The sequence below is a fragment of the Nicotiana tabacum genome, chromosome 1, assembly GCF_000715075.1.
Source record: "Nicotiana tabacum cultivar K326 chromosome 1, ASM71507v2, whole genome shotgun sequence".
In the NCBI taxonomy this organism is placed as follows: domain Eukaryota; kingdom Viridiplantae; phylum Streptophyta; class Magnoliopsida; order Solanales; family Solanaceae; genus Nicotiana; species Nicotiana tabacum.
Window position 1 is genome coordinate 220,343,621 of NC_134080.1, and position 72,089 is coordinate 220,415,709.

Here is a 72,089-nt window from a genome sequence, read left to right on the forward strand (position 1 = left end):
ATGTTAACCCAATTGGTCGACATTAGCACACACGATATGAACATGTGCTACAACATTTTCTCCCTTTTCCCAAGGAGCGTATGTCTTTATCTCATAAAGAATGTTGTACAGATGATATTTAGACGCCATAAGTATCTAAATTTGAGTTTTTGATCCACAATATCATTTTTAACTCACATCTGACTCACAAAGTAAACTAGGTGAACATTTTTCACCCTAATGACCTTATGTCATTGTTTAAGCGACATTCTAATTTTAAGCGAATAGCTCTCAAATTATCCTTATGATAATTTTGCTTAAAATCATGTCTCATCTCCTCACATCACTTAGATAAGGAGGCGGTTTCCTATGTGAGAAGGCCAACCTCATGTCTACTCGACATACTTAAAAAATGAACAAAGAATGTACATAACATTCAACAATAATAATATGTATGTATGTAAATCAACTTTATTGATAATCAAAGAACATCAGTTTGAGAACACGGGAAAATAAATAACAAAATAAAGTATCTCAGAGTCTACGTAAGCCTTGAGACCTAGTGTGTCTCACAAATGCATCTCTAGACAAAGGCTTGGTTAATGGATCTGCTAACATATCTTTTGTAGACACATACTTCACATTTACTACCTTGCGTCTAACCATGTCCCTCGCATAGTTATACTTGATATCTATATGTTTGGTTTACAATGAAACTTTGGATCCTTGGTGGAGGATATTGCAGCCTCACTGTCACAGTAGACTAATACTGGTTCAGTATTTTCAACAATATCTAATAAGTGCTCCAAGAACTTTTTCAACCAAACAACTTCTTCTGTTGCTGATGCGAGAGCCACGTATTCGGCTTTCATCGTAGATAGTGATACACATGATTGTTTCTTGCTACTCCATGATATGGCCCCATCACTGAGTAAGAATACATATCTTGAGGTAGAATTCCTCTCGTCTAGATCTCTTCCATGGTCAGCATCACTGTATTCCACTAATCGCAGATCCTTGCCGCCTTGATAACAAAAGGCATAATCAGCAGTTCCCTTCAGATATCTCATGATCCTCTTTACTGCTTGCCAATGTGCTAAACCTGGGTTGGTCTGATATCTACTTACCAAGCCAACTGCTTGACAGATATCAGGTCTAGGGTACACCATAGCATACATTAGACTTTCGACTGTGCTTCTATAAGGAACTCGGCTCATTCTTTCTGTCTCTTCAGGAGTCTTAGGACACATCTGACTTCCCAAGTATGGCCTTTACTGATAGGAGTTTCAACTGGGCTACTATTTTGCATATTAAATCGTTCAAGAACTTTTCTAATGTAATTCTCTTGTGAGAGATACAATAGTTTCTTTGGACGATCTCTTGAAATCTTAACTCCAAGAATATATGCAGCTTCACCCATATCTTTCATCTCAAATTAGGATGATAACCATGACTTTATCTCAGTTATAAACTCCTTATCATTTCCAGCTATAAGTATGTCATCTACATACAATGTTAAAATCACAAGCTTGTTTCTTGATCTATTAGTATAAACGCAATGGTCTTCATCCATCATGGTAAAACCATTGGATACAAGAACATTTTGAAAGTGTATATACCACTGCTTTGAAGATTGTTTGAGGCTATAAATAGACTTTAAAAGTCTATAAACCTTTTGTTCGTGGACCTTTTCAATGAAATACTTAGGTTCTTCCATATAGATTTCTTCATCTAGTTCTCCATTAAGAAAAGCAGTATTTACATCCATCTGATGTAATTCAAGATCCAGGCTTGCAATAATAGCTAGAACCAGGCGAACAGAGGTAAATCATATAGCAGGCGAGAAAGTCTCTTCGTAGTCTATTCCTTTCTGCTGTGTATTCCATTTCGCCACCAGTCAAGCCTTAAATCTCTCAACTGTGCCATCAGCCTTGAGCTTAATTTTGAGAACCCATTTGCTCCCAATTGCTTTGCGTCCTTCAGGGAGGTCAACTAGTTCCTAAACTTTGTTGACTCTCATAGACTCCAATTCATCTTCCATTGCTTTTGTCCATTTATCCTTATAAGGGCATGAGAGAGCCTCTTTTACATTTTTAGGCTCATTTTATTCTTGTAGGAGCATCATAAATAGTTCTCCGCCTTCAACATCAAATCGTCGGCGAGGAATCTTTTTACGAGAACCACGCCTTACTTGTGATTCATCATTGTTCCTATTTGGATCAATGTTGCTCCCACTCAGATCAAGATCATTCATTCTGCTCCCACTTTGAACAAGATCTATGACTATCTCGCTCCCACTTGGAACAAGATCCATTTGGTCACTTCCACTAAAAGTAGAAAGATTACTCTCATTCGCATCTGATGATGAAGGAGGTCTTTGATGAGAAACTAATTCACCATCTTCTAAAATTCTCCCACTCGAATTAAGTGATCCTTGTACTTCTTGATCCATTATCTCAAATAAGATTAGGTCTTGACCTACCTCTCCCTTCTTAGGGAACTCATCCTCTAAGAATGTGACATCTCATGATTCAAACTCAGTTACACTCCCACTGTCTTACTGACCTATAAACACATAACCCTTTGAGGTTTCAGAGTATCTTATAAAGATACTTTTCTTGCCCCTCGGGCCCAATTTGCCATATTTGTGAGAGGAATCATGTGTATAGGCAGCACAACCCCAAGGTCTTAATACACTTAGGTCAGGTTGTCTTCCAGTCCATAACTCATATGAAGTGGTAGTAACTGATTTTGTTGGCACTCGGTTAAGTACAAAGGTAGCAGTAAGCAACGCATCACCTCAGTAACTAATTGGGAGGTTAGCTTGTGCCATCATTGACCTAACCATTTCTAGCAGCGTTCTGTTTCTTCTCTCCGCAACACCATTTAACATTAACAAGTATTGTTAATATTAAACTAATTAATATTGATTTCATGCTAAATAAATTAACATAAAGCATGTGTTAAGCTAATTAACCAAAGTAATGTTAAAACAATTAACATTTCAAGCATGTTAAATAAATTAACATTTTAAAGCATGTTAAACAAATTAACAAATAAATTTAATGTTAAACAAATTAACATTTCAAATATGTTAAACAAATTAACAAATAAATTTAATATTAAACAAATTAACATTTCAAGCAATTGGGATAATAAAACAATTATAGTTTCATTAAAAGAATACAAATACTAAATTTATATTCTAAAAATTAAGTCCATACGACTAATTTTATAGTCTGAAATTTATTTTTTTCTTAAACAAAATAATAGAACTAAGTTTAAATACTATTTAGGCCATTAATCCAAAATAATATAGCAAAACTTTTAAAATGGGCCATAACCCAAATTCTTAAAAACTCAGCTCATTTCAGAAATTGAAGAAATCCCTTCCTTTTTTTTTTTTTTAAACAAATCGAATTGAGCCTTTAGCCCAATCTGAAGATCTGCCCATTTTAAAAAGTAAAAATTGTACGGGCGCCCTATTTAGTCGCCTCCATTTAATCTATACTCATTTTTTTTTAAAAATTTTCAACTTGTACCCACTTTTTAAACAATTTCAGCTCCCTTTCTCCTCCCTTTTCCTCCTTCATTTTCTTTTTACTTCTTCTGCAACGATGACTTCAACATTGCTCTCTTTGATTAATGAAGCTAAATCAAATATACCGAAGAAGAGTACTACTGCTGTGATATCTTACAAGCGACGAGGACAATTAATGTCAGCAATTTAGCAGCGTGTGTTGTGTTCTCTTTAGATAAAGTAGCATTCTTGTTTCTTTATCTGCTGGAAAAATCAGCCAACAATATGTCTGCCAAATCCAAGTAAGTCCCCATGAATCTGATATGGGTTATTTTTGTTGATCTTAAATCATGTAACTGCTTTTTGTGCTTGAATGCCTTGTTGCATTCTGGATCATCTAAAACTTGGTCTGATTTTCGCCTCTTTCTTCCTAATGCTGTTAAAAAGCAAAAAAGATAGATTGGCTAACTGTATTTTGATAAAAGGTTTCCAACTTCAGCTTGGATCCTTCTAAATTTCTAAGTTTCCCAGTTACAACACAAAAACTTCAACTCTAGAGCTGAAACTTCCTAGTTACAACACAAAAACTTCAGCTCTAGAGCTGAAGTTCGATAGTTAAAAAACAAAAACTTCAGCTCTAGAGCTGAAGCTTACACAAACAAAAACTTCGCCAGTTACAAACAAAAACTTCAGCTCTAGAGCTGAAGTTCGACAGTTACAAAACAAAAACTTCAGCTCTAGAGCTGAAGTTTCCCAGTTACAACACAAAAACTTCAGCTCTAGAGCTGAAGTTCGATAGTTAAAAAACAAAAACTTCAGCTCTAGAGTTGAAGCTTACAAACAAAAACTTCGCTAGTTACAAACAAAAACTTCGATAGTTACAAAACAAAAACTTCAACTCTAGAGCTGAACTTCAGGCCCGGCTACTAGAATGCTGAAGTTTTGCGCGATTGTCTTTGCTACTTCAGCCCCGTATGCTAAAGTTATGCGAAAAAGCACTTGCACTTTTTTTGCAAAGCGGGCACAAGTGAAAACGTGACATAAAAAGCGGGTATAGATGCAAATGCCCCTTTTAAAAAAAACTCTAAAACACATGTTCTTTATTTACCTGGCAACCCATTAAACATTTAAAACAAGAGAGGAGTAAAACCCTAATTCCTCTTAGTTTCTCCTCCATGTTTTAGAGACTTCTGCCTTGGAGAAAAATTTTAGTTTCTATTCCCTTCTTCTTCCTTTTTTTTTGTTTTTTAATTACTAAAATAATTGAAGCATTCTATAGGGTTTTTAAGAGAGAAACATGTTTCTGTCGCCGTTAGCCGCTAGAGTACTAATCTCCAAACAATTAAGCCAATTATGGTGGTGGCACTAATTGGTCTTTGACAGCAATGACTCACGTTACCAACCAGAGGAAGAAGCACTACTTTGTGAAGAAAGCAAGGAGGTGTGCTACCAAACCCTAAATCATAAGTATCAGGAATTTTACAGTGCAAAGATGGCGGAGGAAATTACACAATGCCTTCATAAATTTATTTTAACGGAGGAAGAAAGGAGGTTGTGGCAATAGAGTTTCCAGATATTCAGGCAAGCATGAAAGAATGTGAAGTAAGTCTTCTTGGTAAGGTAATCTCTGACAGAAAATGAATTTTCATGGAATTAGGAATGCTATGACTCTGGCTTGGGGAAACCCTATAGGATTACAGATTAAAGAAATCAAATGGAATTTTTTCCAGTTCATCTTCAAAGACAAGGAAAGTTTAGATAAAGTTAAACTTGGTACTCCATGGTTATATGATAGATACCTCCTCAATATTCATCCTTGGGAACCAGGATTAAAGAGTGACTCTCCAATTTTTAACGAGAGTAATATATGGGTTCAAGTTTGGAACATTCCTTTACACCGGATGTCAAAGGATGTTGGTCGAAAAATAGGGCATGCTTTAGAAGGTATCATAGATATTCTCATTCCCGAAAATGGAAGTAAATAGGGTCAGTATATGAGGCTTAAAGTCAAGATTAATATTAATAAGCCGCTGCTTAGAGGGAAATGGATCAAGCTAGGCTTTGAAACTATATAGGTTGAATTGAGATATGAAAATCTACCTTATGTTTGTTACTATTATGGTGTGCTAGAACATAATGATAAAACCTGTATCCAGAGGGAACAAGATTTACGATCAGGAAATCTTAGAAGCGACCAATTCAGTACATGACTACTAGCAGAGAACAATGCATCTTTCTCGGAAAGTCAAAAGCGTCAAGATTTTAATAATGATATAGCGGGGGATACAATGATGAGAAATCGTAACTATAAATTAGTTGAGGAGAAAAGAGCTATAGGAACCAGGGAAGATTTGCAACATATGGAAGATGATGGGGACTTGATGGATATGCAGGATGGTATAGAGAAAGAGAATGCCCAGGTGGAGCAAAATGGATTACAGGGGAAGGAAGTTATGGATTTGCAAGCCAATGACGATGATAATTTGAATGACAAAGAGGAATTGACAAAATAAAGATACTGGCCAACTCCACTCGAATACTTTGCAAAAAACTAAACTTCCAGTATATTCATATTCGCAATCACTTTTGAAAGGATAGGGAGATATTTCAAGAAACCTTCATCATGCTGGGATTATACCAGGTAAAGGGTTAGTTGTTGATATTTGTATACATGAGTTTGGGAAAGAAGACAAACAACAAGATGGTATTGAGAAGACGATATTACAGAACCGAGACAAAGCTACTGATGGTGAACATAATGGAGTAAAGGTGAGTGATGTTGTTTCTAGGAATGAAGCAGTTAATTTAGAAGAGATAGTTACACCAATAACTATTGCAAAACATCAAAACAAAGAGGTAGTGCGGGAGGCCAGCCTGGAATGGTCTCCCTTGATGAAATGAAGTTGCTGGCGTGGAATTGTCGAGGGTTGGGTGGATCCTTGACAGTTCCATGTTTGAAAGAGAAAATGTATCTCCACTCCCCGAATTGTATTCTTCTATGTAAGACAAAGAACCAACAATCACGACTGCAGTGGCTACGGCAAAAAGTTGGGCTTCAAAATTCATACATTGTGGACCCTGTTGGACTCTTTGGTGGACTCGCCTTACTCTGGAATGAAGACACTCAGATAAGTAACATTTACTCTTCATCCTATTTTATTGTGTTCTCCATTTTTGATAATGAAAAGAAAATTAGTTTTTGTTGTATTTCTGTATATGCTAGCACAGATAGAGAAAATAGAAAGAAATAATGGGCTAAACTTATTACTAGATCAATATCTTGGGGAAACCATTGGATGTTGCTAGGGGATTTTAATGATATTATTGATAATTCTGAAAAATATGGGGGAACTACGCGGACTCCTTGGACTTTTAAGGATTTTAATAATTTTATTTATATGCTAGGAGCAGTAGACCTTGGTTACAGAGGAAAACCTTGGACTTGGTCTTGTTACAGAATTAATGAGGGACTTATTCAAGAACGTTTAGATAGAGTTTTGGTATCTCCTGATTGGAGATAAAAACATGATCAGGCTACGGTGCTTCATATTAAAAATGATGCTTCAGATCACAGATTATTTCTTTGTTCCACATATGGACAAAATGATCGTCGGAAAAAAAGATTTTATTTTGATAAAAGAAGGATTGGAAACTCTGGGGCCCATGAATTAATTAAACACTCTTGGGTAACTGATTCTTTTGGAGATTGTCAATCTAAGGTGTGTTCAAAGATAAGAAAATGTCGAAACTCTTTAATCTTATGGAGAAAGAAGGGTGAATCAAACTCTGTGATAAAGATTAAGCAACTGAAAAATCTTCTTAAGTTCGCACAAATTAATCCAAAAGGACCTGATCTAACCATCATATCAAAGCTAAAAAATGAGTTAAGTAAAGCTTATAAGGAGGAAAAAATTTATTGGAAACAAACGTCTAAAGTTCAATGGTTAAATGAAGGAGATAAAAATACTTTTTTTTTTCATATGTCTACTCTCCGAAGAAGAAGGAGGAATCTAATTAAAGGAATTGAGAATAGATCAGGAGAGTGGATTAGTGACAAAAACGGTATGGTAAAGGAAATTGAGGGTTTCTATAAATAACTATTTACTATTTCTAATCCTTCCTCCTTATCGCATGTTCTTCAGTCTATTCCAACTTCTATCAATGAAAACATGAATTTAGACCTGATTAGTAAAGTAACTAATGAGGAAATAAAAAAAGTTGTTTTCTCCATGCATCCTAATAAGTCCCCTGGTGTTGATGGAATGATTCCACTATTTTTTCAGCAGTTTTAGCCGTTAATTTCTCATGATGTATGTTTGGCAGTAAGGTATTTTTTGAGACAGGTCAACTTTTACCAGTTTGGTGTCAAACTTTGATAACGTTGGTATCAAAAATAAAAATACCTACTACAGTAAATCACTTTAGACCTATTAGCTTATGCTCTACTTTATATAAGATCATTACAAAAATTATGGTAAAACGTATGAAACCTTTGATGACTTTACTTATCTCTATGAATCAAGCTGTCTTTGTTGGAAAAAGACAAATTATGGATAATGTTGTGTTAGCACATGAATTTATGGGGGTACTGAAAAACAAATGAAAAGGAAAATATAAGTTAATGCCTTTAAAATTAGATATGTCTAAAGCATATGATCACGTGGAATGGCCTTATATCCAGCAAATGATGTTACAAATGGGTTTTCAATTTTTTTTTGTAAATTGGGTTAAGACTTGTGTTATGACTGCTTCTTTTTCGTTTAACTTCAATGGAGAGGTTTTAAGAGTTGTGTAAAACCATCTAGAGGATTAAGGCAGGGTGATCCTCTATCACCTTACTTATTCCTAATATGTGCTGAAGGATTATCTACTCTATTACACTCGGCTGAATGTAATGACCTGAAAGGGTCATCACTTGTTTTAAAACGAAACTCCGTGTTCTGAGGCCTTGAAAACCTCATTTAAAGTCATCTCGATTTGCGTGTGCAGTCCGGGCACGTAGTCGGAAAGCTTAAATATAAAATCCTGTGAAAATGATAAAATTTGATTATAAAATAAATTAATTTGACTTCGGTCAACGTTTTAGGTAAACGGACCCGAACCCGTGATTTGACGGTCCGGAGGGTCCGTAGAAAAATATAGGACTTGGGCATATGCCCAGAATCGAATTCCGAGGTCCCAAGCCCGAGAAATGAATTTTTAAAAAAAGAAATTGTTTTCTGAAACTGTTTAAGGAAAATTAAAATGAAATTTGCTTATAACATGATGGTATTGGGCCCGTATTTTGGTTCCAGCGTCCGGTACAAGTCTTATATATAGTTTAAGTCATTTTTGTAAAGTTTGGTTGAAAACGGACGTCATTTGATGTGATTCGGACCTAAATTGCTAAATTTGATACTTTATGAAGTTTGAGAAAAAGTTCTTGACTTTGAGGTTTGATGCATTGTTATTAAGGTTATTTTGGCGATTTGATCACACGGATAAGTTCGTATAATGTTGTTGAGTTAGTACCTGTGCTTGGTTTGGAGTTCCGAGGGCTCGGGTGAGTTTCGGGTAGGTTCCGGGATGTTTTAGGCTTAAAACCAGAAGTTGCAGGTCTTTGAACCCTACTAGTGCGGTACACAGTCGACCTTGTGCAGTGCGCGGTGAAGGCTGTACAGCCGTGATCGGCTTCGTGCGGTCCGCGGTCGGTTTGGTGCGGAGCGCGGTGGAGACCTGTGCGGTCGCGGTCCATTTTGTGCGGTCCGCACAGGGGGTCTGAGAGGGGTATAAATAGACGGGATTTTCAGTCATTTTTCATTTTTCAAAAACCCCAAAAACATAATAGGCGATTTTTCAAACAACCTTCCTTCTCCAAATCAATTGTAAGTCATTTTTAACTAGTTTTCTTCAATCATCAACATCTTTTAACATGATTTCAACTTCAAATCAATGATTTCATGGGGGGAAATTGGGTGTTTTGGGTAGAACCTAGGTTTTTCAAAACATTGGGTACTTGGACCTCAATTTGAGGTCCGATTTCAAAACAAATTACATATTTGAGCTCGTGGGGGAATGGGTAATCGGGTTTTGGTTCGAACCTCGGGTTTTGACCATGTGGGCCCGAGGGCGGTTTTGACTTTTTGGGTAAAACTTTGGAAAACTCATTTTCATGCATTCAAATTGATTCATTTAGCGTTTATTAATGTAATTAAGTAAATTGGGCTAGATACGAACGAATTGGCGGAGGAATCAAGGGGTAAAGCTATCACTGAAACTTGAGTTGTGTTTGAGGCATCGAGGTAAGTGTTTGGTCTAACCTTAGCTTGAGGGATTAAGAGTTTTGTCCTATTTGCTATTTGTTTCTTGTTGAGTACGATGTATAGGCATGGTGACGAGTATTTATGCATTAGTGCCAAGCATGCCTGTGAGTCTTATTTGTGATTTTCATGATCTCATAGTATTATTCATGCCTTAGTGAAGATTTCTATTTGTTGTGTAAGGTTGTGGAAAGAGTTGTGACCCATCAACATTGAGGAACATTGGCTTCAGTTGTATAACGAATTGTGAAAGTATAAATGATAATCGAAATTCTAAAGCATTAAAGTGAGAAAGAGAAGAGATCATTCTGTTGCCCCCTTGCCGGACTATTATTGAGTTGAGATTTCCTTGCATTGTGTTCTTAATTGATACTACGGACGCTTAGGTTGATCATTCTTCGTGTTAGGTGTTGTAACGAGTTTGGTTATAGCTGGGTAGTTAGATGTTGGAACAAGTTTGGTTATGGCTGTTTCTCCCTTGCCGGGACGTATATACTTGTACTGTTGAGTTCTCTTTCCAGGATAGTGTAGTCTAATATTGATCCCTTGTCGGGACGGGTAACTATGATTATTGTTGACTGTATATTTGGAACGGGTTGCACGCCACAACATATATTATATTGGATCGGGTTGCACGCCCCAACAGATATTAAATTGAAACGGGTTGCACGCCGCAACATATATTATATTGGATCGGGTTGCACGCCGCAACAGATATTAAATTGGAATGAGTTGTACGCCGCAACATATATTATATTGGATCGGGTTGCACTCCGTAACAGATATTAAATTGGATCGGGTTGCATGCCGCAACAATGTTAAATGATAAGGGATCGGGTTGCACGCTGCAACAGTATTGTCATTGTATTGATTGTAGACATCGAGTGTTCTTTCATACTTTATTAAGTTCTTGATAGAATTGATATGTTTCCCTGAAGCATGTTTCCCCCTCCGTCTTAAATTGTTATTATCTGTTTATATTTCCGATGTATATTATATAACTGCACAGGTTTATCTGGAGTCTGGTCCTAGCCTCGTCACTACCTCATCGGGGTTAGGCCAGACACTTACTAGCATATGAGGTCGGTTGTGCTGATACTACACTCTGTACTCTGTGCAGACACCAGAGTAGCCTTTGGTCCGCAACAGTAGCTTGGGAGCCAGCCTTCAGATAACCGAGACACCGAGGTAGCCTTGTAGGCGTTCGCAGGCACAACATCTCCTCTATCTTATTTTATATTCTGTTATCTCAAGTATTCGAGACAAACAATGCTATATTTCTTTCAAACGGTTGTATTTAGTACTCTTAGTAGTCCGTGGATGTTTTGACACCGGGTTCTGGCTAGAGGCACATGATGGTCTTTGAAACATTTTTGTTTTCTATATATTTAAGATGTCCGCTAAATTTCATATTCCGTTGTTATTTAACTATTTTCCTTGTTAATATAATTGGTAAGAAGCTGTAAAATAAAGGATTTAATGATTTCAAAGCTCATGGCTTGCCTAGCTTCTACGAGTAGGCACCATCACGACTCCCGAGGATGGAAAATCCAGGTCGTGACAAGTTGGTATCAGAGCTCTAGGTTACATAGGTATCACAATTCACGGACAAGCTCAGTAGAGTCTGAGGGATCGGTACTGAGACATCTGTATTTATCCCTCAGAGGCTACAGAGTTAGGAAAAACTTCACATTTCTTCTTTCATGTCGTGCGGTTTGGTTTCTCAATGCTAATTGAATTTCTACTCTGTTATTTCGCAGATGGCGAGAACACACGCTTTCTCATCCACTGACCATCAGCCCGAGCCCCCAACAGTAGCTCCCATGAGGGGCAGAGGTCGAGGCCAAGGTCGTGCCATAGGCCGAGGTAAGGGTAGAGCTCAGCCCCGAGCAGCAGCACTAGTAGCAGAGCCTCAAGTTGACTTTCATGATGAGATTCCGGCTCCGGCAGCTCTGGTGGGCCTAGCTTAGATCCCATAGGGGTTTATTGCTACCCTAGTCCTTCAGGATGCTCTTGTCCGATTAGTGGGCCTCATGGAGAGTGTCACCCAAGCGAGCTTGCTTCCTGTAGCACCAGCCATCTCTCAGGCTGGAGGAGGGGCCCAAACTCTTGCTACTCGTACTCCGGAGCAGGTAGCTCCTCAGATTCAGACTCCAGTGGTTCAGCTAGTTGGAGCAGTACAGCCGGGTGTGGTAGCTCAGACCGGTGATGGAGCGGCTATGTCCGCCGATGCTTTGTGGAGACTGGATAGGTTTACCAAGCTCTTCACTTCTACTTTCAGCGGTGCATCTACTGAGGATCCCTAGGATTATCTAGACAACTGCCACAAGGTTCTCAGGAACATGGGCATTGTTGAGACCAATGGGGTTGATTTTGCTACATTTCGCTTGCTTGGATCCGCCAAGACTTGGTAGAGGGATTATTGCTTAGTGAGACCAGCCGGACCGCCAGCCTTGACTTGGAGAAATTTCTCCCTATTACTCAACGAGAGGCTTATCGGAGGCAGTTTGAGCACCTCTAGCAGGGTTCCATGACTGTTACCCAGTATGAGACCAGGTTCATCGACTTAGCTCGCCATGCTCTTGTCATACTTCCTACCGAGAGAGAGGGTGAGAAGGTTTATTAATGGTCTTATTCAGCCGATTCGCCTACAGATGGCTAGGGAGGCTGGGAGTGAGATCACTTTTCAGGAGGCGACCAATATGGCCCGTAGAGTGGAGATGGTTGTGTCGTAGGGAGATGGTCATGGGTCGGATAAGAGGCCCCGTCATTCAGGTAGATTTAGTGGTGCCTTGTCTGGAGGCAAAGATTCACATGGTAGAGGCCTTCCTCCTAGGCCCTTTCAGTCGGCCCTTCAGGTCTCTCACGGTGCTTCAGGTGGTCGTGGTTCGTAGATACAGTATTCCGATCAACAGTCCTACAGTGCACCACCAGCTCCTATCAGTGCACCGCTGCTCCAGAGTTTTCGAGGTGGTCATTCGGGTCTTCAGGGTCAGTCTTAGTTTCCTCAGCCACAACACTCAGGTGGATGTTTTGAGTGTGGCGAGTATGGTCATATAAAGAGGACTTGTCCGAGGTTGGTAGGTACTTAGTCGCAACAGCAGGGTTCCCGTGCTATGGTCCAGGCACCAGGTGTTCCACAGACCACCCAGCCAGCTAGAGGTGGGGGTAGAGGTGCTAGAGGTGGAGGTAGAGAATTTAGAGGTGGAGCTCAGGCCGCTAGAGGTGGAGGCCAGCCAGCTACAGGCTGTCCCAGAGATAAAGCCCAAGGTGGTGGGGCCCAGCCCCGATGTTATCTTCTTCCAGCCAGGCCCGAGGCTGAGGCTTCAGATGCAGTTATCACAGGTACTATTCTGGTTTGTGGTAGAGATGCTTCAGTGTTATTTGATCCAGGGTCCACCTACTCATATGTGTCATCTTATTTTGCATCGTATTTGGTTATGCCTAGTGATTCATTGAGTGTTCCCGTTTATGTGTCTATACCGGTGGGTGATTCTATTGTAGTTGATCGAGTCCGTCATTTGTGTATTGCGGTGATCAGGGGTCTGGAGACTCGTGTAGAATTGTTGCTTTTAGACATGGTCGATTTCGATGTTATATTGGGGATGGACTGGTTATCACCTTACTACACTATCCTGGACTGTTATGCCAAAACTATGAGTTTAGCCTTACCGGGTATGCCTCGTTTAGAGTGGAGAGGGACTCCTAGTCATTCTACCTGTAGGGTTATCTCTTATGTGAAGGCTCAACGCATGGTCGAGAAGGGGTGTTTGGCCTATTTGGCATATGTTCGTGATTCGAGTGCTGAGGTTCCTTTTATTGATTTTGTGCCCGTTGTTTGTGAGTTTCCTGAGGTTTTCCCTTCAGACCTGTCAGGCATACCACCCGATAGGGATATTGACTTCTACATTGATTTGGCTCTGGGCACTCAACCCATCTCTATTCCTCTGTATCGTATGGCCCCTCCTGAGTTAAAAGAGTTGAAGGAGCAGTTGCAAGACTTACTTAAGAAGGGTTTCATTAGGCCGAGTGTTTTGCCTCGGGGTGCGCTAGTGTTGTTTGTTGAGAAGAAGGACGGATCGATGAGAATGTGTATCGATCACCAACAGTTAAACAAGGTTACAATCAAGAATAAGTACCCATTGCCAAGGATTGATGATTTGCTTGATCAGCTTCAGGGTGCCAGGGTATTTTCGAAGATTGACTGGAGACCTGACTACTATCAATTGAGGATTACAGCGTTTGATGTCCCTAAGACAGCTTTTCGCACTCAGTACGGGCATTATGAGTTCTTGGTTATGTCATTCGGGTTGACAAATGCCCCATCAGCTTTTATGGATTAGATGAATCAGGTGTTCAGACCTTATTGGATTCGTTCGTGATAGTCTTCACTGATGATATTTTGATATACTCCCGCAGTCGAGAGGAGCACGAGCAGCATCTCAGAGTGGTTCTTCATACTTTGAAGGATAGTCAGTTGTATGCTAAATTTTCGAAGTGTGAGTTCTGGTTTAGTTCAGTTGTATTCCTGGGTCATGTTGTGTCAGCAGAGGGTATTCAGGTTGATCCGAAGAAGATTGAGGCAGTCAAGAACTGACCTAGACCAGCATCAGCTACAGAGATTCGGAGTTTCTTGGGATTAGCAGGCTACTATCGTTGGTTCGTGGAGGGGTTTTCATCTATCGCAACGCCAATGACCAGGTTGACCCAAAAGGGTGCCTAGTTCAGCTGGTCAGATGAGTATCAGGCGAGCTTTCAGAAGCTCAAGATAGCTCTGACTACGGCACCGGTGTTGGTTTTGCCCACAGGTTCAGGGCCTTATACAGTTTATTGTGATGCTTCTCGTATTGGGCTCGGTGCATTGTTGATGCAGGATGGTAAGGTCATTGTCTATGCTTCGCGGTAGTTGAAGATTCATGAGAAGAACTATCTAGTTCACGATTTAGAGTTGGCAGCCATAGTTCACGCATTGAAGATTTGGAGGCATTATTTGTTTGGCGTGGCATGTGAGGTGTTCACGGATCACAAGAGTCTTCAGTATTTGTTCAAGCAAAGGGAGTTGAATTTGAGGCAGAGGAGGTGGTTGGAGTTGTTTAAGGATTATGATATCACTCTCTTATATCACCCGGGAAAGGCCAATGTGGTGGCCGATGCCTTGAGTAAGAAGTCAGCCGGTATGGGCAGCCTTGCTTATATTTCGGTCGGTGAGAGGCCGCTTGCTTTGGATGTTCAGGCCTTGGCCAATCAGTTTGTGAGGTTGGATATTTCTGAGCCTAATCGTGTATTTGCCTGCACGGTCGCTCGTTCTTCTTTATTGGAGCGTATCCGTGATCGGCAATATGATGATCCCCATTTATGTGTCCTTAGAGATACGGTGCAGCGCGTAGGTGCCAAGCAGGTTACCTTAGATGATGATGGAGTTTTGAGATTGTAGGGCCGAGTTTGTGTGCCCAATGTGGATAGACTCCAAGAGTTGATTTTAGAAGAGGCCCATAGCTCCCGGTACTCTATACATCCGGGCACCGCAAAGATGTATCAGGATTTGCGGCAATATTATTAGTGGCGGAGAATGAAGAAGATATCGTAGCATTTTTGGCTCGTTGTTTGAATTGTCAGCAGGTCAAGTACGGGCATCAGAGGCCTAGTGAGTTATTTCAGAGGATTGAGCTTCCCGAGTGGAAGTGGGAGCGGATCACAATGGACTTCGTTATTGGACTCCCACAGACTCGGAAGAAGTTCGACGCAGTATGGGTCATTGTCGATAGGCTAACCAAGTCAGCGCATTTCATTCCTATGGCAGTCTCCTATTCATCCGAGAGGTTAGCTGAGATCTATATCCGGGAGATTGTTCGTCTTCATGGTGTGCCTGTATCTATCATTTCGGACAGAGGTACGCAGTTTACCTCACATTTCAGAAGAGCAGATCAATAAGAGTTGGGCACCCAGGTTGAGTTGAGTACAACATTTCATCCTTAGACGGACGGGCAGTCCGAGCGGACTATTCAGATTTTGGAGGACATGCTCAGAGCTTGTGTCATTGACTTTGGAGGCTCATGGGACTAGCTTTTGCCTTTAGTAGAGATTTCCTACAACAACAGCTACCAGTCGACTATCCAGATGGCTCCTTATGAGGCTTTATATGGTAGGCGGTGTCGATCTCCGGTTGGGTGATTTGAGCCGGGAGAGGCTCGATTGTTGGGTACAGATCTGGTTCAGGAAGCTTTGGACAAGGTCAGGATTATTCAGGATAGGCTTCGTACAGCTCAGTCCAGACAAAAGAGTTATGCAGACCGTAAGGTTCGAGATGTAGCTTTTTGGGTTGGAGAGCAGGTATTGCTCCGAGTGCCTCCTATGAAGGGCGTTGTAATGACCCGACCGGTAGTTTTGAACATTTGCACTTTGATCGCTAGTTCTCGGGCATGACTTGCCTTGTATGATGTATTATGACTGATGTAAATCGCTGATTTTGGTTTTCACGGAAAATCGGTATGAATTTGAAAGAACAGTCTCAATTGAAAGCTTTGAATTTGAAAGGTTTGACCAAGAGTTGACTTATTTATATATGAGCTCGGATCAAAATTTTTATGATTTGGTTAGCTTTGTTGGGTGATTTATGACTTAGGAGCGTGATCGGAATTGGTTTTGGAGGTTCAGTATAGAATTAGGCTTGAATTGGCGAAGTTAGTATTTTGGCGAATTCCGGTTGATAGGTAAAATTTCGATCCGAGGGTCGGAATGGAATTTCTGAGAGTTGTAATAGCTTTGTTATTTCATTCGTGATATGTGTACAAAATTTTAGGTCATTCGGACGTGGTTCGGTTGCATTTTTTATCGAAAGCGTGTTTTGGACGTTTTTAGAAAACTTAGGCTTGAATTCAATATAAATTGATGGATTTGGTGTTGTTTGAGGTGTTTTGATGATTGGAACAAGTTTGAATGAGGTTTTAGGATGTGTTGGTGCTTTTAGTTGAGGTCCCGGGGGCCTCGGGTAAGTTTCGGGGTGGTCATTTGGATCATTTTGAAGTTTGGAAATTTGCAGAAAAATCTGCTCAGCTGTTGCAGAGATTTATCTCTTCGCGTTCGCGAGTGGAGTCTCACATCGTGAAGAAGGATTGAGGAAGGCCAGGAGATTAGCCTTCGCGTTTGTGGAGGGCTGGACCGGTAGGCATCGCGTTCGCGTGAGACTGGGTCGCGTTCGCGTAGGTTGGCGAAGTGATGCACCGCGTTCGCGAGGGTGAGGACGCGTTTGCGATGAGTGGGCTGTGTAAGGCATCACGTTCGCGTTTTCCATGTTGCACTTGCAAATAGTAAAAGTTGGTCGACGCAATCTTGTGCTACGCGTTCGCGAGAGGTTGACCGTGTTCGCGAAGAAGGAAGGGTCAAACCTGGGCAGAATGTTTTAAGTCATTTCATCCGCGATTTTGGGGCTCATTTCCCCCATTGTTGATCATCTTGAGAGCTTGTTGAAGGAAATTGAAGAGGGATTCAAGGGGAATCACCTAGAGGTAAGATTTTTGAACTCAATACTCGATTATTATTGTGAAATCCACCTAGAAATTCATGGAACTAAGCCTAAAATTGAAGAGCTAGGGCTTGAGAAAATTGGACTTTTGATTTGGGATTTGGAGGACTATTTGGGGTCGGATTTGAGAACTTTTGGTATGTATGAACTTGTGGGGAGATAAGAAATCTAATGATGTAAAAAATTTCTGAGTTTCGAGAAGTGGGCCCGGGGCTCGAATTTTGCTAATTTCGGGATTTTTGATATTTTTCGATTGTTTTCGCTTGGGCTTTGCTCTTTTAGCATATTGTGATGTATTCGTTCTGATTTTGGATAGATTCGACGTGCGTGGAGGCCGATTTGAGGGGCAAAGGCGTCGCGAGCTAGAGATTTCGCCGGTTCGAGGTGAGTAATGATTGTAAATGATATCCTGAGGGTTTGAAACCCTGGATTGCACATCGTAGTGCTATATTGAGGTGAGACACACGCTGGATGACAGGCGTGGGGTCGTGCACTATTGAGGATTGTGGGTTGGTCCGTCCCGATTAATGATTTTTCCGCGTATTTGACTGAAACTTATTTGCGATCATTATGTTTTGGGCTGATTGCCATATTTGGGCTTCATGCCAGCTATTTGAACCCTTCGGGGACTGTTGTTGATATTTCCTCACTGTTTTGATTTTATACTTGAACTCAGTCATGTATTTTCCACTGTTTCCAAAACTCAACCAAGTTTATTTCGCTTTAACACTTGAAATGATATTTCTGATAATATTTTTGGGCGAAGCATCATGTTTTACTGCTTCCCGAGGGGCTTATGTGATTTTTGACTGAGTAAGGCCGAGGGCCTGTATTGTAAGGATACTCTTGGATTGGGCTGCACGCAGTAGCAGTGAGATACTGATTTGATTATGAGGCCGAGGGCCTGAGATATGTACGCCACGAGGTGGCTTGTTATTTATATGAGGTCGCGGGCCTAGATTTGATGCCACGAGATGGCTTGATATTGCGCTTGGGCCGTAAGGTGCCCCTCCCGGAGTCTGCACACCCCCAGTGAGCGTCGTCGACGAGATATATGGATCGGGCTGCACACCATAACGGTGCTGGTACTGTTCTGTGTGTTTACTTTATTTCATTTGTCTGCCATTATCTGTTGTTTGGGGCTACTTAATGTGATATCTATCTGATTGCCTGTCATTATCTGTTAATTGAGTGATGTGCCCGAGGGGCGGATTTCCGTACTTATATGCACTATTTGTTTTGCACTCATTTGCGTAACCGTTGAAAAAGTCATTTTTAAAAGGGGTTTAAACTGAGCTAAGATGTTTTTCCAAGGATTTTACAGTTTCACTGCTTGTACTCAAAGGGTTTTAGACTGCTCTATACAACATAATAGTTTGTTTTACGTGATTTCTTACTACTCAGTTATTATTTACCTTTATTACTCACTGAATTGGAGTACTGACTTTACTCCCTGCACCTCATGTGCAGATGCAGGTATTTGTTCACCCTGTAGCGGGTTTTGAGCTGGTCGGAGGCTAAGTTATCGGATTTTAGTGAGGTGTATGCCAGCGTTCGCAGCACCACATTTCTTTCTTTTGTTAATCAGTCCTATTTTATATGTTTCAAGCCTTGCAGTTGTATTTATACTCTAATAGATGCTCGTGACTTTTGACACCCCGATTTGGGCTGTGTTTGGGTTGTATTCCGCACTTAATAAAGAAAACTTTTGTTAGACTGTGGTTATTTAATTATGCTAAAGTTGTTTATTCATATTAACTATTCTGAAAAGGCGAAATGGGTTGGTTGGCTGAACTTGTCTTCACGAGAGGCGCCATCACAACCGGATCTGGGTCTGAGTCATGACAAGTTGGTATCAGAGCCAAGGTTACATAGGTCTCACGAGTCATGAGCAGGTTTTGTAGAGTCTCGCGGATCGGTACGGAAATGTCTATATTTATCCTCGAGAGGCTGCAGAACTTTTAGGAAAAACTTCACATTCTTGAATTCTTATCTTGCGTCATTGATCCAACTTGAAAAATAACTCTTGAAATTCCTTCCACGCGTTTGCATGCGCGCATGAGCGCTCAGTATCAAATATGCCTTGATGGCTTGTGATTCCTTGATCGAGGTGTGAGATGTGATCTCTGTGAGTTTGATGTTGGGCCAGTCTGGAGGACTTGAGGCCGGATCTTTGCCTATGGATTGAGCACCGAGGTGCTGATTGTGTGAGCAAGTATTTTGAATTTATATGTTCGGTATCGTCCCTATTAGTGGAAGTGATGGCTGGATAACTATGTGATAAGTATGTTAGTACTGCGAGATGTATCTATACAACTTGGAAGTGGCGAGGAAGGCCTGCTGGAAGATAGAAGAACTATTAAGTGTTGGAATCCCATCTTGATTCGAGGTATAGCCCCGAGTTATGGGCGTATGAAGGACCTTTTCATGTTTCCCCAGTTGAGGGTGAAGTAAAATTTATGTTGCGGTATGAGTTCAGACTCAGGAAGACTAAGTTACTGCGTACAGTTTACGATGGTAGAAGGTATACAGAAATGTTAATTGAAGGCAAAGCAGGTGGGTTACCTCCTGCGGAGAATTCTGGGGTTGTGTGACCCTTATGTGACTGTTAGAAGATCTCATGTGCAAGTGAAATGTAAGTGTTGAAATTTGAACGTTGGGTCGCTTAAGAGAGGGGGCTTAACTGTTGCGAGAATGAGTGCGAGATTTGCCGAAGATTTAAAGTACTAGATGATCTGTGTTTTTACAAGCTTACAAAAGGATTTGAGCTTAATCCCACTATGGTATTGTGGCATCAATAGAGTATAAGTGTTATGAGTTATCGAGTGTATTTTGATCTATGGCTCCGAGCCAAGTGAGGGAGTCTGTTGTGAGTAGTAGGCTGCACGGTTAGGCGCTATGTTGGTTCTAGTTTCAGGCATGCAGGCGAATCAGTTATGGCTTGTAGAAATTGAGACCGAGGATGACTCGAGTAGAGGGAAAAAATTTTGACAAAGGTTATATTATGCTTCATAGAGTAAAAAAAATCACGGGATGTCTTATGTTGTTATTGGTAAAGAATGCTCGGTGCATAGAGCAGGAAGTTGCTTGGATGTGTTGGGATGAGGATTTCATTCTGTGGTGTCAGAGTGCTAATGAGGCACGGGTGGTTCTGTCCGTTTGATCAGGCTAATTGCAGTTTGAAGAGAGTGAGTGACTCTCGAGAATGGTTCTAATGTGTTTGAGGTTCTACATGTAACAATTGGGTATCTTAAAGTTGTATATGGGGTTAGAAATAGTGTTTTCATTGGAAGAGATCAAGACTTGTGATATTTCTACATTGATTATAGGATTCTATGTATCAGTATCAGCAAAGCAAAGGTAACGGATTTTGATTCGCAGGAAGTTCCTCAGAGTAAAGTGTTCTAGAATGCGGTGTTTCTGGGAGTAATTGAGTGAGTATTCAGCGGCTTATAGGTCTTAGACAGTGTAGTCTTGTTTTTGGGTCTCGTGTGGTGAGCCTGGGTTGAGGAATTGTGGTGCTACAGCAAGAGAGAATATCAAGTTGAAAATGAATCAGAAGGAAATTTAGATAGATGGAATAGTTTGATAGTAGACCGAATCGGTATGGTAAGGAAATGATTAATTCCTTGCGTGTGTTTGAGGTAATGAGTTCTTTTAGGTATTTTGCGGCGATGCTCTTAGGTTTTGATAGATTGCTTAGCTTGATCGAGTTAGAAGGATTCAGTCCTGACGTGTTTGATTTGTGCAAAGGGAACTGAGAGAGTTCTTGATGGTTTTTACCACGGTTTGGAGATGTATATTTTCTATGGGCATGTGGAGCATGGGATGTATAGTGATTTTTCTTCTAGATTGGGACCAATGGAAAGTTCTTGACCAATTGAGTACGTAGATGTTTGTGGCTCGGAAGGAAGATGAAGTTCTCATGTTATCCTGAGATGGTATGGTATGTGCGGTAGGTTGTGGAGGATTGACAATTGTGTGTGGAAGGTTATGGTTCAGTTCTGAATGGAAAGTCATGAATTCTTAGGCAGCACGGGCAGTTTCAGATGATTAAGGAAGTGGTAGTGCTAATTGGGGTGATTTGATGAGGGTATATGTTTCAGAAAAGACAATGTGATTAAGTTGATGGTACTTTGGTAGTATTGCAGCACTTTCTTGTTAGATCGACTGGTTATATTCGAGATTGCTTAGTGGTACAGGGAAATTTTTGAGTATCTATCATGGAATGATTGGGTATTTGAGGCGTAGCATGTATTCGGACGGCAAATTTGGGATCGAATATGGTGATTCATGGGCCGTGTGGACTTGGAGACGGAAGTTTTCATATACAGGCTATGTTGTGGTTGTGGATCGTGTGTATCGGCACTGTTTAGTGACTATCGGGATTTGGAGGCTCGAGTAGATCTTTCTTTGTTGGTATGTTAGATGTTGGATGAGATGTTGGAGTTTAGACTAGTTGTCTTAGTGTTGGGTTATTCTGGACTATTACGCTATAGGCTATGCCGGAAATGCCACGGGTTGAGTGGCGAGGTGCGGTGGATTATGTTCTAGTAGAATGGTTTATATTTCAAAGACCCAGCGAACGGCTGGGAAGGATTGCCTTTCTTAATTGAGCCTTCGTGATGGATGTCAGTGTAGAGGATTCTACCACTGATTCAGTTCCGGTGTTGAGGGACTCTCTGGATGTGTTTCTTGTGGCTGGGCATGTCGCCGGGTAGGGTTGTTGATATTGGTATTGATTTGGTGCCGGGCACCGTATCGTATGGCTCCGACAGGAGTTATAGTAGTGGAAGGAGCAGCTTCAAGCTTCCTTGATAAGGAGTTCGTTGGCAGGCCAATGTGGATGCGTGTTCTAGCTGAGTCGGCTTAGTTGGCCCCAAACTGTATTGTTGAGGGATAGGTTGATTCGACCGTTATTGAGCTTACTAGTGACCTAGGAGATCTATGAGTTGCCTTTCTGTGTTGTGAGACATTATGATTTGTTGGTTATGGGCACATATGGTATGGTTCTATTGGGATTCATAGTGGAAGTCGAGCGGGAAAAGTAATTGGGTGTTGCTCGGTGGATGGCGTATCGGTTACGTCCTATCGGGTCTGCGTGCTATATGTTCCTTGTTTCACCGTGGGTGTAGTGATTTGCTTTGGTTCCAGGCGTCAAATTGTGCATGGTTGTCAATTTCGAGCATAGTGACTTGAGGTGTTTCATGTGGAACAGTGTTTGGATAGGATCGCGCATTTTGCAGCGAAGCTATGTGGAGATATGACTTGGCGAGTTAGATTCGGGTGTTCAATTTCTACGATGTGAGACGGGTCCTCAGTCTTGCGTTGTGGTGGTACGCGTGAGCTTGAGGTACAACTCTTTCATTGAGTCATTTTCATGATTTGAGTATGTTAGGACCGTTGCTTATTGGTGCGCGTATTATGCCAGTTGCGGCTTAGGCCTCTATTAATGCGTCATGTCTCCAGAGTGGTGTGTTAGATTAGAGGAGATCGTTGGGATCATTAACGAATACGAACGGATTTGATTTCAACATGTTGGAAGGATAAGATCGAGGTTCGTCTTGGAAATTTGCTATGGTATTTGTTAGGGGAGAAGTAACTTCATGAATGGTTGACCTGAGAAATGGTCGTGGTTTAGTCGTAGTTCATTTATCATTGGCAGCATATGAAAGTGATGGAAAGAGACTTTAGTTGATAAGAGGTTTTCTACCAGTATTCGGTTGTTGTGGGCAGCTGTTGTGAATAGAAATTATCGCTACGAGTGTTTGAGTTATGTGGTATATCATGGGATTGCTCCCGAGGTTGCAGGCATGGGTTATTACAGCTGGTTTGGGTCTATTTAGAGTATAGGTGTGAGGTTTTGATAGTATTGATGGTTTTGGAAATGGAAATGTGGTTCTATGGCTTATAGGCCAGACTGGATTGTGTAATTTCAGTTGCAATGTGCTATCGGACCTATATGAGATAGGGTGACATGGTATCACCCCCGGGTATATGCATGGTAAAGTTATTCAGCTACGGGTTGGCTTTTAGAATAACTCCGGGTACGTTCGAGGACGAACGCGTGTTTAAGTGGAGGAGGATGTAACAACCCGACCTGTCGTTTTGAGCTTTTGCACTTTGATCGCTAGTTCTCGGGCATGACTTTCCCCATATGATGTATTATGACTGATGTAAATCGTTGATTTTGGTTTTCACGGAAATCGGTATGAATTTGAAAGAACACTCTCAGTTGAAAGTTTTGAATTTGAAAGGTTTGACCAAGAGTTGACTTATTTGTACATGAGCTCGGATCGGAATATTTATGATTTGGTTAGCTTTGTTGGGTGATTTATGACTTAGGAGCGCGATCGGAATTGGTTTTGGAGGTCCGGTGTAGAATTAGGCTTGAATTGGCGAAGTTAGTGTTTTGGCAAATTCCGGTTGATAGGTGAGATTTCGATCTGAGGGTCGGAATGGAATTTTCGAGAGTTTCAGTAGCTTCGTTATGTCATTCGTGATGTGTGTGCAAAATTTCAGGTCATTCGGACGTGGTTTGGTTGTGTTTTTTATCGAAGGCATATTTCGGAAGTTTTAGAAAACTTAGACGTGAACTCAATGTGAATTGATGGATTTGGTGTTGTTTGAGGTGTTTTGATGATTGGAACAAGTTTGAATGAGGTTTTAGGATGTGTTGGTGCTTTTGGTTGAGGTCCCGGGGGCCTCGGGTAAGTTTCGGGTGGTCATTCGGATCATTTTGAAGTTTGGAAATTTGCAGAAAAATCTGCTCAGCTGTTGCAGAGATTTATCTCTTCGCGTTCGCGAGTGGAGTCTCACGTTCGTGAAGAAGGATTGAGGAAGGCCAGGAGATTAGCCTTCGCATTCACGGAGGGCTAGACCGGTAGGCATCGCGTTTGCATGAGACTGGGTCGCGTTCTCATAGGTTGGCGAAGTGATGCACCGCGTTCGCGAGGTTGAGGACGTGTTCACGATGAGTGGGCTGTGTAAGGCATCACGTTCATGTCTTCCATGTCACGTTCACGAAGAGTAAAAGTTGGTCGACGCAATCTTGTGCTACGCGTTCGCGAGAGGTTGACCGCGTTCGCGAAGAAGGAAGGGTCAGACCTGGGCAGAATGTTTTAAGTAATTTCATCCGCGAGTTTGGGGCTTATTTCCCCCATTGTTGATCATCTTGAGAGCTTGTTGAAGGAAATTGAAGAAGGATTCAAGGGGAATCACCTAGAGGTGAGATTTTTGAACTCAATACTCGATTATTATTGTGAAATCCACCTAGAAATTCATGGAACTAAGCCTAAAATTGAAGAGATAGGGCTTGAGAAAATTGGAATTTTGATTTGGGATTTGAAGGACCATTTGAGGTCAGATTTGAGAACTTTTGATATGTATGAACTCGTGGAAGGATAAGGAACCCGTTGATGTAAAAATTTCTGAGTTTCGAGAATTGGGCCTGGGGGCTCGGGTTTTGGAAATTTCGGGATTTGTGCCCGTTATTGATTGTTTTCTCTTGGGCTTTGTTACCTTAGCATATTGTGATGTATTCGTTCTAATTCTGGATAGATTCGAAGTACGTGGAGGCCGATTTGAGAGGAAAAGGCGTCGCGAGCTAGAGATTTTGCCGGTTCGAGTTGAGTAATGATTGTCAATGATATCTTGAGGGTTTAAAACCCCGAATTGCACATCGCAGTGCTATATTGAGGTGAGACACACACTGGATAACGGGCGTGGGGTCGTGCACTATTGGGGATTGTGGCTTGGTCCGTCCTGATTGATGATTTTACCGTGTATTTGACTGAAACTTATTTGCGATCATTATGTTTTGGGCTTATTGCCATATTTGGGCTTCGTTCCAGCTATTTGAAACCTTCGGGGACTGTTATTGATATTTCCTCACTGTTTTGATTTTATACTTGAACTCAGTCATGTATTTTCCACTATTTTCAAAACTCAACCAAGTTTATTTCGCTTTGACACTTGAAATGATATTTCCAATAAATTTTTGGGCTGGGCATCATGTTTTACTGCTGCCCGAGGGGCTTATGTGATTTTTGACTGAGTAAGGCCGAGGGCCTGTATTGTGAGGATACTTTTGGATCGGGCTGCACGTCGCAGCACTGAGATACTGATTTGATTATGAGGCCGAGGGCCTGAGATATGTACGCCACGAGGTGGCTTGTGATTTATATGAGGTCGTGGGCCTAGATTTGATGTCGTGGGCTGCACGTCACAGTTTCACTGCTTGTACTTAAAAGGTTTTAGACTACTCTATACAGCATGTGGTTTATTTACGTGATTTCTTACTGCTCAGTTATTATTTACCTTTATTACTCACTGAGTTGGAGTACTCACTTTACTTCCTGCACCTCGTGTGCAGGTGCAGGTATTTGTTCACCCGGTAGCGGGTTTTGAGCTGGTCGGAGGCTAAGTTATCAGAGTTTAGTGAGGTGACTGCCAGCGTTCGCAGCACCGCATTTCTTCTTTTTGTTTATCAGTCCTATTTTATATGTTTCAGGCCTTGCAGTTGTATTTATACTCTAATAGATGCTCGTGACTTGTGACACCCTGATTTGGGCTGTGTTTGGGTTGTATTCTGCACTTAATACAGAAAACTTTTGTTAGACTGTGGTTATTTAATTATGCTAAAACTGTTTATTCATATTAACTAATCTGAAAAGGCAAAATGGGTTGGTTAGCTAGCCTTGTCTTCACGAGAGGCGCCATCACAACCGGATCGGGGTTCGGGGTCGTGACAGGCGTGATGAGATTTGGGAAGAAGGGCAAGCTTAGCCCAAGGTTCATTGGCCCATTTGAGATTCTTGATAAAGTAGGAGAGGTGGCTTATAGACTTGCATTGCCGCCGACCTTATCAGCCGTGCACCCAGTGTTTCATGTGTCCATGCTTCGGAAGTATCACGGCGATCCATCCCACGTGTCAGATTTCAGCATTGTCCAATTGGATAAGGACTTGTCATATGAGGAAGAGCCGGTAGCTATTCTAGACCGGCAGGTTCGTCAGTTGAGGTCGAAGAGTTTTCCTTCTGTTCGTGTTCAGTGGAGAGGTCAGCCTCCTGAGGCATCGACCTAGGAGTCCGAGTCCGGTATGCGGAGCCGTTATCCCCATCTTTTCCCCGACTCAGGTACTTCCTACTTCTGTCTGTTAGAGGACGAACGGTTGTTTTAGAGGTCATCACTTGTTTTAAAATGAAACTCCGTGTTCTGAGGCCTTGAAAACCTTATTTAAAGTTACCTCGATTTGCGTGCGTAGTCCGGGCGCGTAGCTGGAAAGCTTAAATATGAAATTCTGTGAAAAATGATAAAATTTGATTATAAAATGAGTTAATTTGACTTCGGTCAACGTTTTGGGTAAACGGACCCGGAACCGTGATTTGACGGTCCCGGAGGATCCATAGGAAAATATGGGACTTGGCATATTCCCGGAATCGAATTCCGAGGTCCCAAGCCCGAGAAATGAATTTTTTTAAAAAAGAAATTGTTTTCTTGTGGCCGGGCATGTCGTCGGGCAAGGTTGTAACGAGTTTGGTTATAGCTGCGTAGTTAGATGTTGGAACAAGTTTAGTTATGGCTGCTTCTCCCTTGCCGGGACGTATATACTTGTACTGTTGAGTTCCCTTGCCGGGATAGTGTAGTCTATTGTTGATCCCTTGCCGGGATGGGTAACTATGAATATTGTTGACTGTATATTTAGAATAGGTTGCACGCCGCGACATATATTCCATTGGATCGGGTTGCACGCCGCAATAGATATTAAATTAGAACGGGTTGCACGCCGAAACATATATTATATTGGATCGGGTTGCACGGCGCAACAGATATTAAATTGGAACGGGTTGCATGCCACAACAGTTATATATGTGGATCGGGTTGCACGCCGCAACAATGTTAAATGATAAAGGATCGGGTTGCGCGCCGCAACAGTATTGTTATCGTATTGATTGTAGACATCGAGTGTTCTTTCATACTTTATTAAGTTCCTGATAGAATTGATATGTTTCCCTGAAGCATGTTTCCCCTCCCTCTTAAACTGTTATTACATGTTTATATTTCCGTTGTATATTATATAACTGCACAGGTTTATCTGGAGTCTGGTCCTAGCCTCGTCACTACCTCGCCGGGGTTAGGCCAGATACTTACCAACACATGAGGTCGGTTGTGCTGATACTACACTCTGCACTTTGTGCAGATACGGAGTAGCCTTTGGTCAGCAGCAGTAGCTCGGTAGCTAGCCTTCAGTCCACCGAGACACCGAGGTAGCCTTGTAGGCGTTCGCAGGCCCGACGTCTCCTCTATCTTATTTTATATTCTGTTATCTCAAGTATTCGAGACAAAAGTGCTATATTTCTTTCAAACAGTTGTATTTAGTACTCTTAGTAGTCCGTGGATGTTGTGACACCAGGTTCTAGTTAGAGGCACGTGATGGTCTTTGAAACATTTTCGTTTTCTATATATTTAAGATGTCCGCTAAATTTCATATTCTGTTGTTATTTAACTATTTATTTCCTTGTTAATATAATTGGTAAGAAGCTTTAAAATAAAGGATTTAATGATTTCTAAGCTCATGGCTTGCCTAGCTTCTACGAGTAGGCGCCATCACGACTCCCGAGGATGGGAAATCCGGGTCGTGACACTGAACAACAAAGAAAGTTAAAAGGGTTCACATTAAGGAAGTAGTCCTTCTGTTTCACATTAATTTTTTGCAGACGACTCATTTATTTTTTGTAGAGATGGTATGAATAGTGTTGCTATGATTAATAAAATTTTGGACATATATGCAAGATGCTCAGGACAAATAATTAATTTTGAGAAATCTACAAATTTTTTTTGTAAGAATACTATGGAGGAGGAAAAGTTATAATATGCTCTTCATTGAATAATATACGAATGTGTGAAAGGGTGACATATTTAGGATTGCCTGCTATTGTGGGAAGATCTAAAAAAGAAATGTTGGCTTTCATAAAGGATAGAATTTTATCTAAAATAAAGGGTTGGAAAGAAAAGTTTCTAAGTCAAGCAGGAAAAGGAAGTTTTATTAAAGTCTGTTTTAGCTGTTATTTCCTCATATGTTATGTCTTATTTTCAAATACCTGATGGGCTCTGTAAGGAAATCACTAGTTTATTTTCAAACTTTTGGTGGCGTACAAATGATGATAAGAGAAAGATGCATTTTGCAAAGTGGAAAAAACTATGTGAACCAAAATTTAAAGGGGGGTTACGCTTTCGGAATTTAAAGGCTTTTAATATGGCTCTTTTAGCCAAACTAGCATGGAGAATTCTGAATGAAACAGATTTGTTAGTTTCTCAAGTTCTTAAAGGTAAATATTTTCCTAAGGAATCTTTCTTACAGGCACCGACAAATAGATCTACATCTTGGGTATGGAAATGTATCTTATGGGGGCGAGATCTATTAAGTAGAGGTGTTAGATGGAATGTCTCAAATGGTAAATCTGTAAGAGTATGGAGTGATCCGTGGATGCCACGAGATATCTCATTTACCCTTTAAGTATGATGAGTGGTACTGCGACAAATATGAAAGTATCAGAACTGATTGATGACAGTACTAACACATGGAATATGCAGATTTTGAATACTTTATTTAGCGAAGATGATGTCAAATCTGTTTTAACTATTCCAATTTCTTCCGTGGGGGACAATGTTGGCATTTTACTAATTCAGGTAAATACGAAGTGAAGTCTGGGTACTATTTGGCGAAATTGCTCCTCACAAATGATAGAAGTTTGACTAATCGTGCGGAAAGTAGTTCTCATGTGTTCCCAAAATTCTTTTGGAACCATTTATGGTCTTTAAATATTAAGAACAAGCTCAAACATTTCTTAAGAAAGTGTGTCTTAAATACATTGTCTGTTAAAAATATTATTAAAAAAAATTCACTATATGGATGACGTTTGTCCTATTTGTGGGATGGAACCTGAAACTTTAAAGCACATATTCTTCAAATGTCCTAGATCAATTAATATGTGAAAAATGAGTCCGATTCGTTGGCCAGATTTGCATCTGATCTCTGATTTTTCTACATGGTGGTATAAATTAGTGTTAGACACTAAAATATTCTCAAAAATTAATACCTTATTGCAACTGGTGGTGTCTATTTTATGGATGATTTGGAAGGCTAGGAATAATTATATTTTTAATTCGGTGATATGGAGTGAAAATGATATTTTATCTAAATTATTATTTTATTTTAGTGAATTTATAGTTGAAAAGGAACATGTTAACACTATGAGAGATGCTTCTACTAACCCATCATTACTAACTCTTTCTTCAGAAAAAGTGTTGCTTTATGTAGATGCAGGTCTGGATTTAAAGACTCGTAAAGCGAGTATTGGAATGGTAGCCTTAAAGGCTAATGGTAATGTGCCTTATGTCTATGGTAGTCCAATTCATTTTGTTGGAAAAGCCATAATAGCTGAAGCGTTGGCAATAAGAAAAGCAATTCAACTGGCGGTGAAGTATGAATGAAAAAATATACATATCTTGTCTGATTCCTTAACAATGGTTCAAATGCTTAATGGAAGCAGAGGTCCTTCATGGGAGGTTAATACTGTTTGCGAAGATATTTGGGCAATTCAGCAACATCTGAGTGATGTATCTTTTAAGTATCTAAGTAGAGGTTTCAATACTTGTAGTCATAAGTTAGCTGAATTTTCTTTCTCACTATTTAGTGAAGTCTCTTGGTTTGATAACTTTCCTGTTTGGATTATCAATGAGGCTTCATCTGGTTTTGTGCCATTGACTGTTAGGTTTGATTAATGCATGCTTTGTTTTCCCGGAAAAAAAAATTAATTTACCTTAAAACTATAATAGATCTTAAAATAATTATTGGTATTCTCATTTCAAATTTTTTATATATAAGGATGAGACGTATTGATTTGTCTACCGAGTGGAAAAAAGCAAAAAGATAAAGACAAAACAGTGAATATAGCGAAATTGATCTTCTTATTGATTTGTGCACAAGTACACCAAGGTAGTGCAAGAAAACAACTTGCAATAACTAATAAGAAATAAATAAAACGAGGGCATCCTCAATACAACAATAAATTACTAAAAAACAAACTCTATTTATGAAGAATCAAAGTTATTTTAGCCTTGTCCACGTGAATGCACTAGAGAACAATGTGCAATAAGAATCAATCCTTCAATTGAAAGGTTGAATATCTTATTCCATAAATTAGTTGCTTTGTATCATTTGACGTTTGAATCTTTTCCTCAAGAAGCTAGCTTTTATTTAGTGCTTCAAACTAAAATCTGAAAAGAAACAATGAAATAGAAGATCAGAACTTAATTCAAAGAAAAGAAAAATAAAAAGTTGATTTCATATGGCAAAAAAGAATACACAATTCAAACAGCAACTCACTTGATTGATTGTGGAGAATGGCTGAGCTCTTAGAAATACTTAGTAGTGGATTGGAGGTGGCGGAGAAGCATAAATGTATACTGGTGGAGGTGGTGATTTCACGGGTGGAGGAGGTGAGCTGTAGTAATAGGGAGGAGGAGGAGACTTCACTGGTGGAGGTGAAGAGAGGTAATAGTATGGAGGTGGAGGAGAAGGCGACGGTGGAGGAGGAGACTTGTAGTAATAGGGTGGTGGCGGTGATGGAGATGGTGGTGGTGGAGACTTGTAGTAATATGGAGGTGGAGGTGATGGCGATGGAGGTGGTGGTGATTTATAGTAATAGGGTGGTGGAGGAGATGGTGATGGTGGTGGAGGAGACTTGTAGTAATAGGGCGGGGGTGGTGACGGAGCCGGTGGAGGGGGAGACTTATAGTAATAGGGCGGGGGTGGTGATGGAGATGGCGGAGGAGGAGACTTGTAATAATAGGATGGGGGTGGTGATGGGGATGGTGGTGGTGGTGACGTATAGTAGTATGATGGTGGAGATGATGATGATGGGGGTGGTGGCGACTTGTAGTAATATGGAAGAGGAGGAGAAGGCGATGGTGGTGGAGGAGATTTGTAATAGTAAGGAGGTGGAGGTGATGGTGACGGGGGTGGTGGTGATTTATAATAGTATACAGGTGCAGGTTTTGGTGATGGTGGAGGTGGAGACTTGTAATAATAGGGCAGGGGTGGTGATGAGGATGGCGGTGGTGGTGACTTATAGTAGTATGGTGGTGGAGGTGATGGTGATGGGGGTGGTGGCGACTTGTAGTAATATGGAGGAGGAGGAGAAGGTGATGGTGGTGGAGGAGATTTATAATAGTAAGGATGTGGAGGTGATGGTAATGGAGGTGGTGGTGATTTATAATAGTATACAGGAGCAGGTTTTGGTGATGGTGGAGGTGGAGACTTGTAGTAATAAGGAGATGGTGAAGACTTAGTTGGTGGCGGTGGAGATTTGTAAACATATGTCGGGGTTGTTGGAGGTGGTGACTTGTAAATATAAATCGGCGATGGAGGTGGAGGAGATTTGTAGTAGTATGGAGCAGGCGTAGGCAGAGGTTTTGTGCATTTTGCATAAGGTGTCTTAGAGCCATAAGCAAATGGTTTTGCATATAGTACGACTTCATAATTGTTCTTTGACTTCACTTTTAGGTTAGCACCCTTTACTCCCCAGTGAAGGTTTGTAGGAATGTCACAATTAGAATCCTTTGGAGCATTGTGTAGTTTAGCCTTGCAAGCCTTTGCTCCATATTTGGCATATTCAAATCCTTTAACAGTAATGCTGAATTTGCCGTTGATCCTTGTGGTACCATAACTCACAATTTTCTTGTCACCAGCCTTACAAGTCACCTTAATAGCAGCACCTAATTCATGTGAAAAAAGAATTAATATATTACTTAACACTAAAGTTATTGAGCTGCTAACATATGTCATTTTCAATATTTTACTCCATAGTTACAAAAATATTTATAGTTACTACGTTGTAAATATTTTTGATATTTTAAAATCTTATTTTTCAAAAAGGAAAATCTAGTGATTGTGATGCGCGCAAATTTTTTACTAGCACATTTTTGGGTATTTTGGTAAGAGCTTAACGAATAAAGCAACAAAAAGGAAAATATATAGTTAAATCAATTTTTGGTGATAAATTAAAGTTAATAAAAATAGTGGATGTGTAATAAAAAATATTGTACCTTTCAGGTGTTTCTTGCCATGAGACTTCTTTGGATATTTTGAATCATAGCATCTAAAACAGTAGACCTTTCCGACAACCTTGACCACCAAATGATGATATGGAGGATAGTACTGAGTAGGTGGTGGTGGTGAAGCGTAATAGTACGGTGGGGGAGAAGACTTCTTTGGAGGTGGTGGGGAGGTGTAGTAGTATGGAGTTGGAGGTGACTTTACTGGTGGTGGTGGGGAAGAGTAGTGATATGGTGGCGGTGGTGATTTCTTTGGTGGTGGTGGAGAAGAGTAATAATATGGTGGAGGAGGTGATTTCTTGGGAGGCGGTGGTGAGGAATAGTAATATTGTGGAGGAGGAGACTTAACTGGTGGAGGTGGGGAACTATAGTGATATGGGGGAGGAGGTGATTTCTTTGGCGGTGGTGGTGAGGAATAGTAATACGATGGAGGAGGAGACTTAACTGGTGGTGGTGGGGAAGTATAGTGATATGGTGGCGGGGGTGATTTCTTTGGTGGTGGCGGTGAGGAATAATAATATGGTGGAGGAGGAGACTTTAGTGGTGGTGGTGGAGAACTGTAGTAGTATGGGGGAGGAGGTGACTTAGCAGGTGGTGGTGGGGACTTATAATAGTATGGTGGTGGTGGTGATGGTGACGGAGGAGGCGGAGACTTGTAATAATAAGGTGGCGGAGGTGAAGGTGAAGGAGGTGGTGGAGATTTATAGTAGTATGGTGGAGGAGGTGAAGGAGAAGGTGGCGGTGGAGACTTATAATAGTAAGGTGGAGGTGGTGATAGCGAGGGTGGTGGCGGAGATTTATAATAATATGGTGGTGGAGGTGATGGTGAAGGTGGAGGTGGCGACTTATAATAATATGGAGGTGGTGGTGAAGGTGATGATGGAGGAGGAGATTTGTACACATACGGGGGCGGGGGAGATGGCGAAGGAGGAGGTGGTGATTTATACACATAAGGTGGTGGGGATGAAGATGATGGGGGTGGAGGAGACTTATACACATATGGTGGAGGTGGTGATGGAGAAGGAGGTGGAGGTGATTTATAAACATATGGTAGTGGGGGAGAAGGTGATGGGGGAGGTGGAGATTTATACACATAAGGTGGTGGCGGAGAAGGAGAAGGAGGTGGTGGTGACTTGTACTCGTATGTTGGAGGTGGTGGAGAAGAATATATATAAGGATCTGCTGACACTACATTAGCAACTGCCAATATGGCCAACGCCAGTAAGATTTGTGGCAAATAGCGATGACCCTTGGCAGGGCCGCCACCGTGAAACCGACTCATTTCGCCGGCAAATTCCTGCCCTAGCCTTCCAAATATGGCTAGTGAAATCTCCAAAAACTTTGAAGGAGTAGAAGAAGAAAGGAAACAGTGTTGAAAGATGATGCCTTTAATGGATCAATGGCGAATGTATTTATAGTAACGTTCCTAGGGAAGCAATTGCTTCTAAAGAGCTGTTTAAAGGACCAAATCAATTGGTCTGATTGATAATCAAAGACTAAAATTTATAACAACTCTTAACAGCTGGATCTACAAATTATCATCTTATTTATTAAAGTCCATTTCTTCATCACTTTGAATATTTCCATAGTATCTTTTTAACAAGTAGTTGTTACCTGCTACACAGAAAATGGAGTAAAGCAAAGTGATTGTTATTTTTTAATATTTCCACTCTCTTGCCAGTATTAGTTTTCATGAACACTTAGATAGTTTTGTTTGTTTCCTCGTTATTTCTATATACATCCCTAACTAGTAAAGTTCTGTGGTTGACTTTCGATTTACGGCGACGACGACAACAACAACAACAAACCCACAGTATAATTTCAGAAGTGGAATTTGGGGTCGATGTGTATAAAGACCTTACCCCTACCTTGGATAAAGATAGAGAGGCTATTCCGAATAGACCCTCGGAATAGTCTCGGCTCAAGGAAAGATGAAAAACCGAATCGAAAGAAATAGCAAATAGTTATAGAAATTTACGAATAGGAAAATACAAGACTAACACTGCTATTACTAGCACGAATAAGGAAAACACTCGACTACCTAGCCTTCTATCCTAATATTCTCGACCTTCATGCCTTCCTAATTGATTTGAAGAAGGAAAATTAAACAATGCATGTTTTCTTCTAATATTAAGAACTTTTTCTTCTTCTTCAATTTCATCAAGCTAGTAAAAAAACAGAATTAACTACGAAAGCTCGTTTATTGATAATTTATCGTTAAGTAATATTAACGACGGATTTTACTGTTTAACTAGAGAATTTGTCTGTCGCTAATTCTTATTTTTTAGTAGTACTTTTCTTTTGCAAACTACATGGAATTTTTGTTTTCGGATCAGAGGTGATGGCTAAAGAAATTACTTGTTGCCAACTGGAAATGAACATTTTATTTAATATTAATATTGGGCCAAAATTCCCATCTTAAATAAGAGAATGATTGTTTGTGAGAGACTAGATGAGTTTTTAAAGCCCTATTTTAAGGTAACTACGTGATGGAGTTGCTAAACTAAGAGGACAAATACCTCATTACCTTGTGCTACACTATATTTGGTTGATTAATTGTCTACTTCATTGATCCTAGCCATTCTTCATGGAGAATATATGTTTAAAAAAAATACAAAAGCTTTTGTTCCTTTTTAAACCTCGAATAAGAGTCAAATTAAGGGGTCGCTTGGTAGGGTGTATAAGAATAGTGCGGAATAAGGTGTATTAGGGGTGGCAAAATGGTTAAAAAAACAGTTAATCATCCATATTATCCACTAAAAATGGGTTGGATAATGAACTATTTAAAAACGGGTCAAATATGGATAAGAACCATATTATCCATTTAGAAAATGGATAACCAATGGGTAACCACTGGATAACTAATGGGCCTAACTTTTATATTTGTAAAGCCTCAAATTGGGGATTTCTCAAGTTAGGGAGACTAAGAATTCTCCCAAAAGTGATCATATGCAAGAAGTCATGGATAATATGGTTATCCATATTATCCGCCGGTTAACCCGTTTTTTATCCGTATTAAATATGAGTCGGGTTGGATAATTGATCCGTTTTTTCATTACCCGTCTTCGACCCGAACCATATCCAACCCGACCCGCCCGTTTGCCACTCCTATGTATTAGTAATGCATGGATTAGTAACACATGGGTTAGTAATGCAAGCATTAGTTATGCAAATATTATTTTTTATCTACTGTTTGGTGTGGTGTATTAAAATTATAATGCATTGCATAATTTTTAAGAAAAATAGTTGCTTACAAAAATGCCCTCCATATTCTCTAGCTTTAAGGGACTTTAAGGATAATTTTGTCTTTAATTATGCTAATGCATGCATTAAAGCATTGGTATTACTAATGTCATGGTTTTCTATGCATTACTTATGCATAGGATAATGCCAAGTATGATGTATAACTAATACAAGTTGAAAAAATGTACCACACAAGGTATTAGTAATGCATAGAGCTAATGCAAGTATTAGTTATACACAAGTTGAAAAAATATATCAAACAAGGTATTAGTATTGCATAGAGCTAATGTTTGCATTATTTTTTCTAATATCTCCTACCAAACAACCCTTAAGTAAATTGGAATTGTGGGAGCACTATGTTAAATTGTGGATGAGAACGGTGTTCATCCATGGGAATACTTAGAGAGAAACTTGGAGAAGAGAAGAGAGAAATGGATTTTGAGAAATGATAATGTTACATTGCTTCAGCTATAGTAGGTGTACATATATACAAGTTAACTACCCAACTAATGACAACTAATTGACAACTAATAACCACCTAACTAACTAACTAATAATCTGCCTATTAAATAAGCCACGTGCACAATTACAATTCCATCTGCATTGATAATACTCCCCCTCAAGCTGGAGGGTGCAATATGTTGAGCATACCCAGCTTGCCTAACAAATGCAAGTGTTGTTGTTGTCCTAAGCCCTTAGTCAACAAATCAGCTAGTTGATCCCTGGTAGGCACATAGAATGTTTGTACCATTCCCCCTTTAATCTTGTCTCGAATAAAGTGGCAATCCATCTCGATATGTTTTGTCCTTTCGTGAAAAATGGGATTAGAAGTTATTTGCATAACAGTTTTGCTATCACTTATCATAGCTACAGGTTGAAGGATTTGAACTTCCAACTCCTGAAACAATCCAAGCAGCCAAGTGACTTCTGCAACACTTGAGGCCATGCTTCTATACTCTGCTTCAGCCGAACTCCTAGACACAGTGTATTGTTTCTTGGACTTCCAGGAGATCAAGAAGCTTCCAAACTTGATAACATAACCTGTTACACATCTTCTGGTGTTTGGGCAAGCAGCCCAATCTGAGTCACACCAGCATGTTAGAGTATTATTAGGTTCTGCCTTAAGCCATACTCCTTGTCCTAGTGAACATTTCAGGTATCTTACAACTCTGGTATCATCCTCCCAGTGTGACTTCTTAGGTCTTTGCATAAACTGACTCAAGGTTTGAACTGCATAACTGATGTCAGGCCTAGTGATAGTCACATACATTAGCTTCCCAACAAGCCTTTGGTAGAGACTTGCATCCTCTAAAAGTGTATCATCTGTAGCTCATGTGGCAGTATCAAACTCTACTATGATGAGTTTTAGGTTTGATTGAAGAGGTATATTGACTAGTTTGGCTCCACTTAACCCCAGCGCAGAGATTAACTCCAGCACATATTTCCTCTCATTTAGCATTATGCCAAATTTAGATCTAAGCACTTCAGATCCCCTAAGTCCTTCATCTTGAACTGATGACGCAAGACTTGTTTGGCTTCAGTGGTTAGCTGTATATTACTGCCAGTGATCAGCAAGTCATCAACATAGACAAGGATAATCACTATGTCTTCCTGTTTCTTCAAGGTGAATAGAGAGTAATCATGAGTGCTTTGAACAAAACCTGCACTCAATAGAGCATCTGTGAGCTTGATATTCCATTGCCTAGAGGCCTATTTGAGTCCATATAGGGACTTTCTCAACTTGCACACTTTCTTCTCCCCCTGATTTCTGAATCCCTCGGGCATTTTCATGTAGACTTCTTCACAAATGTCATCTTGTAAGAAGGCATTGTAAATATCCATTTGACATAAGTTTCATCCTTGCTATCACTGATCTTACAGTGACCATCTTCACAACAAGTGAAAATGTATCATGATAATCCAAACCTTTTTGTTAGCTATACCTTTTGGCTACTAGCCTTGCCTTGAACCTTTCAACTTTACCATTAGCATGATACTTTATTTTATATACCCACTTAGATCCCACTACATGTTTCCTTTGAGGTAGTAGTACTACTTCCCAAGTATGGATATCCTCTAGAGCTTTGATCTCTTGCTTCATGGCCTCTATCCATCTTTCATCTTTGGCTGCCTGCTTGAAAGTTTGAGGTTCCACTAGATTGGAGGACTTAGCCAAATAGGACTGATATTGAGTGGTAGTATTGTTGTAGGATAGATAGTTGGCTATGGGATATATGCTGGTATTATTCCTAGTTGATACATAGTCTTTCATTCATATTGGTTGAACACATTGCCTCTTTGATTTTCTGAGTATGGAAGGGTTTTCTAAAGCTGAGGAAGTGCCTGCTTCTTCTTCTACAAAATATCCTGAATATGTATGTGAAGTTTTCCCAACACCTATGTTTGGCAAGTTGTTCATTGGAACATCATGAGATTCTCCATGACTGTTGGCTTCAGCATGAGAATCATGAAGGGGATCTTCAACCGCATCAGCATCAACTGTGTTACTAGCATGTTGATCTACAAATGGTAATGTAGCTTCTGCAATTGGTTGAGTGGGAACAACAATAGGAATCTGTGTATTAGAAAATACCTTAAGTTCCTGCATAAGAAAGTCAGTAATTAAAGGAGATTTAGAAGTCTGTGAGTGTGTAAAGGGAAAGACTGACTCCTTGAAGACAACATCTCTGATCACAAAGAAATGTTTGGTAGACAAATTCATCAACAAATAAACCTTTTGTGTGCTGTAATAGTCCATAAACACACAGGCTTTGGCTCTTTTAGCAAATTTGTCATCTTTGGGAATCACTATTGCATAGCACAAACAACTGATCACTCTCAAATGTATAGGGATGCTTGTCTTCTATATAAGAGTTCAAAAGGACTCTTTCCTTGTGTAGCAGTAGAAGCTAGTCTGTTCAATAGGTAGACTGCAGCTTGTACACATACTCCCCAGTATCTGATGGGTAAGTTGTCTTGAAATCTCAAGGCCCTAGCCACATCCAGTATATGCATATGCTTTCTTTCCGCAATGCCATTCTGTTGTGGAGTATGCACATAAATGCTTTGATGTATAATTCCCAAGTCCTCAAATAGCTTAGTGCACTGTGAATTGAAGAATTCAGTGCCATTATCTGATCTTATTGTTTTAACATTAAGCAAAATTGATTTCTGATCAACAATAGGTATTTAGTTATAACAACTATGACTTCAGTTTTCAATTGCAATAGAAAAACCCAAGTAAATCTACTGTGATCATCCAAAATGGTCAAGAAATAGTATTTCTTATCAAAAGTAGGATTTATATAGGGTCCCCATAGATCCATATGTACAAGATGAAATGCTGTTATAGCTCTAGATTTGCTTATAGGAAACTTCAGCCTTGTCTGGTTAGTCAAAGGAGAGACTGGACAATTATTCAGAAGTGAACTATTTACATTGTGACTTAGTAAACTCATACTCTTCATAACAGTAATAGAGGGGTGCCCTAGCCTCATATGTCATAATCTGTAATCTTTTTTGTTTGTAGTTGCTACCATAATATGCTTCTGAAACTTATTCTTGTCATCCTCGGAACTGAAAATGTATAGACCAGCTAACTCCTTATCAATCTCCTTCATCCAACTATTGCATAGATCCTAAAATATACAAAAATCAGGTAAGAATATTGGATATCATCTCTCCTTTGAAAATAGATGTCAGACCAATATAGGTTATGTCCACCCTATCTCCAGTAGGTAAGCTAACCTTATCCCTTAATGAGGCATCTACATTAATGCCATTTAATATTATATCCAAACTACATGCAGCTATATGGTGTGTAGCACTAGAATCTACAATCCAGTCATTTTTCTAAATCTATGACATGAAACAGGTAGCATTACTTGCCAAATTTGCATGACGGTCTGTCCTTGTTTAGCAATGCCAAAATCTGCTGATACTACTGAACAATGAAAAATTTGCCTGCAATAAGTTCCTTTCCCTCAGAGTATTGATGTGTTGACAATTGACCATCACTATTCCCAGATATACTATTCATAGCTGCTAAAGCTTGTTGTTGTTGTGGTCTCCTGTACTAACCCCCTTGCTGAGTCCCAGAACTACTAGCACCCTGTCCAAACATCTTCTTACTCTTGAAGTCTGTAGGATATCATATTAGCTTATAACAATTCTCCTTAGTTTTGTCTTTTTAGTTTGCAATATTCACATTGCATAAAAGGTTGTTTGCCTTTGTAACCCTATCCTTGACTAATCTACAAAGCCATCAGATCTGATTTAATTCTTGTTGCATTTAGACTAGGTGAATTGTGATTTTCATCCTCAATAATCATAGCATATGCTTGATTAAGTGAGGGAACACTAGACGTCAGCAAAATCTGTCTGCTTATTGGATCATACGAGTCATTTAAGCCACTAAGAAATTGTAATAACCTTTGTTGCTACATAGTCTTATAAATTGGGAGTTGGCACCATAGCATTACATTCACTCCATAAACTCTTTAATTTCGTGAAATAAGTGGATACAAAGTCAGTACCTTAATACAGAGTATTGATGGCTCTATGTAGCTGGAAGATGCGCATGCGATTGACTTTATCAAATGTCTCTCTCAAATCCTCCCAAACCAGGTGAGCATCTGTAGCATATGCAATTTCACTCAAAAGCTCAGTGTATACAATATTCATCAGCCATGAGAGTACAATGGCATTACAAGTCTCCCATTGCTCATGCAATTATGTGTTGAAGGTCTCTTTTGTGCAAGTACCATTCATGAACCCTAGCTTCCTTTTCCCCAAAAGAGTGATCTTTATCGTTCGACTCCAAAGCCCATAGTTTTCAGATCTGGTAAGCTTAATAGAAATCAAAACTATGCCAGAAGTGTTAGAAGGTCCAAGGTAAAGTGGATGTGTGTATACAAGTGTTTGCTCCTTAGTTCTCAAGTCAGTCACCGTTGTTGCACCACAAAAAAATAGAAAATGAAGAAGTAGAAGAAATATGTGCGAGAGGACAAATTGAAATCAAATTGCGCGAGTAAACAACATCAGCAGCTCCGATATCATGTTAAATTATGGATGATAACAGTGTTCATCCATGGGAATGCTTAGAGAGAAAGATGGAGAAGAGAAGAGAGAATGGGAATTTGAGAAAATGATATTGTTACATTGTTTCAGCTATAGTAAGCGAACATATATACAAGTTAACTACCCAACTAATGACAGCTAATAACCACCTAACTAACTAATAATCTGCCTATTAAATAAGCCACGTGCACAATTACAATTCTATTTGCACTGATAATACTCTATTTTCAGCATATTTGTAAAACATGGTTCCTTAGGGGTCATTTGGTTGACCTTCCAAAAGAGTTAATCCATGTCTAACTATGTAAAATCAGCATAACTTATTACTATGTTTGGTTGGTGTTTTAATTTTCGTATAAAATCTGCACGACTTAGTTAATCCATGTCTAACTATGTAAAATCAACATGACTTATTACTATGTTTGGTTGGTGTTTTAATTTTCGTATAAAATCTGCATGACTTATATAATATTTGGTTAGATTTTACCCCTCCTTGGCTGCTCCACCATGTCCTTACATAACTAATATCTACATAATCTCTGTGTAACTCATCTCCGAACCAAACGACCCCTTAATTAGTGTGTGTATACATGCAATAGACTTGCCTTTTGAATTTTGATAATCAGCTTCAAATTTCATGAGGTAGATGCTCATGACTAGTGACACTCCGATGTCGGGCTTGTGTAATTATTCTGCACTTTTCTTTTAAATTTTCATTATGATATTATTGGTTTATAAATGGTATAAAAATAACTTTTACCGGAAAATGGCTGATTCGAGAGTTGTGTCGGCTGGCCTAGTTTCACGATAGGTGCCATCACGATCGGGTCGGTTTTTGGGTCGTGACACATAGTATCAAAACGGAGTAAATGAGGTTGAATTATGAAATCAGTAAAATATAGCATCACTGAGTATAGATATTAAATCAAAACAGTGAGGAACGGTAGTAAAAATCCCCTAAGGGTCCAAACATCTTGGCACAAGGCCCAGATATGGCATTCAACCCAAGTTATAGTAGTTCTTTCCAAAACACATAATTAACAAATAGTTTTAAGTCAAATATGCGACTAATAGTCGTACGGGACGGACCAAGTCACAATACCCAATGGCATGCTCGTCATCTAACGTGCGCGACACCTTAAAGTAGCAAAACAATGAGAAATCTGGGGTTTCATACCCTCAGGATAAGATTTACCGTCATTACTTATCTAAACCTGGATAAAACTCTAGCCCGCGATGCCCTTGCCTCTTGACTCGGCCTCCAAATGCTCTGAATCTAATCAAAATCGGTATCACATCATTAATACATGCTAAAGGAATAAAGCCCATGCCAAAATTATCAAATTAGCTCAAAAATACCGAAATTGGCCAAACCCGACCCCGGGGACCACGTCTCGGAATCCAACAAAAATCACAAATCTAGAAACTCATTTCACTCCCGAGTCTATACATACCAAAATCATCAAAATCGGACCTCAAATGGCCCCTCAAATCTCCAATTTAAACTCTCCAATTTCAAGCCCTAATTTCCCTAATTTTCACCCTTAAATCCCACAAATTTCATGCTTAATCAACTGAAAATCACTATAGAATCGAGTTTTAGGCTCAAAAACATTACCTCAACGAGTTTCCCTTTGAATCCCTCTTTAAAACTCTCAAAAAGCTCCAAAAACCGAGTTGAAATTGTAAAGAATCACCAAAATTCGCGAAAGGGGTCAATTTAAACTTTCTGCCCAAGGGATTCCGCATATGTAGCCCAATTTACGCACCTACAGTCCATACGCCGCATCTGCACATTTCACTTAAGTCTCCAGATTCTGCACCTGTGCCCCAGACCTCGTGCCTGCGGGCTCGCAGGTGCGGTCAAATCCTCCGCTCCTGCGACAAATTCTGCAGGTGCGGAAACAACAAAAACAACATCTTCAGCTGCAAAATCCCACTTCCATACTTCTCCGTTAACCATCTGAAATCTTCTTGAGCCCCTTGGGGTCTCAACCAAATATACCAACACATCACATAACACCATTCCAACTTATTCCAACTTTCGGAACACTCAAAATAACATCACAATATCAAATCATTCTCGGATTCAAGCCTAAGGATTTTCAAACTTCTGAATTCCGCAAATGATGCCAAGACCTATCAAACCTCGTCCGAATGACCTGAAATTTTGCACACACATGACAAATGACACAACGGACCTACTCCAATTTCCGGAATTCCATTCCGACCCTGATATCAAGATTTTCTCTACTGGCCGAAAAACGCCAAATTTCCAATTTCGCCAATTCAAGCCTAGATCTACCACGAACTTCCAAATTACATTCCGAACACACTCCTAAGTCCAAAATCACCTAACGAAGCTATCCGAATCATCAGAATTCGCATCCGAGATCTTCTACACATAAGTCAACATCCAGTTGACTTTTTCCAACTTAAGCTTCCAAATCGGAGACTAGGTGTCCCATTCCACTCTACGACCACTCCGAACATAACACAACCAACAAGATATGATGAAATATAGTTGAACAACACACAAGGAAGCATAAATGGAGGAGACAGAGTTATAACTTATGAAACGACCGGCCAGGTCATTACAACGCATCATATATAATAATTGATAGAATAATAGAAATACTGAACAGAATTAAACAATAATCTGAAAATAATGACCACAGCCTCAAGAATAAACCAGTACCGTCCAGAATTACCAATCTTTAGCAGTTCAAATAAATATCGTAAAAACCAACAAAGCTCAAGAAATGGAAACATATAGGCTATTGCGGCACGCAACTCGATCCCACTAGACAACACAAATCCTCCCTTATTTCACCGAAATAGCATCAATAACAGAGATAATATATGTAAATATGTTGCGATGCGCAACCCGATCCCACCATATATCAATACAGTATTATAAATCAGCCTTATTTCACCATATCAATCCACCCTTATTCCACCTGTTGCGGCGTACAACCCAATCCCACCGCATAGAATATATTCACAATTATTCCACTATAACAATCCACCCTTATTATACCTGCTGCAGCATGCAACCCGATTCCACCATATCAGTACCAAATACTCAAAGCACAGTCAAAACAATAGTTCAAACTACACGCCAAACCGAACCAAAAGGAAACCTTGCACAATATAGAATCTACACAAGTAATATTACACAGCGAGACCAATCCAGCAATTTAAAATTAGAAGGTGCAAACAAGTCTATTTAAGCAAATACTCCCTCTGTTCCAGTTTATGTGAACCTATTTCCTTTTTGGTCCATTCCAAAAGGAATGACCCTTTTCTAAATTTGGTAACAATTTATCATAAACTTATAATTCTACCATTAATGAGAAGCTTTTATAACCACATGAATACTCTGGGCCACTTTTTGACTTGTTTAAGATCACAAATTCCAAAAGTCTTCATTTTTTCTTAAACTCTGTACCTAGTCAAATAGGTTCACATAAATTGGAACGGAGGGAGTAGCAGGAATTCATAAAACTATGAAAAGAACTAACATCATTAACAGGGGAAGATATTAATTAACAGGTAGCAGTTAGGCATGGAAAGTATTTAGACCATATAATAGCTAAGATAGAAAAGGAAACAATTAAGGAAAAGCGGTAAATCGGGAAAAAATAGATAATTTTGAGGCGTATAAGCACTCGTCACGTCGCATATACGCCGCTCACATGAGAATCACATAGCACATAGTCCGAGGGTTCCTAATTCCCTCAAGTCAAGGTTAGACACAATACTTAGCTCACTTCGCAGTCAATTCAAAGCTCTACCGGGGTCTTTCCCCTAGAATTCGCCTCCAAACTACTTGTATATAGCCACAATTAATTCAATAACATCAAATACTATTAAACGAATCAACTACAATGCATAAATTTTGATTTCCCAAACTTTTCCCCAAAAATTCAAAAATCGACCACGGACGCGCTTGGTCAAAAAACGAGGTTTGGACCAAAATCCATTTACCCATTCAACGTCGAGCCCAATTATGTAATTTGTTTCGAAATCCGACCTCAATTCGAGGTTTATATTCTAATTATAGAAAAACTCCTAGTTCTACCCAAACCCCCAATTTCCACCATGAAATTCCTAGATTCTAGGTTGAAAACTCATGAAATATAATGGGTAATTGAAAGAAAGTGCATTAGAATCACTTACCAACAAATTAGGGAAGAAAATATCTTGAAAAAAATTGTCTCTAGGCTTTCTAGCTTTTGAAAATTTGAATGAATGGCAAAAAACCCATAATGGGATTGTTTTATCACCGGGCGCTAGTGTTTATCGTGTTCGCTTGAACACTGACGCGTTCTCGAAAAGTTGGACCTAAGTGGCCTACGCGATCGCGAGTAACTGTACGCGTTCGCGAAGGTCTAGCCCCCCGACCTACGCGTTCGCGTAGAGTTACCTCAACTCCTTCTGCCCAGCCTAGCTAATGCTACACGTTCGCGTGTGACGGGTCGCGTTTGCGTAGTGTAATCTCCTAGTGCTCCGCGTTCGCGATCATGGTCTCACGTTCGAGTAGTGTAAAATCCTTCCCCAGCCCAGATCCCCTTTGCGATTGCAAGAATGGCTTCGCGATTCCGAAACACAACCCACTAGAACACCAGCTGCAACAAAAACACCAGATTTTCTAAGTTCAAATCATCTGGTAGCCTATCCGAAACTCACCCGAGCCCTCGGGGCTCCAAATCAAAAATGCACACAAGTCCTAAAACATCATACGAACGTGCTCGCGTAATCGAATCGCCAAAATAACACCTAGAACTACGAATTGAACACCGAATCAAATGAAATTTTCAAGAAAGCTTTAAAACTTCTATTTTCACAACCGGACATCGTCTGAACCACGTCAAACTAACTTCGCTTCTCACCAAATTTCACACACAAGTCATAAATATAATAATAAACCTGTACGGGGCTCCAAAACCAAAATACGGATCCGGTATCAACAAGGCCAAACATTAGTCAATTCTTAAAATCATTAAACTTTCAAACTTTAATTTTTCATAAAAAATCCATATCTCGAGCTAGAGACCTCGGAATTCGATTCCGGACATACGTCCAGGTCCCAAATTATGATACGGATCCACCGGGACCATTGAAATATAGATCCGGGTCCATTTTCTTAAATAGTTGACCGAAGTCAACTCAATTTAACTTTTAAGGCGAAAATTCTTATTTTTATCAAAATTTAACATATAAGCCTTCCGGAAAAGTACCCGGACCACGCACGCAAATCGAAGAAGGCTAAAATAAGATATTCAAGGATTCGGAACACAGAATCTAGTTCTAGAACATGAGATGACCTATCGGGTCATCACAAAATTTCTATATATGTAATGTCGGGTTGGTTTGGTTTCGGTTTGACTTTTTTTAGTTAAAACCAAATCAAACCAATTATGGTCGGGTTTTTCCAACACCAAACCAAATCAAACCAAACCATAGTCGGGTTTTTTTCTCAGTTTGACTCGGATTATCGGGTTGGTGCGATTTGTCGGTTTCCTTTGTACATCCCTGGGAATAATACAAAGGATTTTGCTTTATTTTAAAAAATCTTAAATATAAAAGTACACGAGAGATACGTGTATTACTTATATATGTCTTGAACTTCTTTTACCTTAAAACTATTAAAGATCTTAAAATAATTATTGGTATTCTCATTTTCAATTTTTTATATAAGGATAAGACTTATTTTTTTGTTTACCGAGTGGAAAAAGCAAAAAGAAAAAAACAGTGAATATAAAGAAATTGATCTTCTTATTGATTTGTGCACAAAGTACACCAAGGTATTACAAGAAAACAACTTGCAATAACTAATAAGCAATGAATAAAACGAGGACATCCTCAATACACCAATAAATTACGGAAAAAACAAACTCTATATATGAAGAATCAAAGTTATTGTACCCTTGTCCACGTGAATGCACTAGAGAACAGTGTGCAATAAGAATCATTCCTTCAGTTAAAAAGTTGTATATTTTATTCCATAAATTAATTGCTTTGTGCCATTGACGTTTGAATCTTTTCCTCAAGAAGCCGCCATTTATTTAGTGCTTCAAACTAAAATCTGAAAAGAAACAATAAAATAGAAGATCAGAACTTAATTCAAAGAAAATAAAAATAAAAAGTTGATTTCATATGGCAAAAAAGAATACACAATTCAAACAGCAACTCACTTGATTGATTGTGGAGAATGGCTGAGCTCTTAGAAATACTTAGTAGTGGATTGGAGGTGGCGGAGAAGCATAAATGTATACTGGTGGAGGTGGTGATTTCACGGGTGGAGGAGGTGAGCTGTAGTAATAGGCAGGAGGAGGAGACTTTACTGGAGGGGGTGGAGAGTGGTAATAGTATGGAGGTGGAGGAGAAGGCGACGGTGGAGGAGGAGACTTGTAGTAATAGGGTGGTGGCGGTGATGGAGATGGCGGTGGTGGAGACTTGTAGTAATATGGAGGTGGAGGTGATGGCGATGGAGGTGGTGGTGATTTATAGTAATAGGGTGGTGGAGGAGATGGTGATGGTGGTGGAGGAGACTTGTAGTAATAGGGCGGGGGTGGTGACGGAGCCGGTGGAGGGGGAGACTTATAGTAATAGGGCGGGGGTGGTGATGGAGATGGCGGAGGAGGAGACTTGTAATAATAGGATGGGGGTGGTGATGGGGATGGTGGTGGTGGTGACGTATAGTAATATGGTGGTGGAGGTGATGGTGACGGGGGTGGTGGCGACTTGTAGTAATATGGAGGAGGAGGAGAAGGCGATGGTGGTGGAGGAGATTTGTAATAGTAAGGAGGTGGAGGCGATGGTGACGGGGGTGGCGGTGATTTATAATAGTATATAGGTGCAGGTTTTGGTGATGGTGGAGGTGGAGACTTGTAATAATAGGGCGGAGGTGGTGATGGGGATGGTGGGGGTGGTGACTTATAGTAGTATGGTGGTGGAGGCGATGGTGACGGGGGTGGTGGCGACTTGTAGTAATATGGAGGAGGAGGAGAAGGCGATGGTGGTGGAGGAGATTTGTAATAGTAAGGAGGTGGAGGCGATGGTGACGGGGGTGGCGGTGATTTATAATAGTATATAGGTGCAGGTTTTGGTGATGGTGGAGGTGGAGACTTGTAATAATAGGGCGGAGGTGGTGATGGGGATGGTGGGGGTGGTGACTTATAGTAGTATGGTGGTGGAGGCGATGGTGACGGGGGTGGTGGCGACTTGTAATAATATGGAGGGGGAGGAGAAGGTGATGGTGGTGGAGGAGATTTATAATAGTAAGTAGGTGGAGGCAATGTTGATGGAGGTGGTGGTGATTTATAATAGTATACAGGAGCAGGTTTTGGTGATGGTGGAGGTGGAGACTTGTAGTAATAAGGAGATGGTGAAGACTTAGTTGGTGGCGGTGGAGATTTGTAAACATATGTCGGGGTTGTTGGAGGTGGTGACTTGTAAATATAAATCGGCGATGGAGGTGGAGGAGATTTGTAGTAGTATGGAGCAGGCGTAGGCAGAGGTTTTGTGCATTTTGCATAAGGTGTCTTAGAGCCATAAGCAAATGGTTTTGCATAAAGTACAACTTCATAATGGTTCTTTGACTTCACTTTTAGGTTAGCGCCCTTTACTCCCCAGTGAAGGTTTGTAGGAATGTCACAATTAGAATCCTTTGGAGCATTGTGTAGTTTAGCCTTGCAAGCCTTTGCTCCATATTTGGCATATTCAAATCCTTTAACAGTAATGCTGAATTTGCCGTTGATCCTTGTGGTACCATAACTCACAATTTTCTTGTCACCAGCCTTACAAGTCACCTTAATAACAGCACCTAATTCATGTGAAAAAAGAATTAATATATTAATTAACACTAAAGTTATTGAGCTGCTAACATATGTCATTTTCAATATTTTACTCCATAGTTACAAAAATATTTATAGTTACTACGTTGTAAATATTTTTGATATTTTAAAATCTTATTTTTCAAAAAGGAAAATCTAGTGATTGTGATGCGCGCAAATTTTTTACTAGCACATTTTTGGGTATTTTGGTAAGAGCTTAACGAATAAAGCAACAAAAAGGCGAATATATAGTTAAATCAATTTTTGGTGATAAATTAAAGTTAATAAAAAGAGTGGATGTGTAATAAAAAGTATTGTACCTTGCAGGTGTTTCTTGCCATGAGACTTCTCTGGATATTTTGAATCATAGCATCTAAAACAGTAGACCTTTCCGACAACCTTGACCACCAAATGATGATATGGAGGATAGTACTGAGTAGGTGGTGGTGGTGAAGCGTAATAGTACGGTGGGGGAGAAGACTTCTTTGGAGGTGGTGGGGAGGTGTAGTAGTATGGAGTTGGAGGTGACTTTACTGGTGGTGGTGGGGAAGAGTAGTGATATGGTGGCGGTGGTGATTTCTTTGGTGGTGGTGGAGAAGAGTAATAATATGGTGGAGGAGGTAATTTCTTGGGGGGCGGTGGTGAGGAATAGTAATATTGTGGAGGAGGAGACTTAACTGGTGGAGGTGGGGAACTATAGTGATATGGGGGAGGAGGTGATTTCTTTGGGGGTGGTGGTGAGGAATAGTAATATGGTGGAGGAGGAGACTTAACTGGTGGTGGTGGGGAAGTATAGTGATATGGTGGCGGGGGTGATTTCTTTGGTGGTGACGGTGAGGAATAATAATATGGTGGAGGAGGAGACTTTAGTGGTGGTGGTGGAGAACTGTAGTAGTATGGGGGAGGAGGTGACTTAGCAGGTGGTGGTGGGGACTTATAATAGTATGGTGGTGGTGGTGATGGTGACGGAGGAGGCGGAGACTTGTAATAATAAGGTGGCGGAGGTGAAGGTGAAGGAGGTGGTGGAGATTTATAGTAGTATGGTGGAGGAGGTGAAGGAGAAGGTGGCGGTGGAGACTTATAATAGTAAGGTGGAGGTGGTGATAGCGAGGGTGGTGGCGGAGATTTATAATAATATGGTGGTGGAGGTGATGGTGAAGGTGGAGGTGGCGACTTATAATAATATGGAGGTGGTGGTGAAGGTGATGGTGGAGGAGGAGATTTGTACACATACGGGGGCGGGGGAGATGGCGAAGGAGGAGGTGGTGATTTATACACATAAGGTGGTGGGGGTGAAGATGATGGGGGTGGAGGAGACTTATACACATATGGTGAAGGTGGTGATGGAGAAGGAGGTGGAGGTGATTTATAAACATATGGTAGTGGGGGAGAAGGTGATGGGGGAGGTGGAGATTTATACACATAAGGTGGTGGCGGAGAAGGAGAAGGAGGTGGTGGTGACTTGTACTCGTATGCTGGAGGTGGTGGAGAAGAATATATATAAGTATCTGCTGACACTACATTAGCAACTGCCAATATGGCCAACGCCAGTAAGATTTGTGGCAAATAGCGACGACCCTTGGCAGGGCCGCCACCGTGAAACCGACTCATTTCGCCGGCAAATTCCTGCCCTAGCCTTCCAAATATGGCTAGTGAAATCTCCAAAAACTTTGAAGGAGTAGAAGAAGAAAGGAAACAGTGTTGAAAGATGATGCCTTTAATGGATCAATGGCCAATGTATTTATAGTAACGTTCCTAGGGAAGCAATTGCTTCTAAAGAGCTGTTTAAAGGACCAATTCAATTGGTCTGATTGATAATCAAAGACTAAAATTTATAACAACTCTTAACAGCTGGATCTACAAATTATCATCTTATTAATTAAAGTCCATTTCTGGATCACTTTGAATATTTCCATAGTATCTTTTTAACAAGTAGTTGTTACCTGCTACACAGAAAATGGAGTAAAGCAAAGTGTGATTGTTATTTTTTAATATTTCCACTCTCTTGCCAGTATTAGTTTTCATGAACACTTAGATATCATACAATTATTGGTAGTTTTGTTTGTTTCCTCGTTATTTCTATATACATCCGTAACTAGTAAAGTTCTGTGGTTGACTTTCGATTTACGACGACGACGACAACAATAACAACAAACCCATAGTATAATCTCAGAAGTGGGATTTGGGATCGATGTGTATAAAGACCTTACCCCTACCTTGGATAAAGGTAGAGAGGCTATTCCGGATAGACCCTCGGAATAGTCTCGGCTCAAGGAAAGATGAAAAAGAATTCGTAACAACAAGCAGTAATACCAGCAATCCAACATGAAAACCGAATCGAAAGAAATAGCAAATAGTTATAGAAATCTACAAATAGGAAAATACAAGACTAACACTGCTATTACTAGCACGAATAAGGAAAACACTCGACTACCTAGCCTTCTATCCTAATATTAATGACGGATTTTACTGTTTAACTAGAGAATTTGTCCGTCGCTAATTCTTATTTTTTAGTAGTACTTTTCTTTTGCAAACTACATGGAATTTTTGTTTTCGGATCAGAGGTGATGGCTAAAGAAATTACTTGTTGCCAACTGGAAATGAACATTTTATTTAATATTGATATGTTTCAGCAGTTCCAAATGAAACTCTCACTGCATTTTGTGTTACTAAATAAAGAAAATTACAGCTTGTGAAATGTGAAAGGCGGCTATTAGTTTTAGTATATATTTCAAACGCCACTTAATACTAAGTCAGAAGCACAACTAATTACTTAGATTCATATCTTAGTTTTTTTTTTTTTTTGGGCCAAAATTCCCTCTTAAATGAGAGAATGATTGTTTGTGAGAGAGTAGATGAGTTTTTAAAGCCCTATTTTAAGGTAACTACGTGATGGAGTTGCTAAACTAAGAGGACAAATACCTCATTACCATGTGCTACACTATATTTGGTTGATTAATTGTCTACTTCATTGATCCTAGCCATTCTTCATGGAGAATATATGTTTAAAAAAAATACAAAAGCTTTTGTTCCTTTTTAAACCTCGTATAAGAGTCAAATTAAGGGGTCGCTTGGTAGGGTGTATAAGAATAGTGCGGAATAAGGTGTATTAGTAGGGGTGGCAAAATGGTTAAAAGAAAACAGTTAATCATCCATATTATCCACTAAAAATGGGTTGGATAATGAACTATTTAAAAACGGGTCAAATATGGATAAGAACCATATTATCCATTTAGAAAATGGATAACCAATGGGTAACCACTGGATAACTGATGGGCCTAACTTTTATATTTGTAAAGCCTCAAATTGGGGATTTCTCAAGTTAGGGAGACTAAGAATTCTCCCAAAAGTGATCATATGCAAGAAGTCATGGATAATATGGTTATCCATATTATCCGCCGGTTAACCCGTTTTTTATCCGTATTAAATATGAGTCGGGTTGGATAATTGATCCGTTTTTTCATTACCCGTCTTCGACCCGAACCATATCCAACCCGACCCGCCCGTTTGCCACTCCTATGTATTAGTAATGCATGGATTAGTAACACATGGGTTAGTAATGCAAGCATTAGTTATGCAAATATTATTTTTTATCTACTGTTTGGTGTGGTGTATTAAAATTATAATGCATTGCATAATTTTTAAGAAAAATAGTTGCTTACAAAAATGCCCTCCATATTCTCTAGCTTTAAGGGACTTTAAGGATAATTTTGTCTTTAATTATGCTAATGCATGCATTAAAGCATTGGTATTACTAATGTCATGGTTTTCTATGCATTACTTATGCATAGGATAATGCCAAGTATGATGTATAACTAATACAAGTTAAAAAAATGTACCAAACAAGGTATTAGTAATGCATAGAGCTAATGCAAGTATTAGTTATACACAAGTTGAAAAAATATATCAAACAAGGTATTAGTATTGCATAGAGCTAATGTTTGCATTATTTTTTCTAATATCTCATACCAAACAACTCTTAAGTAAATTGGAATAGTGGGAGCACTATGTTAAATTGTGGATGAGAACAGTGTTCATCCATGGGAATACTTAGAGAGAAACTTGGAGAAGAGAAGAGAGAAATGGATTTTGAGAAATGATAATGTTACATTGCTTCAGCTATAGTAGGCGTACATATATACAAGTTAACTACCCAATTAATGACAGCTAATTGACAACTAATAACCACCTAACTAACTAACTAATAATCTTCCTATTAAATAAGCCACGTGCACAATTACAATTCCATCTGCACTGATAATACTCCCCCTCAAGCTGGAGGGTGCAATATGTTGAGCACACCCAGCTTGCCTAACAAATGCAAGTGTTGTTGTTGTCCTAAGCCCTTAGTCAACAAATCAGCTAGTTGATCCCTGGTAGGCACATAGAATGTCTGTACCATTCCCCCTTTAATCTTGTCTCGAATAAAGTGGCAATCGATCTCGATATGTTTTGTCCTTTCGTGAAAAATGGGATTAGCAGCTATTTGCATAACAGTTTTGCTATCACTTATCATAGCTACAGGTTGAAGGATTTGAACTCCCAACTCCTGAAACAATCCAAGCAGCCAAGTGACTTCTGCACACTTGAGGTCATGCTTCTATACTCTGCTTCAGCCGAACTCCTAGACACAGTGTATTGTTTCTTGGACTTCCAGGAGATCAAGAAGCTTCCAAACTTGATAACATAACCTGTTACACATCTTCTGGTGTTTGGGCAAGCAGCCTAATCTGAGTCACACCAGCATGTTAGAGTATTACTAGGTTCTGCCTTAAGCCATACTCCTCGTCCTAGTGAACATTTCAGGTATCTTACAACTCTGGTATCATCCTCCCAGTGTGACTTCTTAGGTCTTTGCTTAAACTGACTCAAGGTTTGAACTGCATAACTGATGCCAGGCCTAGTGATAGTCACATACATTAGCTTCCCAACAAGCCTTTGGTAGAGACTTGCATCCTCTAAAAGTGTATCATCTGTAGCTCATGTGGCAGTATCAAACTCTACTATGATGAGTTTTAGGTTTGATTGAAGAGGTATATTGACTAGTTTGGCTCCACTTAACCCCAGCGCAGAGATTAACTCCAGCACATATTTCCTCTCATTTAGCATTATGCCAAATTTAGATCTAAGCACTTCAGATCCCCTAAGTCCTTCATCTTGAACTGATGATGCAAGACTTCTTTGGCTTCAGTGGTTAGCTGTATATTACTGTCAGTGATCAGCAAGTCATCAACATAGACAAGGATAATCACTATGTCTCCATGTTTCTTCAAGGTGAATAGAGAGTAATCATGAGTGCTTTGAACAAAACCTGCACTCAATAGAGCATCTGTGAGCTTGATATTCCATTGCCTAGAGGTCTATTTGAGTCCATATAGGGACTTTCTCAACTTGCACACTTTCTTCTCCCCCTGATTTTTGAATCCCTCGGGTATTTTCATGTAGACTTCTTCACAAATGTCATCTTGTAAGAAGGCATTGTAAATATCCATTTGACATAAGTTTCATCCTTGCTATCACTGATCTTACAGTGACCATCTTCACAACAAGTGAAAATGTATCATGATAATCCAAACCTTTTTGTTGGCTATACCCTTTGGCTACTAGCCTTGCCTTGAACCTTTCAACTTCAACATTAGCATGATACTTTATTTTATATACCCACTTAGATCCCACTACATGTTTCCTTTGAGGTAGTAGTACTACTTCCCCAGTATGGATATCCTCTAGAGCTTTGATCTCTTGCTTCATGGCCTCTATCCATCTTTCATCTTTGGATGCCTGCTTAAAAGTTTGAGGTTCCACTAGATTAGAGGCTTAGTGCACTGTGAATTGAAGAATTCAGTGCCATTATCTGATCTTATTGTTTTAACATTAAGCAAAATTGATTTCTGATCAACAATAGGTATTTAGTTATAACAACTATGACTTCAGTTTTCAATTGCAATAGAAAAACCCAAGTAAATCTACTGTGATCATCCAAAATGGTCAAGAAATAGTATTTCTTATCAAAAGTAGGATTTATATAGGGTCCCCATAGATCCATATGTACAAGATGAAATGCTGTTATAGCTCTAGATTTGCTTATAGGAAACTTCAGCCTTGTCTGGTTAGTCAAAGGAGAGACTGGACAATTATTCAGAAGTGAACTATTTACATTGTGACTTAGTAAACTCATACTCTTCATAACAGTAATAGAGGGGTGCCCTAGCCTCATATGTCATAATCTGTAATCTTCTTTGTTTGTAGTTGCTACCATAATATGCTTCTGAAACTTATTCTTGTCATCCTCGGACCTGAAAATGTATAGACCAGCTAACTCCTTACCAATATCCTTCATCTGACTATTGCATAGATCCTAAAATATACAGAAATCAGGTAAGAACATTGGATATCATCTCTCCTTTGAAAATAGATGTCTGACCAGTATAGGTTATGTCCACCTTATCTCCAGTAGGTAAGCTAACCTTATCCCTTAGTGAGGCATCTACATTAATGCCATTTAATATTATATCCAAACTGCATGCAGCTATATGGTGTGTAGCACTAGAATCCACAATCCAGTCATTTTTCTAAATCTATGACATGAAACAGGTAGCATTACTTGCCAAATTTACATGACGGTCTCCAGTGTCCTTGTTTAGCAATGCCAAAATCTGCTGATACTACTCAACAATGAAAAATTTGCCTGCAATAGGTTCCTTTCCCTCAGAGTATTGATGTGTTGACAATTGACCATCCCTATTCCCAGATATACTATTCATAGCTGCTAAAGCTTGTTGTTGTTGTGGTCTCCTGTACTAACCCCCTTGCTGAGTCCCAGAACTACTAGCACCCTGTCCAAACATCTTCTTACTCTTGAAGTCTGTAGGATACCATATTAGCTTATAACAATTCTCCTTAGTTTGTCTTTTTAGTTTGCAATATTCACATTGCATAAAAGGTCGTTTGCCTTTGTAACCCTATCCTTGACTAATCTACATAGCCATCAGATCTGATTTAATTCTTGTTGCATTTAGACTAGGTGAATTGTGAGTTTCATCCTCAATAATCATAGCATATGCTTGATTAAGTGAGGGAACACTAGACGTCAGCAAAATCTGTCTGCTTATTGGATCATACGAATCATTTAAGCCACTAAGAAATTGTAATAACCTTTGTTGCTGCATATATCTACATAGTCTTATAAATTGGGAGTTAGCACCATAGCATTATATTCACTCCATAAACTCTTTAATTTCGTGAAATAAGTGGATACAGAGTCAGTACCTTAATACAGAGTGTTGATGGCTCTATGTAGCTGGAAGATGCGCATGCGATTGACTTTATCAAATGTCTCTCTCAAATCCTCCCAAACCAGGTGAGCATCTGTAGCATATGCAATTTCACTCAAAAGCTCAGTGGATACAATATTCATCAGCCATGAGAGTACAATGGCATTACAAGTCTCCCATTGCTCATCCAATTCTGTGTTGAAGGTCTCCTTTGTGCAAGTGCCATTCATGAACCCTAGCTTCCTTTTCCCCAAAAGAGTGATCTTTATCGTTCGACTCCAAAGCCCATATTTTTCAGATCTGGTAAGCTTAATCGAAATCAAAACTATGCCAGAAGTGTCAGAAGGTCCAAGGTAAAGTGGATGTGTGTATACAAGTGTTTGCTCCTCAGTTCTCAAGTAAGTCACCATTGTTGCACCACAAAAAATAGAAAATGAAGAAGTAGAAGAAATATGTGCTGAGAGGACAAATTGAAATCAAATTGCGCGAGTAAACAGCATCAGCAGCTTCGATATCATGTTAAATTATGGATGATAACAGTGTTCATCCATGGGAATGCTTAGAGAGAAAGATGGAGAAGAGAAGAGAGAATGGGATTTTGAGAAAATGATATTGTTACATTGCTTCAGCTATAGTAAGCAAACATATATACAAGTTAACTACCCAATTAATGACAGCTAATAACCACCTAACTAACTAATAATCTGCCTATTAAATAAGCCACGTGCACAATTACAATTCTATTTGCACTGATAATACTCTATTTGCAGCATATTTGTAAAACATGGTTCCTTAGGGGTCATTTGGTTGACCTTTCAAAAGAGTTAATCCATGTCTAACTATGTAAAATCAGCATAACTTATTACTATGTTTGGTTGGTGTTTTAATTTTCGTATAAAATCTGCATGACTTATATAATATTTGGTTAGATTTTACCTCTTTATATATATATATATATATATACTATGTTTGGTTGGTGTTTTAATTTTCGTATAAAATCTGCATGACTTATATAATATTTGGTTAGATTTTACCCCTCCTTGGCTGCTCCACCATGTCCTTACATAACTAATATCTACATAATCTCTGTGTAACTCATCTCCGAACCAAACGACCCCTTAATTAGTGTGTGTATACATGCAATAGACTTGCCTTTTGAATTTTGATAATCAGCTTCAAATTTCATGAGGTAGATGCTCATGACTAGTGACACTCCGATGGACAAGGTCAGGATCATTTAGGATAGGCTTCGTACAGCTCATTCCAGGTAAAAGTGTTATGCTGACTGCAAGGTTCGTGATTTGGCATTCATGGTCAGTGAGCGAGTATTGCTTCGAGTGTCACCTATGAAGGGCGTAATGAGATTTGGGAAGAAGGGCAAGCTTAGCCCTAGGTTCATTTGAGATTCTTGATCGAGTGGGAGAGGTGGCTTATAGACTTGCGTTGCCTCCGAGCTTATCAGACGTGCATCCAGTGTTTCATGTGTCCATGCTTCGAAAATATCACGGCGATCCATCCCACGTGTTAGATTTCAGCACTATCCAGTTGGACAAGGACTTGTCTTATGAGGAGGAGCCGGTAGATATTCTAGACTGGCAGGTTCATTAGTTAAGATCGAAAAGTTTTCCTTCTGTTCGTGTTCGATGGAGAGGTCAGCCCGTTGAGGCATCGACCTGGGAGTCCGAGTCCGATATGCGGAGTTGTTATCCCCATCTTTTCCGCGACTCAGGTACTTCCTTCTTCTGTCCGTTTGAGGACGAACGATTGTTTTAGAGATGGATGCCTTAAAAACCTCTTTCAACATCACCGATTTGCGTGCACAGTCCGGGCGCATAGCCGGAAAGCCATTATGTGAATTTTTTTGAAAAATGATGAATTTTGACTTTAAAATGAATTAATTTGACTTCAGTCAATATTTTGGGTAAATGGACCCGGAACCATGATTTGACGATCCTGAAGGATCCGTAGGAAAATATAGGACATGGGCGTATTCCCGAAATCGAATTCCGAGGTCACAAGCCCGAGAAATGAATTTTTGAAGAAAATTATTTTCTGAAATATTTATGAGTTTTTGAAAGTTAAATGTGTTTAAAACTTAATGGTATCGGGCCCGTATTTTGGTTTCGGCGCTCGGTACAGGTCTTATATGTGATTTAAGATAAGTCTTAAGAAATTTCATGATTTTGATGCTAAATTCATAGTTGTTGATGTTATTTCAGTGATTTGAATGCACGAGCGAGTCCGTATGATGTTTTTAGGTTATTGTGCATGTTTAGTTTGGAGCCCCAAGGGCTCGGGTGAGTTTTGGATAGGCCACAGGGTGGATTTTTGGACTTGAGGAATTGCAGGCTTCAGCTATTTCAATGCAGGCTTCACATTTGCGAAACCTAGCTCACAAATGCGAGGGCCATGTCGCAAATGAGAAATGTAGCCCAGGCCAGCCTACCTCGCAATTGCGAGGATTCTATCGCAAATGCGATCCCTCCCCCCCCCACTTTTAGCCAGTCGTCGCAAATGCGACAAGTTGTTCGCAATTACCAACTCGCAAATGCAAGAACTTCGCAAATGCGAACTTAGAAGAAGTATGGGTTTACAATTGCGAACCCTGGTCGCAAATGCGACACCTGCAACCTTCAATTTTATAACTTAGCCGAAAATCTTTCATTTTTCACACTTTTTCAAAACCAAAACACTCTTGGGCGATTTTTCAAAGACAACTCTTCTTCCCAATCAATTGTAAGTCAATTTTAACTCGATTCCTTCAATAATTTACATCTTTTCACATGGTTTTCATGGGGGAATTTGGGTGTTTTGGGTAGAACCTAGGTTTTTTAAAAATTGGGGATTTGGATCTTGATTTGAGGTCCGATTTCAAAACAAAATATATATTTGAGTTCGTGGGGGAATGGGTAATCGGGTTTTGGTTTGAACCTCGGGTTTTTGGCCATATGGGCCCGAGGGTGATTTTTGACTTTTTGGGTAAAACTTTAGAAAATTTATTTTCATGCATTAGAATTGATTCATTTAGCATTTATTGATGTAATTAAGTAACTTATGGCTAGATATGAGTGAATTGGTGGTGGAATCAAGAGGTAAAGCGATAGTAGAGACTTGAATTGTGTTCGTGGCATCGAGGTAATTATTTGGTCTAACCTTAGCTTGAGGGATTAGGAGTTGAGTCCTATTTGCTATGTGGTATTTGTCGAGTACGACGTATAGGCATGGTGACGAGTATCTATACGTTGGTGTCAAGCATGACCTTGAGTCTTATATTGTAATTATTATGGCTTCGTTGTATTATTCATGCTTTGATGATGATTTCTGTTGTTGGGCAAAGTTTGTGGAAATAATTGTGACATTTGAACATTGAGGAGCGTTGGCTCAAGTTGTACAATGAAATGTGAAAGTATAAGTGGTAATTGAATCATTTAGAGCATTGGTTCAAGTTGTGAAGTGAGTTGTGAAGTAAAATTGAGAAAAAGAAGAGAATTATTACGTGGCCTCCCTTGCCGGGATATTGTTGCTTTTGATGTTATCTCCCTTGCCGGGATGTTGATGTTTCTTTTGATGTTGTTCCCTTGTCGGGACTTGATTGTTACTATTGTTCCCTCGCTGGGATTCTTATCGTAATTTCATTTATTCCCTTGCCCTATTGTTTGTGATTATTGTTTGGGTGAGGAAGAGTGTTAAAGTATGAAGGGTGATGCCGTGTATTTTTTTGGTGAGAGAGTGTGAAAGCATGAAGGGTGATGTCGTGTATGATTTGTGAGGAAAGAGTGTAAAGCACGAAGGGTGATGTCGTTCCACACGATGTACCATTCCGTACCGATTATATTGATTATATGGTGAGTACGAGAGTAAAAGCAAGAAGGGTGATGCCGTGCACATTTCCATTATTTGATTGCTTTGGTAAGGACTAGAGTAAAAGCACGAAGGGTGATGCCGTGCACTTATTGATTCCTGATTCTTTGTTGATATCTGAGATATGTTGTTTCTTTTAATTACCTATTGTTTTTCTATTCCAAATTGATAGTTCCCCGCAGCATGATACCCCTCCCATACTTAACTGTATATTACTATTCTTCTTTTCCGCTGTATTTAGTTAAATTGCACGGGGTTATTTGGTAGTCTGGTCCTAGCCTTGTCACTACTTCGCCGAGGTTAGGATAGGCACTTACCAGCACATGGGGTCGGTTGTGCTGATACTACACTTTGCACTGTGTGCAGATCCCAGAGCAGCAGCTTTTGGACCGTAGATTGGGTGGCTACCTTCAGTTCACGCGGAGATCCAAGGTAGTCCTGCAGGCATACGCAGGCCCTGGAGTCTCCCTTTATCCCTTTACTCCTGTTTCATTTTCTTAGTTCAGAAACAGTGTATCTTTTATCTTTCAAACTTTGTATGTAGTATTCTTAGATCGTCTGTGAAACTATGACACCAATTCTGGGTGGCGAGGCTCAAACAGTTGTATTAGATACATATTTCAGATAGTTTACTACATTTCTTCCGCTTATTGTAATTTCCGTTGTCTATATGTTATTGCTTTATAATTGTTAAAGAAAATAAAATGGGTAAAAAGGTAATTTGTTCAAACAGTCGGCTTGCCTAGCTCACATTAGTAGGCGCCATCATGACTTCTGAGGGTGGAAAATCCGGGTTGTGACAATTTAATAGCACATTTGCAATATCCTTCGGAAATGTCAACTAACGCAAACAATCTATCCATCATTTTGGGTCACTTTAAGCCCATGCGGATCCTGATATCCGTCCTTCTCTTATACTACTTCTTTTAGCTTTCACAAGTCATAAATGAGACGGGTGTGGCCAATTATACAGACCTCTGTTACAATTGAAGGTATCTCAAAATGCTTATATTTCTCTGCTTGAATTATAAATACTGTTAATCTTCATTAATTGGGTACCTCGTACCTTCTTCACCTTGCTTCTTTTACATGCTGAAACTTGTGTCTATCTTCTGATTCTCTTATTCCTTTTTACCATACGAGTGAATAGATATTCTTTCCTTAAGGCTCCTTATTAAGAAGCTTACACGTCTTAGCACACACATGTTCTGCTTAAGACCTCACAATTATTCATCATAAGCATGATGCAAAATCGAATTCCGCTAACTCAACTATTCTACAGCCACATTCAATCTCTTACCGTTGTCTTTTGGATGAAGGCATCATTTTATTATGAATAAAATAGAGCTTAGGAAATTGAGTTCTTACAACTGAGCTCTACCACACGATCTAGAGTAAGAAGAAAGAGTGACAGTCCTAAATGCCATGTAGCCTCCTGCTTATAAGTGTGGTGCACAACACACTCGTAAACAAGACTCTACTAGACACGGCTTGTAGACTCTCTAGGATAGAATTGCTCTGATACCACTTTTGTCACGACCCAAACTTATGGGTTGCAACGGGCACTTGATACCTTACTCAACCGAGAACCAACATACATATCTTCCTTATCGTACTCTCATTGGAAAATTAGCCAAATGGGTCGTCATGGGCTAACCAGAATAAACATAAGGGAATACTCAATATAGGATGACCCAACCTAATATAACAACTTATGCATGTGACATACAGGCCTATAAGGACAAAATAATCACTCGTACACTGAACATAGGTCGACAAGGCCATACAATCTTTCATATACATGACATAGGTCTACAAGCCTCTAAGAGTACACAATATTAAAGGTCGGGACATAGCCCCGCCATACCAATCAATGCATGTACAAATCATACTAACCAAATAAGCAACTCCAGAGCAAATGGAGCATACCAACACCTTCTGCTGAGCTGACAGCCTACTTGGAGGACTCTCAACCTGTCTATCGGGACCTACGGGCATGAAACACAATGTCCCTAGGCAAAAAGGTACGTTAGTACAAATAATGTACCGACTATGTAAAAAATAAAAAATCAGTAAATAATAGACATGAGAGAAACATGGAGTAAAAGACTCGACATGTGAGTCTGAATAACTCTATGAATCATTAATATGAATAAGGCCATGCATATGCATATAAATGTCATGTCGTGCATAAGTACATGTGTTCATAACATCATCAAGCATCTAAGGGCATCCCATCATATAATCTCGGTCATTATGGGCAAAATCATCAATGTATACCAGTTGATCAGGTGGTGGTACATATATAACGCCATAACCTTTTCTCTGATCAGGTGGTGGTGCGTATATAACGCCGTAACCTTTTCCCATATTCCATATACATATTTATACATATATATATATGCGTATATAACACCATCTGGTCATGGGTCAATGTACATGTATAAATGAATGCAATGCATGAGAAGTACATCAATAAAATCTCTCGGAACGTCATAAGACCATTATGTCTCTGATTAATATCATGAAATAAACTTTATCAACTTACATATTTTCTGAGACCCATGAACAGACGATAGAATAATAAGACATATGGGAATTCAAGAACATAGGAACCTCTAATACTTCTATGAATAGAGTCATTTATGGAAGTTGTGCATTTGCTCATTTTGTTCGTATCGTATAGATCGTGCCCAAAAGATAGAAGGGATAGCCTTAACACATGTCAATCGCGACAACACGTAACGACGGATCGAAGTAGAAAAAAATCCGTACGATATTCTTGAGAAATATTATACCGTGCTTCCTTAGAATGCAATTAGAATTGCATCCTACGCATAATCGGATCTTGTATGAATTTTTCGAAGCAATTTCACGTTGCTATCACTTGCGTTCTTGGTCACTACGGGATTTGTCTTTGATTACAAGATATCATATTTTGGCTTGGATGAATCATTAATTTTTGGAGTCCTTTTTGATGCATAACTCATGCATCCAACTTTCATAATTGGAAAATATATTTATTCCCAATAGTTGGTCCGGCAATGAGTCCAATATTCAAGTTTGGTTTATTTTGTGCCACCACCTCCTTAGGCTCGATTAGTTAGCAATTTGTTGCCACACTTCCATACCCTCCACGTGGATAGTTGCCCCCTCAATAATTATCCAAATTTCAAAATAATTATCCACAACTTCTAATTAATTGTTAACTTCCATTCAAATCAATAATTACCCAATTATCTACATAATTAAGAATTATCTCAAATTACTTAAAATACCTCTCACTTTTAACACGCCTTATACACCTTACTATCATGGTCATGTGGTACCTTGTACGGCACTAGTCCATAAACACCGAGTATTATAGCTCGGGCCGTATTTTATCCCAAATATCAAACTTCGATGAAACTAATTTTCTTCAATTCGCTTACCCTCTCACCTTCACGAATTTACTTATCACTTGTTTTTAAATAGCATAAATGCTTATAACCTCCAAATAATCTCATTCCCGAACTTACGTCGATTAGCTTATGACGAAATTTTAACGTACGAAAATACGGAATGTAACATCTCATTTCCGAGCTTATATCAATTTACTTAGGGTGTACTTTCACGTAAGAAAACATGGGGTGTAACAATTTCGTACTCAGTCATATTCATTCATTTCATATCATATCTCAGTCTCAGTTATTATTCATTGATACATCATATCATTATTTCAGACTAGTTTTCATGACATTGTGAGCCCGTGAGTGATACTGGAGAGATTGATGACTGAGTGAGGCCGAGAGCCTGATTATGAGTGACAGTTATAGGATCGGGCTGCATGCCGCAGCGGTTATACTGATTTGTGATAGCGTTTGGGCTGTAGGAGCTCCTCCGGAGTCTGTACACATCCCCAGTGAGTGCGGTTGATATTATTGAGGGGTGGATCTTGTCCGAAGTACTTGATACCTGGAGATGGATCTTCACCATAGGGCTGGATTGATCTTCCTCAGTACTGGGTGACTGATAGTCAGTGATGTATATATTTCGGGATGGATCTTCCCTTGGCCGTACGGGTCATATGCGGTACCGAGTGGTTAAGCATTTGAGAGCATGAGCACATGAGGCTGTCAGCATAGTGCATCCCATACAGCATGTGCATTGGCATGTAGAAGTAGAAGAGTTATATTTTTCACATTGTTTAGACTTGATCTACTTTACTGTTTGAAACTATCTATTTAACTTGAACGTATACCTACGTTTCTGCACAGTTATTTCTATTTTAACTGTACCGGTTGAGTTCGTCACTACCTTTCAGTCCAAAGGTTGGACTTGTTACTTACTGAGTTGGTTGTACTCATATTACTCCCTGCACCTCGTGTGCAGATCCATGCGTGTCTGGTCACGGCGGTTGTTGATTGGAGGAGCCAGATCCCGGAGACTATTGAGGTAGCTGCATGGCATTCGCAGACCTTGACTCTCCTTCCTTATCTCCATCTGTATTTCAGTTTTTATTCCCTAAACATTGTAGTAGACTGTATTCTGGTTTAGGCGCTCATGTACTCGATGACACCCCGGTTTTGAGATAGATTGTATCATATTTCGGATTATTCTGTTTTCAAAAAGGCTTTTCTTTAATATTAACTGCTTCTATTTTTATTTTCAAAGTTTTTATCGTGTTGTGATGTTGAGTAGAGGTTGGCCTAGATTCACAATAAGTGTCATCACAATGGTTGATTTTAGATCGTGATAGATAGATGATGTACTTAACATCCCACCACAACTATTGGTGGTTATAGAGAGTTTTACAAAAGTGAAACCAACATACGTATTAAAATTTAAAACTTTTTGCGGAGATTATTTTCTTCACTGCTGTCTAGTACCAACCAAACATCACCTAGCTTAGAGGCAGTAACTTTCTACGTGGACAGTAGGTAAAATACTTTTAATATTCTCTTCATATTGTGAATGATTAAAAAGGGCAGCTTCCATGTTCACGGTCTGGAAAGGCCACAAAGGGTACGATCCGGGCGACGTCAGAAATTTTCCCTAAGGTTCAAGGGTATTTTGAGTTAAAAAAAAGTTATTAAAAAAACTTTCAACAAAGAGTATTCAATATATGTTATATACATTTAAAATTTAATATTTTACTTATATATACAGTGTAATTTTTCGTAATATTTTCTTCGTATTGAGAAGATAAAGCTCCAAAGAATTATAACTATTGCCTCCACATGCAATTGATCTCATCTTTGAGAATTCACATGAATTTTCAAGAAATATTATTACAAATTTACAATAATGACAATAAGTTAAGTACTGCATTTTTCTTCCAAAAAAATAAGTGAGTCAACTCTCCTCCAAAATTAAAAATAGAAAAAGAAAAAAGACAACCCTCCTACCAAATACACGCTAAAACCTAGTTAAGTTGAGCCATTTAAAAAAAATTGGAAAACCTACACAGTATAAGCGCCTTAAACATCATATTTAGACAATATATATATATATATATATATATATATATATATATATATATATATTATATATATATATATATATATATATATATATATTGATAGTCTATGTAATTACTTTTTGCTGACAGGCCAAATGTATAACTTACCTAAAAACATTCCATCTACTGATCACTTGTTTAACAACTTTTTTAAGTTTTAATGCAGAAAAAGTTCAAGAAATAAGTAAAAGACATACCTTATATTCTAAAGAGATTGCGACATTTCGAATTTAAGAAAATAATATTTGACTATAATTTTCAAAATTTATACGTCTTGTAGATTTTTTTAAGTGTAAATATTATGTCTAAAAAGTTAATCAGCTATCCACGTCAAATATTCCATTTATGTTTTGATCGGAACTGACGTTTGATTAAGGAAATATAATAAAAGATTAAGACGTGGAAACAGTAACTAAAACTGAAATGAAGAACAAGAAAATAAATTATTTCGAAGTACTTCGTACGGCATTATAAAACATTAAAAGCTTTTTAAAAGAAGAGACGTAACAGTATGGGAACAAAGTCAACTGAATAAACAAATGAACTTATGTTAAGCTTATAATCAACTACTAATTTCTTTTGTTATATTTGTTTGTTCCATATATTACTGTTTGCAATATATTTGTACAGAAAAAAAATTGTAATCACAAACAACTATAAAGAAAAAAAGATTTTATTGATAAACATTGCGGGTTACAATCCTGTTTATCCCTTGATTCTTCCTCCGGATTGTTGATAATAGGCTAGATTTATATAATTTGACGATTGTTTATGCCCCAACTTGATTATGTTTCACTGTGATAATATAGTTAAATGATGATAAATTGGCTCTAATTGTGAAGTTCACACGTTGCAAGGAGTGAGTAGCATGAGAGGCCTTAAAGCTGTGATTGGAGCTAAATTGAAGCAAGAAAAGCCCCTAAGAGCCGAGCACGTGGGAAGACGAGAAAAAGAAGAGATGAAATGAAGACCTGGACTAGCGCGGCCACTAGCGCGTCCATTAGCGCGACCGCGCTAGCCCAGATGGTCGAGGCAGAATGGTAGGGCATATGGGCGGTCACTAGCGCGACCGCGCTAGCCCAGTTCCAGAAGAGTAAATTGCAGGGGTAAAACTGAAAGTTCGGGGGCAAATCCACTTAACCTATAGAAGGTCTAGCTCGCCCAAGAGATCATTATCAAGGTTTTAATAACTTAGTTCAAGGCAAGGAGAGGCAAGAGGCAAGGAGGATAATTCAACATCGAGTTCTTCCTTTCTTCCTTTTGTTTTTACGATTTGTGATGAATTTGAATATTATTATGATGAACCCTAGTATGAGTAGCTAAATATTTAGTCTAAGGTTTTAATGGAACCTATTGAAGGATGAACTTCTTGTTATGTTAATATAGTTGCCTGGTTTAATCTCTATTTATTCAACTACGTTCTTGTTGTAGTTAATTGACAGGATCCTCGATTAGTTGTACGTATTTAGTGTGCATAACTCGGGAGAGAGTGCATATTTAGGTAATTGTTGAACAACACCACTCCCAAAGTATATGAGGAATCAATAACTGAGGGTTTAAAGGCGGGTTTAGGGATAACGAAGCCTTGGGTGCAATCTAAAGTGAGCTGTAATAAATAAAGCCAGCTAGCGTATCTCAGGAGAGTGCGTCTAGTAAATTATTTTTATTACTCGGGAGAGATTTACGGTAATAAGAGTGCTCATGATTGATAAAGACGATTAGGCAAATCTATGTGAAACATAACCGAAAGGGAATCCATCAATAGGGGAAATCATAACCTTAGAACCTTCTCTTAATTGTTTACAACTTAATCATAGTTAATTTTCAGTTGCTTATTTACATTCATTCTTAGTTAGTAGAAACATCCTCAATTGTTATTCAGAACATTTGAGAAGTTGATTCCGTAGAATTTAGTAAGTCTAACGAGAGTAATTGATAGGTTAATTCCTTGTGGGTTTGACTCTGGGCTAAATACTCAAATTATATTTGCAATGTCCGCGTGTCCTTTTTATAAGGCATAGTTGGCCTGATCAAAGTTTGGCGCCGTTGTCGGGGATCGAACCCGGGTCACCCGCGTGACAGGCGGGAATACTCACCACTATACTACAACGACATGCTGCACTTGTTGGAGAACAAGGGACTATTTTTGGAGATACAAGTCGAAGATCCTCAACAGCACTTGAAGAATTTCCTGTCAATCTGCAAAACCCAAAGGCAGCCCAACGTAACTCCAGAAGTAATCAAGTTGTTACTGTTTCTATTCTCAGTGACAGGAGCTGCCCAGACCTTCCATAACACCTTGGGAAGAGTTAGTCAAGCAATTCGTAAACAAGTTCCACCCACCCAACAAGACTGCTCAACAAATTGATGAAATTTTGAGTTTTAAACAGAGACCAATGGAGACACTGCATGAAACATGGGAACGTTTCAAAGGGTTGTTGGTTATATGTTCACACCATGGTATTCTAGATCTGATGTTGGGGCAACGGTTTTACATGGGATTATCAGATAGAGTGAAGAACATTGTTGATGCTTTAGCTGGTGGAGCATTTTTGAGCAAAACATGGAGAGAAGTCCAGAGTGTGCTTGACAAGATGGCACAAAATTCAGGATGGACAACCAGGAATGCACCTATCACTCCGTGGTTCACTTAGTGCCCTTAGATCCATCCAACTCTATGGCTGAAAATATGACCACCTTATTGACACAGATGAGTATACTCACCAAAAAGGTGGAAGAGTCAGGGCAGAAGCAGCAGGTACACATCGTAGATACTACCAATGGGGGCTTGTGCACATCTTGCATTAGTCAGCCAATTGGTAACCAGTGGAATGCAGAACATGATCATCATCACTACCCTAAAGACATGAACTATGTGTCTAATTATGGAGGCTAGAGACAGGGTGGTCAGAATTAGGGCCAGCAAAATTAGCCATACAGGCCAGTCCAGCCACATTTCGACAATGGGAACATGGGAGGTATAAGACCTCCTAACAATATGGCACCTTACCCAAGGCCACGGGCATATAACAATCAAAATCAGCAGCAGGGGTATCACCCTCCTCAGCAGCAGCATGGTGGATGGCAGGAAGATGGGTTTGCTAGACTTGAGGCAATGATGCAGCAGGTTATTGGGTCTAATGCAAAAATTAGTGAAAGAGTAGATGCACATGATTCAACTATCAAGAATATTGAAGTGCAGATGGGCCAAATTTTGATGTCTCTAAACAATCGTCCTCATGGGACATTACCTGCAGACACTCAAATAAACCCAAAAGATCAAGGCCCCAAGCAGCTGATGGCAGTGAGTCTACAGAATGGCAGAGATTTTGACGTGGAGCAGGAGAGGGCTCGAGAAAGCAGATAGGCTGAGACACTCATACCAATGCCCATTGAGCTAGATGAGTCAACGAAACTAACAGAGGTGACAGTCCAGCCTGCCTAGGAAGAACATAACATTCAGATTGAGACTGAGAAAAAAGCTGAGACAGCCCAGGAATAGGTAGTTGAGGTGGCAGATGATAAGGAGCAGTCCCAAATCATTGGGAAGAAGAGACCTCCCGCACCATTCCCTTAGAGGCTGGCTAAGTACCAAAAAGAGGAGCAATACAAGAAATTCTTGGAGATATTGAAACAAATCCAGGTAAATATTCCATTGATAGATGCTTTGAAAGAGATGCCTAGGTATGCAAAAATGATAAAGGACTTGATGTTCCGAAAATTCGATTTCCAAGACGTGGCCACAGTGACTCTTACTCAGACCTACAGTGCAGTGGTGACTAGACCAATTATTGAGAAGCTGTCTAATCCGGGGAATTTCACAATTCCCTGCACCATTGGTAATTTTGCTTTTTGCTAAGGCACTTTGTGATCTAGGGGCTAGCATAAATCTTATGCCCTTGGTGATTTATAAGAGGTTAGGGATTGGAAGAGCTAGACCCATTTCTATGTTGTTGCAGCTGGCTGACAGGACTGTGAAAAGACCCTCTAGTATCTTGGATGATGTGTTGATTCAAGTAGGGATATTTGTGTTCCCTGCAGATTTTGTGATCTTAGACTTCAAGGTGGATGAAGAAATTCCCATAATTTTGGGAAGTCCGTTCTTGGCCACTGGGAGAGCTCTCATTGACTGTGAGACTGGGAGCTCAAGATGAGATTGAACGACGAAGAGATAACATTCAATGTGCAGAAATCTATGAGACGACCAAGTTAATTCGCCAATTGCTCTCTTATTGATATCGTGGATGTAATCGTAGAAACTGATGATGAGATGCTGACTATTGAGGACCCTCTTGCTGCATATCTGATGAATTTAGATGTGGTGAATGGAGAAGAACTGGCAGAATGGGTATTGGCGTTAGAAGGCAGAGGGTTCTGGGATAGAACTCTTGAATTTGAGCCCTTGCACTTAGAAAATAGAGAAACTCCTCCAGCCAATCTATTCATTGAAGAACCATCAAAGCTAGATTTGAAGCCACTGCCCGCCTATCTCAGGTATGAGTTCCTTGGACCTAACTGCACATTACCTGTTATTATCTCATCTAGTTTGTTAGATGTGCAGGCACAACAACTCTTGCAGGCACTCAATGAGTGAAAGACTACCATTGGGTGGACCATGGCAGACATAAAGGGGATCAACTCCGCCTACTATATGCATAAAATCCTACTGGAAGAGGGACACAAACCTTCCAAGGAACATCAAAGAAGGCTGAACCCCAACATGAATGAAGTGGTGAAGAAAGAAATGATAAAGTGGATAGATACAGGAATTATTTTCCTAATCTCTGACAGTAGCTGGGTCAGCCCGGTGCAATGTGTGCTTAAGAAGGGTGGCATGACGGTGATAAAAAATGATAACAATGAACTGATCTCAACAAGAACCGTCATGGGCTGGAGAATTTGCATAGACTATAGAAAGCTAAATCTAGCCACCCGAAAGGACCACTTCCCACTTCCCTTCGTTGATCAGATGCTAGACAGATTGGCAGGGAGGTCACACTTTTGTTTTCTGGATGGGTACTCAGGGTACAATCAGATCTTTATTGCACCAGAGGACACAGAGAAGACCTCCTTCACTTGTCCATATGGCATTTATGCCTTTCGGAAGATGCCCTTTGGCCTATGCAATGCACCCGCCACATTCCAAAGGTGCATGATGGCAATATTCACTGACATGGTAGAGGACATAATGGAGGTATTCATGGATGATTTCTCAGTGGTGGGGAACTCATTTGATGAGTGCCTTATAAATCTAACTCGTGTGCTGAAACAGTATATTGAAACTAACCTGGTTCTTAATTGGGAGAAGTGCCATTTCATGGTACAAGAGGGCATAATCTTGGGGCACCGGGTGTCAAGTAAAGGAATTGAGGTGGATCGCGCTAAAGTTGACGTGATAGCAAAGCTGCCACCTCCAACTTCAGTCAAAGCAATCAGGAGCTTCCTTGGGCATGTCGGTTTCTACCGGAGATTCATAAGAGACTTCTCAAAAATCGCCAATCCTCTTTGTAAGTTGTTAGAAAAAGATCACCCTTTCTTGTTTTCTGATGATTGCAGGGTAGCATTCGAGGAGTTGAAAAAGAGGCTAGTCACAGCACCCATCATTGTTTTCCCCAACTGGGAGCAACCGTTCGAACTCATGTGTGACGCTAGTGACTAAGCAATGGGGGCAGTACTGGGACAGCGGAAAGACAAACTAATGCATCCAATCTACTATGCTAGTAGAACTCTGAGTGGAGCCCAGGTGAACTACACTATGACTGAAAAGGAGATGTTAGCTGTGGTGTTTGCTTTTGACAAGTTCAGATCATACATGATTGGCTCTAAGGTAATTATATACACTGAGCATGCAGCTCTCGAGTACTTGATTGAGAAGAAGGAGTCTAAGTCATGCCTGATTCATTGGGTGCTACTACTTCAAGAATTCAACCTCGAAATTCGTGACTATAACGGAACAGAAAACCAAGTCGTTGACCATCTACCACGACTTGAGGGAACTGAAAACTCAGTTGAGGTTGAGGATATTCTGGAAACATTTTCGGACAAGCAACTGTTAGCTACTAGTCTTGAGGAAGTGCCATGGTATGCAGACTTTGCAAATTACTTGGCAAGCGGTATAGTTCCCTATGACCTCTCCTCTGTACAAAAGAAAAAGTTTTATCGTAATTGCCGCATGTATTATTGGGATGAACCTTACCTGTTTCGAATATGTGTTGACAATATGATCCGGAGGTGCGTCCCCGAGATAGAACAATCTTCTGTTTTGCAAGCATGTCATGCATCGGCGTATGAAGGGCATTTTGGAGGAGTCAGGACAGTGGCGAAAGTGCTAGAGGCCGATTTATTTTGGCCAACAGTGTTCAAAGATACGCACCAATGGGTGAAGGGCTGCAATGAATGTCAGCGAACCGAGAACATTTCCCGTCGCCATGAGATTCCCATGAACCCGATTCAAGAGGTGGAAGTGTTTGATGTTTGGGGGATTGACTTCATGGGACCCTTCGTCAGCTCCTTTGGCAATAAGTACATACTTGTTGCTATAGATTATGTGTCCAAATGGGTAGAAGCTGCAGCATTTCCCACTAATGATGCAGGAGTAGTGGTGGGGTTTTTGAATAAGAACATATTCACCCGTTTTGGGACACCGAGAGCTATTATCAGTGACAGAGGCACCCACTTCTGTAATCGAGCCTTTGAGAAGTTGCTAGCAAAGTATGATGTGCGTCACAAGGTGGAAACACCATATCATCCGCATACAAGTGGACAGGTGGAAGTGTCTAATAGAGAGATAAAGAGTGTATTGACCAAGACAGTGAACGCCACAAGAACTGATTGGGCGAAAAAGTTAGATG

General features: G+C 39.7%; 3 protein-coding genes and 2 non-coding genes across 5 annotated transcripts; all 5 read right to left on the minus strand.

The window, feature by feature from the left end:
- Window positions 1-671: 671 nt before the first annotated feature.
- LOC142164818 (secreted RxLR effector protein 161-like) lies at window positions 672-1,229 on the minus strand. Its single transcript, XM_075223559.1, has one exon. The coding sequence runs from the start codon at window positions 1,227-1,229 to the stop codon at window positions 672-674; it is 558 nt and encodes a 185-aa protein (XP_075079660.1).
- Window positions 1,230-30,275: 29,046 nt separating this feature from the next.
- Window positions 30,276-33,834, minus strand: LOC142161808 (uncharacterized). The gene is made up of 3 exons (XM_075217335.1): window positions 32,432-33,834; window positions 30,711-32,101; window positions 30,276-30,601 (listed from the first exon to the last, which is right to left on the minus strand). Exons 1-2 carry the CDS (start codon window positions 33,720-33,722, stop codon window positions 30,750-30,752), a joined length of 2,643 nt encoding a protein of 880 aa, XP_075073436.1. The 5' UTR covers window positions 33,723-33,834; the 3' UTR covers window positions 30,276-30,601; window positions 30,711-30,749.
- A 12,692-nt stretch (window positions 33,835-46,526) lies between these two features.
- On the minus strand, window positions 46,527-50,326 carry LOC142161810 (uncharacterized). The gene is made up of 3 exons (XM_075217340.1): window positions 48,924-50,326; window positions 46,963-48,593; window positions 46,527-46,853 (listed from the first exon to the last, which is right to left on the minus strand). The coding sequence occupies exons 1-2, from the start codon at window positions 50,212-50,214 to the stop codon at window positions 47,002-47,004; spliced, it is 2,883 nt and encodes a 960-aa protein (XP_075073441.1). The 5' UTR covers window positions 50,215-50,326; the 3' UTR covers window positions 46,527-46,853; window positions 46,963-47,001.
- Window positions 50,327-67,279: 16,953 nt separating this feature from the next.
- On the minus strand, window positions 67,280-67,351 carry TRNAD-GUC (transfer RNA aspartic acid (anticodon GUC)). Its single transcript has one exon. It is a non-coding gene; the product is annotated as a tRNA-Asp (tRNA).
- Window positions 67,352-67,595: 244 nt separating this feature from the next.
- On the minus strand, window positions 67,596-67,702 carry LOC142165169 (small nucleolar RNA R71). Its single transcript, XR_012696108.1, has one exon. It is a non-coding gene; the product is annotated as a small nucleolar RNA R71 (small nucleolar RNA).
- Between the last annotated feature and the right edge of the window lie 4,387 nt (window positions 67,703-72,089).

What these genes read in the sequence shown, in the direction of transcription:
- LOC142161808 (XM_075217335.1), bottom strand. Translation starts at nt 33,722, where the DNA reads ATGAGTCGGTTTCACGGTGGCGGCCCTGCCAAGGGTCATCGCTATTTG. An exon ending in TGGCAAGAAACACCTGAAAG is followed by an intron (nt 32,102 to 32,431) that starts GTACAATATTTT and finishes CACATGAATTAG; the next exon opens with GTGCTGCTATTAAGGTGACT.
- LOC142164818 (XM_075223559.1), bottom strand. Translation starts at nt 1,229, where the DNA reads ATGTGTCCTAAGACTCCTGAAGAGACAGAAAGAATGAGCCGAGTTCCT.
- LOC142161810 (XM_075217340.1), bottom strand. Translation starts at nt 50,214, where the DNA reads ATGAGTCGGTTTCACGGTGGCGGCCCTGCCAAGGGTCGTCGCTATTTG. An exon ending in TGGCAAGAAACACCTGCAAG is followed by an intron (nt 48,594 to 48,923) that starts GTACAATACTTT and finishes CACATGAATTAG; the next exon opens with GTGCTGTTATTAAGGTGACT.